The 72,089-nt window shown below is 37.3% G+C and overlaps 1 protein-coding gene across 1 annotated transcript; it reads left to right on the top strand.

Annotated features, from left to right (window-relative positions):
• The first annotated feature begins 34,423 nt into the window (after window positions 1-34,423).
• Window positions 34,424-41,052, top strand: LOC149194402 (uncharacterized). The gene is made up of 2 exons (XM_089405078.1): window positions 34,424-36,100; window positions 39,931-41,052. Exons 1-2 carry the CDS (start codon window positions 35,801-35,803, stop codon window positions 40,036-40,038), a joined length of 408 nt encoding a protein of 135 aa, XP_089261204.1. The 5' UTR covers window positions 34,424-35,800; the 3' UTR covers window positions 40,039-41,052.
• Window positions 41,053-72,089: the final 31,037 nt, after the last annotated feature.

The following is a 72,089-nucleotide window of genomic DNA, read 5'->3' as shown; positions in this document are numbered from 1 at the left end:
AGAGTTCTTTCAGCTTTTGTAAGACTTCAAAAGCAGTTGAAAATGGTGAAATATGGTGACTCACCTCTTCATTTACAGATGATGCGATTAATGCATAAGTTTTGTTGTTCTTGTTTTCCCAAATGACGAGCTCTTTGTCTGAGGTAGTCTGTTCTGGCTCTTTGTCTCCATCTCCAACACACACTCCTTTCCACAACTCATTGAAAGTGAGGGTATATTTTATCATCCGGGACCACTCAGGATAGTTCTCCTTACCAGTGAGAACTATTCCCACAATGGATATGATTGAATGCATTGTAAAATCTTGTACTATAAAAAACTATGTATTGTAAAAAAAATATACTTCCACTGCGAATATATAAAATATTTTCACTTCTGGTGTTAAAGAAAAACTCCACTCTAATGGCAATATTCTTTAGTTCAGTTTTTTTTTCAATCTAAATGGATGAAAAAAATCATCCCGAGATTCAACGGGCATTGCAGTCCGCTGTCTCAAAAAATGTAGCAGCTAAAAAAGTTTTCATCGAATATAGATGGTCCATCGAAGATCTAGATTTTACTTTATTTTATTGACATTAATCATCCAATTTTTAGCCCCAGCAGGTTCCAAACTTCTAATACACGACAGTTTTCAAGATTTTTTTAAAATAAAAAATACAAATGCGCTGAGAATTCAGCCTGGGTTATTTGTGGCACACTCCCATATATCCACCGAGCATTCCAATAAATAAAAACAAACCTCTCAGAAAAACTGAGTCTCACGAGAAGAAGCTTAAGGGATTTGAACCCTCAAATGCATGGAGGCACCAACATGGAGGCACCTGTGTGGAGGCACCAACGTGCAAATGCCAAAAGAACTTCAGCGTTCAAGATACATAGCCCAACAACGTTCAGAATACATTCAAATGCCAAAGTATAAATGCCCCATACAAATGCCAAAAAAACTTCAGCGTTTAAAATACATTCAAAGTTACCAACAGCCTTCAGGCCAACTTTAACAATGGAGCAGTGTTCAAAACAGTTCAACGCATGCCATTTAGCAAAAATAGTTCAACGCATGGCACTTAGCAAAATACAGTTCAACGCATGGCATTTAGCAAAATACAGTTCAACGTATATACTAGCGTTATATGTAATGAGTAGCGTTCAACCAATGGACCAGCGTACAACACACAATAGCCCTTCAAAAAGTTTGACACACTATGTTAATACACCGCTGATTCATGCATGGTTCTTCAACCTTCTGGTTTTGGGTTAGACAGTGGCAGTGACTACAGAGTGGTAGCGATTGTGGAGGGGACAGAGAGTGCAGTAGACAGTGGATAGAGAGCAGTAGGCAATGGACAGAGAGCAGTAGGCAGAAGGGAGTTACAATTATTTTGGGAGCTGGCTCTGGTACCATGTCAAGCCAGGTAGTAACTCCTCAAAGAAAAATTGATTCGTATATCTTATTCCCTCAGGTAGGTATTCATTATATACATGAGGGAGAGACTGTTCACTTCATCTCCCGATGACTGTTCATATTACTTATTTATCTATTTACATTATATTCACCCAATCCTAATGAGTAGGTGTCAACATTGTGCTCTTTCGAACTCCTCACAACGTTGCCTGTGTGATGTAGTTCCTTTCGTTTAGCTCTAAGTGCCCTCATCTTCTTCTTCTCACACCACTCTTCATCGATTCTCGCCCTCCGCAACTCCCTAAAGTCCCTTGCATTTCGCAACTCTTCTTGATTCATTATAGGAATTCCTTCATCCTCCTGCAGTGATATGACCTTCCTTTCCCATAATCCATTCCCTCAGTATAAGCAACTTAAGTGCCATTTGATTTGGTTGAAACTCCAACATGTTGTCTTCGACTAATAACAACTTAATCCAAAGTGGGATTTCCTTCAGTGACCGTCCTCGTATTTCAAATTTTAATATAGCCTCTGCATGGGAAAATGGTTGATGCTTTTCAGCTGCAAACTCAATAATATATCCTTCAAGTGTCGCATGAACCCAAAAGTCAATGGATCTTGTAAGTTCTATATCCAATCAATGAATATCGGCAAGATCTGTTGTTGTCAAATTCCTGCGCAACCTCAGCTAGACTGGAACCCTTAATTTAAGGTGATATCGAGTCAGCCAACTTTTTAAATTCTTCAAAAACTCACACCAAAAGATCTCGTACTGGTCACAGCAAGGTACGACATACAACATTTCTTCTTTCACCTAGTTCAGATTTTTGTGTCTGAGCTCTGTTTGCTGCATAATAAAGTAGTCAACCCTCTCATGCCACCATTTTTGGATATTCTGACAAATATACCAGGGCTGCATGATCTAAGGGCCCCTTCAAGAAACTTGAGGTCTCAACAATGGAACCATTTGTTCGCAGGAAAATTTACTTTAAAACTCACCTAGGGTTCGACTGAGGGTGCCAACAAAAAGCCTGCATAGTTTAGCACTTCTCCAACATTTTCACACCTTCAAAAGGAAGGAGAGTCACACCCGAGGCGAGCCAGAACTATCGAAGGATAAAGGGGATTTAGATCTGTTAATTATGCAACTTGCACAACTACTACAACATCCCTTCTTAACTATTCATGATATATATTCAACAGGATTTTAAACATATGAAAAAAAATTAAAAGGGGCCCATAAATTACACAGTTAAATGTCAGAAGTATGGTCTTCCTTATATTAATAATCAGTAGAGGAAAATTTCATTACATTCATCAGCATTACAACTTGCGGAAATTGTGGATTTGCGTGCAATATCAAAATCTACGGGTCATACATTAACAAAACATTACAAGTCCAAATCTCATAACTAAACGACTTTGGATGCTCAACACTATCTACTCTCCTAGCTTGATCTGAACATTGTGACATTGTCTAAACTTGTTTCTCATTGCCTTCTATATTCTTTCATACCCACACTCGCTTGCTCTAATAACTCACTTTCTTGATCCATGGTTTTCAATACCTAGGGCCATCATTCTAGTTTTATGTTGACCGCATCAAAATCGGCTCCTAGTTCTTCGACACACTCCCTTATTTTCCGCTGCGAGTTCCATGCCATCTTACTATCATTTTGGTTTTCCAATGCTATGTTTCCAACAGTTTCATCCAAAATTTCCTTCGCAACTATTATCCCTTAAAAATTGAAGGACCCAACAATTGCTTGAATCACAACACCAACAGGGTTGTCTCGTCGTCCTGAGACTTTTCACTGTAAACATGACTTACTTCTGAAAGGCGCATTATTGTCTCAAACTTCATGCCTAACAATTAATGAAGAACACGGGTTTCTACCATAATTCCTGAAATCTACCATTCAAATGAAAAAAAGTATTGCACCATCACGATCCTTGAGAAATTTTGGTTGAAATGAATATAAACTTGACCCCATTTTGACACTATCAGCTCTGGCCCCTCAAGGAATCTTTTAGATTCCTCATAGCATCAAAAATGGCTATTCTCTAAAATATTCATGTAGAATATTACTTGGAATCTTCCTTGAAAAACATGCTCGCTCTTGGTTCCTTCATGTCAGGTTCGGACCTCCTATCTTGGTTCTGTCAAGCAGTGTTCGCCAACTTTCCACTCACGGCTCTACCGGTTTCGTCGAATGGAAAGGACGAGTTCATATACTCTGCGGTGGGCAGACATTACAAAGAGCCCCACTTAGGGTGTAACGGTTGGTGGGCTTAATTAAAGGTAGTGGTTAGGGACGGTTAAGGATTCAAAAACCGTGAGACCCTTTTTATATAAAATGCCAAACCATTAAAAAAAACATCGCGTAACTACTTTCAACTGTAACACTCTGTCGAACTATATAACAAACAAAATATTTGTTTTAAAACTACCAACGGATTGGCGTACATATATAACCCGTTGACCGTTTAAATTGAAATCGTCTGCTAGTTGTTGTTTAATTTGGTGCTAATTATCCCATTGGAAAGTCACCATAAGTTGGAACCGTTTAAATCCGTCGTTTAATTATCATATGGTTTTAACAACCATATATATATAACAATATATCACCATCGATTATTTTAAACATGGTTGGAATAACCATATGGTTATAAAGGTTTTAAATCCAAACCACATTTAATATATGTTTGTTTTAATTCCCAATGAACCATTCCTTTTTTAATATTTTGAATTTCATTGGCAAATAATCCATATGGGTTATATTTATAATATTATATAACCATTTTGTTTTATATGGCTTTTTTTAATATATTTTTTTTGTTTTTGGTAGGGACCAAGGATCCAATGGCTGGGTGACAAATGTTAATAGATGGTAGACAACTACTTGGTTTCCATGTAGGCCTATGCGTTCTATGTAGCACGTTGTAGGCCCCCCTTTTCCTATTTATCCTATCAACTTCAAACTACGATAAGTTGGTCATACATACTCGGATTGGAGTGTTGTATGTGCCACTAGAATCAATACGACGAGCACTACAAATTGGTGCCAATGTTGTTGAGTATTGAGGGCTTCAAAATTTGAGCCTTCAGGGATCCTCCTGTAGATATCTCCCATTATGGGTATGGTAGTGATGCAATTCCCAAATTTTTGGTATTGCAATAGAAATATCTTTTCAACAAACCATTCTATAAAAGATAAGGTTAAAGTGTCTTAGAGAGAAAGGAGTGTTAGGTGTTGTAGTTCTCATCGATAAGTTTCCAACAATAATATTTAGTCAAACCTCTCCTAACACTAACTAAGAAGGCTAGACCCCTTAGTTGTACTACTTAATTCCTAGGTATAAAAGAGGGATCTCTGAAGTGTTTTTCTTAGTGTTTTATAGCAACATGTTGATCAGTAGGCTTATATAAGGCAAAGGTCAACAGTGAATGGTCAACGGTCAACAAGTGATGTCAGCAGGACACGTGTCATCCCGGGAATACATCATTTGTCCTAGATGATGTCAGTAGAGGAGGTGACATGTTGCGGTGTGATTGGTTGATATGGGCCAATCCAGTGCTGACACATGGCAGCCCAGATTTTGCCCAATGTGGCCTTATTTCCAAAAAATTTAGGATTAGGGAGGATCGAACCCCTGACCTCCCGGAATGGCTAAGCCATCGTCAGAACTAGCTCATCGGATGAGCTACCGCAGGTCTTGTTAAGATTTGGGATTGTGTTGTATTTATGGTGTATCGAGTTAGTGGCCGGAAAAAGGTTGGATGGTCAGGGTCAACCCCACGACCGCCGAACCTTTAGACGTATTCATATCATATAGTCTGAAACCTTATCAAATGTCACCACAAATATATATTATATATGTTGTATGACCATAACCAACAGCGGGAGGTTCGGTGGCGGTTTCGAACCTTCGACCCACCAAAATCATATATATGCAAATGCCTTCACACGCATCCGATAACCATTATGCCAAGGGCAGGGCTTGGTAAACCAAGCGCCCATATAATTTTATTTAAAATTTATGCAGGTGCCAAACAACCAAACCACCAACACACAGACCGAGGCGGTTTTGTGCAGGCAAAGGCATTTTTGTGTAGACAGAAGAGGTTTTGCAGAAGGCAGAGGTGGTTTTGCTCATTCCAGGGGATCTAGAGGTCACAATGGCCAAATATGGGCAAGTTTATACTCGTTTGACTCAAAATTTCAAGCTGAACGCAATGGTGAGGTCCATTTTCTCATTTGAGCCACTATTTTTGAGCTCATACCTGTAAAAGCATTTTGAAGACAAAATAAAGTGGTCAGCACTAGAAGCTAAAGGACTAGGAGATGTAGCCAGGAAGTCTGGCGAACTCCTTCATTAAATTTTGATGTGTTGATGTGATTGAATGTGTCTTTAATTTCTTATGTGTTTATGTTATTTGCAACCTTTTCGATCCATTACACTAAGTAACATAAGCAACTTCACATAAAGTCTATAATACCTTTTTCATTAACGGATCAAATAGAATCCTTGAATCGTTTCATGGATAACCAAGCTTATTCGCCCTCCCTTTGGTGAATGTCCAGAAGTTTTTCCAATCCTTGTTGATTTTATTGTGATAACTTAAACTCCTAAATAAATTCCTACATAACCAATTCAATACCAGCATTGGGGTTAGCATCAATCCATTTTATGAACCACCTCAAAACTCTATCCCACAATGTGGTCTAAAACTCAATAAGCGTGGCAGCCTCAGGGCTCTGACGAGCTCTCCAAACAGCTTCACATAAATACCAATGCTGCTCAACATCTTCCCCCCCCTTTCCTGCAAACTTGAGGTATCTTGTAAGTGATCCAGTTATGACTCCATCCATGGTTGGTTGCATTGTAGAAACAAGTATGAATCCTCGTGAACCTGATTGAGAATAACTAACTGAACTTGATTGACCAACACCACTAGAACTACTTTTACCTTGAAGCGATGGCTGAATTTTAATAAACTTGCGTACCTTTGAAAAGAGAAAATTCAGACTTTGATATAACACCAGGGGAAGGTCAGGGGAGGAGGAATAGTCATGCTGCTATGTTGCGGGGTTCTTTGTTCTGGTATTCACTTGTCTTCAAAGAAAAGTCGCATCATGAGAAAATGTAAATCATCATCTACTAGTGTATCATCATCTGGTGTCCTGGTCAGTCGAACATTTGGCTCAGGTGTCCGTAACCCTTCTACATCCTCATGCATCAGGGTAACCACTCCTAATCCCTTCACTCCACTTCTGCTACTACTCCCCCTAGCCACTGCCATCGTGCCAGAAAAAGAACTCTCTCCCTCGCTCATTTTCCTTAGCTCTGGAGTCTCCATTTCCTTCTTGTGCTCTGTCGAACTCCTCTCCTCGCAATGTCACCTGTGTGATGTAGTTCCTTTCATTTAGCTCTAAGTTCCCTCATCTTCTTCTTCTCGCACCACTCTTCATCGATTCTCGCCCTCTATAACTCCCTAAAGTCCCTTGCATTTCGCAACTCTTCTTGATTCATTATAGGAATTCCTTCATCCTCCTGCAGTGACATGACCTTCCATTCCCACAATCCATTCCCTCAGTATAAGCAACTTAAGTGCCCTTTGATTTGGTTGAAAGTCCAACAGGTTGTCTTTAACTAATAATAACTTAATCCAAAGTGGGATTTCCTTCAGCGACCATCCTCGTATTTCAAATTTGAATAGAGCCTCTGCGCGGGAAAATGGTTGATGCTTTTCAGCTGCAAACTCAATAATATATCCTTCAAGTGTCCCATGAACCTAAAAGTCAACGGATCTTGTAAGTTCTATATCCAATCAATGAATATCGGCAAGATCTGTTGTTGTCAAATTCCCGCACAACCTCAGCTAGATTGGAACCCTTGATTTAAGGTGATATCAAGCTAGCCAATTGTCTAAATTCTTCGAAAACTCACAGCAAAATATCTCGTACTGGTCACAAGCAGTATGACATACAATATTTCTTCTTTCACCCAGTTCAGATTTTTATGTCTGAGCTCTGTTTGCTGCATAATAAAGTAGTCAACCCTCTCATGCCACCATTTTTGGGTATTCCGACAAATATACTAGGGTTGCATGATCTAAACCCCCTTCAAGAAACTTGAGGTCTCGACAACGGAACCTTTGTTCGCAGGAAAATTTACTTTGAAACTCACCTAGGGTTCGACCAAGGGTGCCAACAAAAAGCCTGCATAGTCTAGCACTTCTCCAACATTTTCACTCCTTCAAAAGGAAGGAAAGACACCCGAGGCGAGCCAGAACATCGAAGGATAAAGGGGATTTAGATCTGTTAATTATGCAACTTGCACAACTACTACTGTTGAAAAGTGTGCAACAAGAAATGCTTGTTGAGAGTGCAACAAGATGATGGAGCTTAGTGAAAAGAGTCGCCTTCACTAAGTGGGCCCGCAGGCTATTTTTGGCGCAAGTCTATATTTTAGACTATGTCTATTTTTAGACATATGGATCATGTCTATGGATGATTGATCAAGTTGGGAAAAATAGATGGACTTCTATTTTTGATGAAAGTGTGAGTGATCACAGTGTGAGTGATTACAGTGTGAGTGATCACAGTGTGAGTGATCAAAGTCAAAAATAGAAAAGTCAAATATTATTATCTCACAATAATATTTGGACTATAAACTTAATCTTATTCTCTTGGAGCACTTCAATTTGAGCTACGGAAGTGGCACATGTAGCTGTCAGAAGGAAATTCGTTTTTCTTATGAGTCAGTTGAGTTGTTGCATGCATGACTTCAGTTAGAACTCAAGTGAGTTGAGTTTAGTGGACTGGAGGTACAGTTGATGGAGTTGTGTTCAGTTTAGCTTTGTTAAACTGGTTGTATTTAGTCTAACTGATCAATAGACTAAAGATGAGTTGGGTGAATTAGTTATTAATTAATTCACAAGTTATTAACTCATAATGCAACTATAGAATACATCAGTTAACTCAGTTGCATGTCAGTGCATGTTCAGTTCAGCAGGGACAGGTGTTAGAGGATCAGATTGCGATCAGTTGTGACTATAGCTGTGCATGATGATTTGCACAATCAAAGGATTGAGTATGCCAATGAGTTTGCTCACGTATCTTCATGATATTATAGTTGTTGCTCACGTCCAACATAGTGTGGGTGACTATTTTGCAGTGTAAAATCGAGTTTGGGAAGCTATTCTCATCAGTTCTCGAGCAGGTTTGAGCAGTGGAGGCAGGCAAGCAGCAGGAGAGATTTGGAGATCAAATCTGAGCTGTATTGTGTGTAACAGGTGGAGATACTTGTGAGAAGTATTATGCTTTGTATTGTTACATGATTCAATCAATATAATATACAGATAGTGTGGGGTTTTTAGCGAGATGCTTTCCCGGGATACATATTGTGTTTATGAGTTTGATTGATGCTTCTATGTGTGCCTGTGGATGTTTCTGCTTCTGTAATTTGATGATCAATGTAGAGGAGATTATGTATTATACATGTTCCGCTTAAATTGTATGATCAAGATAATCTCTGTTGAATATGTGTCATATTATTCAAATTTCTACATGGTATCGGAGCGAGCTAGATGATTTGTAGAAAAAGTTTCTACATGGTATCGGAGCAGCTTGATTTGTAGAAGAGATTTTACAGGATATCAAGCAAGGATTGATCATGAGATCTACTATTCAGTCACGAATTCTAGATCGGAAGCAGTTGAGTTGGTTGCTGGTGGAATTCGAATTTGCAGCAGTGTTTTCTTGGTGACAACGCAGCAATGTCTTTCAACGGATTGCGATTGGAGTATGCTCTTGAGGGCAGCTCAAACTATATTGCATGGAAGGACAGGATGGAGGCAGTATTGGATGATAACGGGCTGAAGGAGTTCATAGATACGGATATCCCAAAGCCTACTGATGCTACTCAAGCTGATGCTTGGCAAAAGAAGATCGCAAAATGTCGAAGAATTCTGTTGGAGGGCGTGAAGGATCACATTGTGTCCAGCCTCCATGGAAAGGCTACTCCATATTTGATGTGGAAATCACTAACAGAATTATTCCAAAGCAAGAGCGATCAGAGGAAGCTGGCGCTCAAAGATAAACTCAGAAACATCAAATGCGAGAAGGGAGACAGTATTCCCAAGTATCTCACGAAGTTCACTCAGTGTCAAGATGAGCTGGGAAGTGTGGGGGTTACTGTCGATGATGAGGACTTGGTGAGCTTGGCTCTCCTTGGTCTTCCGAAGAGTTGGCATTCCTATCAGGACTCTGTCAATGGTCGGGAGAAATTGCCAGGATGGGAGAGACTTTGGTCGGATCTTGTGCAGGAGGAGATCAGGCGGAGCACCAGAGACGGTTCTTCATCCATGCAGGATGAGGAGAACTGTGCCTTAGCGAGTAAGGCGAGGAGGGGAAGGGGAAGGTTTCTCTTTCTGAATCCATTTCTTCCAATGATGGAAGAAGGTTGACAAGGCGAAGGTGAGATGCTTTCGTTGTCATGAGTTGGGTCATTATGCTACTAATTTCCCAAAGAAGAAGTCCAAGAAGGGATCCGGGGAAGGATCTGAAGGTGAGGCAGCCTCACTTGCTTCACAGTTTGAGTTGGACTTCACACTCTTCGCATGCATGGTTTCATCCATGATGGGAAATGGTTGGTTTCTTGACAGTGGAGCTTCTTTCCACATGACCGGTGACAAAAGTTTGTTCAGTACTTTGGAGGAGAAAGATCTCCAGATACTCATAGGGATGGGTAATGATGAGAAGTATAGTGTCTCAGGTGTAGGCACGGTTATTTTTCAGAGGGAGCATGGAGCTCGCCTTACCTTGACCAATGTCAAGTATGTACCAGGACTGAAGAGAAACTTGGTGTCGATCGTGATGTTGGAAGACAGAGGATATGATGTGGTCTTTACTAAGGGAAAGGTTTCCTTAGACACATCATCACTAGACAGGTGAAGCAGATTGGTTCACGGGTCAAGAACCTGTATGCTCTTGAGGTTCAAGATGCATGCAAAGCCTTGAGCAGCAAGGCAACTGATGGAGACTTGGGTTGAGAGGGAGGGTATATTACCTCTCAACATGCAGAGCCAGAAGAAGTCTCAGACGATTGTGGAGGAGCCACGATTGGTGCAGCAGCTTCAGGAGGTTGTGGAGCAGCCACAACAAGGGAAGCTGAGAGGAGATCGAGTAGAGACATCTACTCATGCAGAGACCTCCAGTAGGGGAAACTTCAAGCCAGGTGGGCTGAGGGATCGCATGCAGCCATACCTCCAGGTAGGAGGTGGGGTGATGTGGATTGATTGTCCCAAAGGAGGGGCAGGATCCTTGAGGTACCCAACCTCTTGGATGAGACCTTGCTACGGGAGCCCCGATGTGTAGTAGCAGGAACTGACTAATTGGGTAGAGACAGATGCGGATGGAGCGGCAGAGAGAGCGACAGTGCAGGGAATCCCAGGACAACGCATAGCTAGCAGGCTGTAGCAATGCGAGAGGCACAAGTGTTTTGCACAGTGTTAGGTGGCACAGAGAGGTGTGCAATGGTGCGAGATGCATGGAGATGTTGCAGTAGCGCAGATGTCAGAGAGGGAGCACTTGTCAGCAGCAGGTAGAGCTTCAGCATCAGAGGATGTTTCTATCCCAACAGGGAGGTCAGTTGGGAGGTGCAGTGCGGATGCAATGCTGGGAGATAGAACCAGCAGCAGCACGGATGCAGTCAGAGATCAAAGTGACAGAGGCTAGAGCAGTCAGATACTGAAGAGCACAGAGATGCAGAGTTTCAGTTGACAGAGGCAATAGCAGTCAGAGACTTTGATGACAGAGCAAGTGGACCGGCCAAATGTGTTGCATGGAGAACATTCCAGAGTTACAGGATCGGGTTTGAGAGGAAGCCTTTCTTGTTGAGAGGGAGTGTTGAAAAGTGTGCAACAAGAAATGCTTGTTGAGAGTGCAACAAGATGATGGAGCTTAGTGAAAAGAGTCGCCTTCACTAAGTGGGCCCGCAGGCTATTTTTGGCGCAAGTCTATTTTTAGACTATGTCTATTTTTAGAGCATATGGATCATGTCTATGGATGATTGATCAAGTTGGGAAAAATAGATGGACTTCTATTTTTGATGAAAGTGCGAGTGATCACAGTGTGAGTGATTACAGTGTGAGTGATCACAGTGTGAGTGATCAAAGTCAAAAATAGAAAAGTCAAATATTATTATCTCACAATAATATTTGGACTATAAACTTAATCTTATTCTCTTGGAGCACTTCAGTTTGAGCTACGGAAGTGGCACATGCAGCTGTCAGAAGGAAATTCGTTTTTCTTATGAGTCAGTTGAGTTGTTGCATGCATGACTTCAGTTAGAACTCAAGTGAGTTGAGTTTAGTGGACTGGAGGTACAGTTGATGGAGTTGTGTTCAGTTTAGCTTTGTTAAACTGGTTGTATTTAGTCTAACTGATCAATAGACTAAAGATGAGTTGGGTGAATTAGTTATTAATTAATTCACAAGTTATTAACTCATAATGCAACTATAGAATACATCAGTTAACTCAGTTGCATGTCAGTGCATGTTCAGTTCAGCAGGGACAGGTGTTAGAGGATCAGATTGCTATCAGTTGTGACTATAGCTGTGCATGATGATTTGCACAATCAAAGGATTGAGTATGCCAATGAGTTTGCTCACGTATCTTCATGATATTATAGCTGTTGCTCACGTCCAACATAGTGTGGTGACTATTTTGCAGTGTAAAATCGAGTTTGGGAAGCTATTCTCATCAGTTCTCGAGCAGGTTTGAGCAGTGGAGGCAGGCAAGCAGCGGGAGAGATTTGGAGATCAAATCTGAGCTGTATTGTGTGTAACAGGTGGAGATACTTGTGAGAAGTATTATGCTTTGTATTGTTACATGATTCAATCAATATAATATACAGATAGTGTGGGGTTTTTAGCGAGATGCTTTCCCCGGATACATACTGTGTTTATGAGTTTGATTGATGCTTCTATGTGTGCCTGTGGATGTTTCTCGCTTCTGTAATTTGATGATCAACGTAGAGGAGATTATGTATTATACATGTTCCGCTTAAATTGTATGATCAGGATAATCTCTGTTGAATATGTGTCATATTATTCAAAATTTCTACAACTACAACATCCCTTCTCAGTTATTCGTGATATATATTCAAGAGGATTTTAAACATATGAAATAAAAATTAAAAGGGGCCCATAAATTACACAGTTAAATGTCAGAAGTATGGTATTCCTTATATTAATAATCAGTAGAGGACAATTTCATTACATTCATCAGCGTTACAATTTGCGGAAATTGTGGATTTGCGTGCAGTATCAAAATCTACGAGCCATACATTAATAAAACATTACAAGTCCAGATCTCATAACTAAACAACTTTGGATGCTCAACACTGTCTACTCTCCTAGCTTGATCTGAACATTGTGACATTGTCTAAACTTGTTTCTCATTGCCTTCTATATTCTTTCATACCCACACTCGCTTGCTCTGATAACTCACTTTCTTGATCCATGGTTTTCAATATCTAGGGCCATCATTCTAGTTTTATGTTAACTGCATCAAAATGGGCTCCTAGTTCTTCGACACACTGCCGATTTTGATGCAATCAACATAAAACTCATGGCTCTGCCAGTTTCGTCGAATGGAAAGGACGAGTTCATATACTCTGCGGTGGGCAGACATTACAAAGAGCCCCACCTAGGGTGTAACGGTTGGTGGGGTTTATTTAAAGGTAGTGGTTAGGGTCGGTGAAGTATTTAAAAACCGTCGAACCCTTTTTATATAAAATGCCAAACCATTAAAAAAACATCGTGTAACTACTGACAACCGCAACACTCTGTCGAACTATATAACAAACAAAATATTTGTTTCAAAACTACCAACAGATCGGCGTACATATATAACCCGTTGACTGTTTAAATTGAAACTGACTGCTAGTTGTTGTTTAATTTGGTGCTAGTTATCCCATTGGAATGTCACCATAAGTTGGAACCGTTTAAATTCGTCGTTGTTTAATTATCATATGGTTTTAACAACCATATATATATAACAATATATCACCATCGATTATTTTAAACATGGTTGGAATAACCATATGGTTACAAAGGTTTTAAATCCAAACCATATTTAATATATGTTTGTTTTAATTCCCAATGAACCATTCCTTTTTTAATATTTTGAATTTCATTGGCAAATAATCCATATGGGTTATATTAATAATATTATATAACTATTTTGTTTTATATGGTTTTTTTTAATTTTTTTTTTGTTTTTTGTGGGACCAAGGATCCAATGACTTGGTGACAAATGTCAATGGTTGGTAGACAACTACTTGGTTTCCATGTAGGTCTGTGGGTCCCATGTAGCACACTGTAGGCCCCCCTTTTCTTGTTTATCTTATCAACTTCAAACTACAATAAGTTGGTCATACATACTCAGATTGGAGTGTTGTATGTGCCACTAGAATCATTACGATGAGCACTACAAATTGGTGCCAATGTTGTTGAGTTTCGAGGGCTTCAAAATTGAGCCTTTAGGGATCCTCCTGTATATATCTCCCGTTATGGGTATGGTAGTGATGCAATTCCCAAATTTTTGGTACTGCAATAGAAATATCTTTTCAACAAACCATTCTATAAAATATAAGGTTAAAGCGTCTTAGAGACAAAGGAGTGTTAGGTGTTGTAGTTCTCATCGATAAGTTTCCAACAATAATATTTAGTCAAACCTCTCCTAACACTAACTAAGAAGGCTAGACCCCTTAGTTGTACTACTTGATTCCTAGGTACAAAACATGGATCTCATTAAGTGTTTTTCTTAGTGTTTTATAGCAACATGTTGATCAATATGGTTAGTTTCAAGTGCTCTTAAATGACAAATGATACACTCGAGGGTACATGGAAGAGTGAATCTATAAGTAATTTCCATTTGATGTGGTACTACTTAAAGGGTTACCATTAGGGGTTATAAGTCTCTTCAGCCAAGTGATCTCCACTTGTATATCTCGTGTATATTCTTCCCTAGCCATAAGTTTACCTATCGAATGACATACTTTTATTTCAAAGACATTGAAATACATAACCTAAAAAAAAAAAATTAAAAATTAAAGCATGCATTGGCACAAGAAAAACACTCGCATACCACTTGTGGTGCTCCTTGTTAATGGAAACATAACATTTAGAACATGATAAACAAAAATATAACTATGGAGAACAAATAAAATATAGCTATAGGATGGAAATAAAAATAGTGAATAAACATTTATTGATATTTATAATAGAGATCAATTTCCACTTACCTCTTTGAGGGGGGAACCTCATACTACATAGATCTCCAAATACAATTATTATTCATTGAACACTTAATTGCATAGCTTCTACTGTAATACATGGTTTCTAATTGAACAAAACCTTAATGAGACCACAATCACTAACTAGTGGAACTTCTTTAATGATGTCAACATATGTTTATTATACCTGCCGTAGGCAGGATATATAGTGTTCAGTTTCGCATTGACCATATATTAGTTTCATTTTGACTAAAATTTGAAACTTATCCAAAGTTAAACATTATCAAGTGAAGTCCACGAGGTCGTGGATATACGTTGATCGGGTGCTCTGTTAAGGAACTCCTTGATGTGAATTCACCGGTCCAATTCTCTGCCTCAATCGAGGTGATATATTGGACATGATGAAGATGTAGTCCTGCCAAGGTTACAAAAAAAAACCATTATCAACTGAAATTTAATATTTTTAAACAATATTTAAATTGATTTATATGAAACACTATTGGTTCACCTCTTATTAGTCCCTGCCTGGGACTAATAGCGATCGATCGATCGTTGACCTACCATTACTTGATACTTTGACCGGTTTTTTTTTCGGTGTTTTCGCATTTTAACCTAAGTTTGATGCTCCCAATTTTATTCAACAAAATTTTACCCAAAGTTTTTGGTTCGGCAAACAATTGAGGTCTTATTGCAGCCTTCACGTTGCCCAATGCAAAAATATTGAGGCAATCTTATCTTATCCAAAGTACGCGGCAGGTATATTGCGATCGATGTCACTCTCCCCAGCATTACTTTCAACTAAAACAATAATTTTAACCCAAAGTTTTTCATTCATATTTTATGAAGGCGTTTTCCAACCTATTAAATATTGACAGGTTTTTTAACTGGCCAATCATACGCACTAAAATCTTGGGAGTCTTATTGCTGGGTAAAACTCATTTTTTGAGATAAAGTTAGGATAAAGTTAAAAGATAAATCAAAAGAAAACTGACTAATGCTAGCCTTGGCCAGCATTAATTCATAACATTTTATGTAAATTTAATCGGCATCAAAACAAATTTTATCCAAAGTTCACTCACGGCCTTGCCATGCAATTGTGTCACCGCCTTGCTGCCACCTCTCAACTACTCGCTGCCACCACCTCTCAGAGATTGGACACCTGTCATAAAAAAATAAACTCGTAATCCCACTCGCCATTTCCTATGTTATTCTGCTTAATCAATTCACCAAGGTTAATGTGGTTGAGGTTGACAGAGGGTGTAAACTTTGAATGTTTATACATTGTACATTTATAACCAGAACATTTCGAACCAGAAGCATGATTGGAAGGGAATTGGAAATATCGCTTGAAGAGGAAGGTCTGGAATCTTAGCAAACCCATCAAAAGCCACATGCAGTTTCAAATTCTGCAGGAATTGCGCCGCTACTGCCTATTGCAACACATGAATTGTCGCAACAAATCAGACTTCCAAGTTTGCTACAACGGGTCTAGAAGGAAACCAAGGAATTGGGTCGCTAATACCTGTTGGAATGAATGAATTGTCGCAACAAATTAGACTTCCAAGTTTGCTACAACAGATCTGGAAGGTTCGGTTCAGGTATAAGGCTGAGTTGAGCTACTTCCACCCGCCGTATGGGTGATCTTGTTATATCGAGAGATATAGTTGTAGAAATAATCAAGACAGACCGAACTAAGCGTTCCCCATTTAATGTAATATTCACCATAAACAAATGTCGAATTTCTACGAACGTTTAACATGGTTATTTGATGGCATGTAATTCTTTGCGCTGTTCCCTTCATCTATTCATGGTAATAGTTTTGCTTCTATCACTCAAGCTTTTACTATATAAAGTGTTTGCTTAATTCATCAGGAATTAATTTCACATTAATGGTAATAGTTTTGCTTCTATCACTCAAGCTTTTACTATATAAAGTGTTTGCTTAATTCATCAGGAATTAATTTCACTCTGATTTCATTATTATTGCTTTGCTAAGTGCTTCGGAGGTGGTTTTTCTGATTTCATATTTAAGGTTTGTCCATATGTTTCTGTTTCTAACCTTCTATCATAACAGACAACTAGAAGATGTGTCAAACATTCCAAAATCCGGAGTCTTTTGCGGTAAATAGTATCATCTTTCTATTTCGAAAAGAGTTATTATTGAAAATATGCATTATTAACCTTTGCAAGCCTTACTATGAATGGAAAATCTCTTTTATTCTGAAATTTGGTGGTTTTATTTGAAGTTTTATGAGTCAGCTCGTGAGTTTTTCCAGATCACTAGTCAATCTTCACTCTTTGGCGAGTTGAGCCTGGTAACTTTACTCTTGATAATGAAACTACATTTTTGAACCCATACCTTTTGTGTTATCAGGCACCAGCACCCTGTACAAATGTCTTCAAAGGATTTTATGGGATTCTGTGAAAATAATGAACGTTCATTTTGTTGTATGTGTACAGCTATGTGTCAAGCCTATGAATGTAAGTTGTAGATGCCGTCCTCAATAAAATTAAAAGATAAGATATTAGATTGTAGTCGTTTGAGTTCTAAACATCATTGCTTCTTGCAGCATTTTACGAACCCTGTATACTCACACTCAGGAGTGCCCACATTTTACGAAACCTGTATCCTCACACTCAGGAGTGCCCACATTTTACGAAACCTGTATCCTCACACTCAGGAGTGCCCATGGTCTTATGAAAAACTTCACCGTTATTCTAGATATCCTCCATTGCATTTTTTTCTTTTGAATTGATTCCCTAATACTTGTATTTATTAGTCTCTTTTAGCTTCGATGTTCTCTTGCCAATGTCAACAGAGGAATCCATCTGCAAGATATAAAGTTGTTATCTGAGAATTTTCAGCACAACTTCTTCAGTTTTGCCAGGGTGCGACAACCTGAAATTGTTCACCCATATCCATAGACATCTATAGACATCAGACCACATATGTTCTGAATTTGAAAAAACATTTTCAAAAATAATAATAAAGTTGTATTTGTATTCATATTATTTTCTACTTTGTAGATTATAAGGTTCATATAAAAAACTATTTTTAATATAAAAGTTAGTAATTTTATTTCTTTATGATGGAAAGAAATATGTTAATATTTGCATTTTCCGAAGAAAAAAAAGTATTTCTGATTTTTACATCATATCTGATTCCTGAAATAAATAATTATAAAAACCAAACATACCATTTTTTATGATCTCAGTTAGTTAATAATTGATTATTTTCCTAAACAAGCTTAATTTTTATCATATATTAGGTCATATTGAATATAGAATAGTTTTTTTTAATTGTAAATAAAAATTTTAGGTCATATTGAATATAGAATAGTTTTTGTTTTAATTGCAAATGAAAATTTAAAATAAATAGAATGTCATATCTAGAATCGTGACATATTTTACACCTTCCCCAATCTAGAAAATGTTTTGTTCTGAGGCTGAAGGTAATCACTTTAACTTTGATATTATTTTTGCTTCTATGGAACTAGACAAGTGACCTATTTTTCTTCTTCTGAAAATAACTGCTTTCAATCCATTATTATAAAAAAATTACATATCTAAATACAAAGAAATTATTATAAAAAAAAATTACATATATAAATACAAAGAAATTTAACCGTTTCTAAAATATTCAAAACCTAAAATCGAGTGTATTAAAAAATAATCACTGTTATCGAATTTACATTAACATAAATTTAAAATTCCAACCTTCTTCGAGTGATCGACTTGTGCATTATGTTTCCTCTTACCGTCGTCGTCCCATCTTGGATGAAACGAAAAGTCCTGCATGATATCATTCAACTATTCACTAATTAGATTTGTCTATTTGATACTTGGTGTAACTATCGTTAAAGAAGCAAAACAATCCACAGCGCCTGTAAAATATTATCCGAAAAATACTTTTTCAAGCATCGTTATGATAGTATGATCGTCCTGCGCAGCACCCACATGAATTGATGTCAGCTAGCTTCTTTGCCGAAAGCACGAGAAATGGTGCACAAATCAAAAAAAGGCTTCATTTGTGCTTGAGGGAGGCCATTCACTTACGGCAGGGACTACCGGCTGCATGCAAGCACTTGTTTTGTAATGATGATAGATGTACTCCCATCATTAAATTGTATTGTACAACTTTTTGGTATTGTACGACCTAATCTATAACCCCCGCTAATTTATCTGAACACTAAAAACTAAAACTTGGTTCCAAATATAGGGCTATTTATAACCTTCTCATATCAAACTCTAATGTGGTTTTTCCGCATAAGATGTCGTTGTTTTTTTGTACAAGATTCAATGCTCCCGACTCCCGAATCTCAAGGGATACGGTTAGTTCTCGCGAAATTGGTTATGTGGAAAAACTAAATTGAATTGACTTTGGTGAAAACAGATGTGAATAAAAGACAAGCCAGTTAATAGCCAATTGTGTTAAATTATGATAATCGTTGTAATATGAAAGTGACAGTCCACATGGCCTTTTATTTTCTAGCACTGCATTTATATTTATTGTCAATCTGAATGTTACGCTGCAAGGGACTTTCTATGGGCGCCCTTTATTTACCTTGAAAAAATTTTCATCCCACCTCTCCTTAACCATGCTGCAAGCCATTTGTTCCACCTTTTCACTTTAAAAAACTATTTGAGAACTTCATTGTATAGATATTAGTTAGTTGTGGATGTCATTGTCAAATAATTTTTCATGGAATTTGTTTTTTTACATTTATTAGAATTTAGGTGTCCATGTTTAATTCAATTAAGTTAATTATATAATAAATACGTTAATTATAATAAGCAAATCCTTGAAACATTAACTAATTTATTTATTTTTATCGATAATTCATTCTCCGAAAACTTCAACATTAGTTGACTTACCCTATAAAAACTTGTTTATGTTATATATTAAGGATTAAATATGAAGGGGAAGAGAGTGAGGCATCTAGCTTCAATTCTATTGAATGGCTACTGCGAATGTGTGTAAGACAATTTGGTTAATTATATTGATAGGCTATTGCTCAGAATTATTTGGCATAAAAGTTATTCTTCTTTTAATTAATTATGTTCGGTGATCCTTATATATATATATATATATATATATATATTTCAGATTCTCTGTGTATTGATATTGTTTACAGTTCCTTTCATGTTCTTGTTGACCGTTTTCAAAGTGACAATGCTATTTACTTATAGTTATGTTATTCGACTAACAGTAGAGTTGTTCTTCGATCATCGAATGTTCGCAAAAGTTATTCAATGTTGTGTAGAATTTTTTTTTCAAGATTTATATTCGCATATAATTGTGTTATTATTTTTTTCCTCGAACTATGTATGTTCAATACCAATATCTGCTGGTACCTTCACAGTTTCTAGTTTAAAATTCTACCAGTTATTAGTGAAACCTACGAATACTTTGTTGGCATTATGATGCATGTGTTGTCCTTGATGGCAATTCACTTATAACTGAACAAGTATATGGTAACTAGATGAATCCACAGGTCAGTTCAGAGGTCACAAAATGATGGAACAGAATACCAGAATGATGGGTCAAAGGTTTACACATCAGAATCAGAAGCTTGATATGGGAAATTGTTGGCAATATGAATTAGGTGCTATCCTTTATGGCAACCTACCTGATGAGTTGTCCTTGATGACAACCTATTTTGTTAAAGGTATAAATAGGATGTGTTTACAGATGTGACTAAATGCATGGAAGTTGCATTTACAAATGTGACAGAATGCATGGAAGTTCAAAGGAATGATAAAGTTGGAAGCTTAAGCACTATACACGGGTTCTGTTAACCCAAGTCGCATATGCACGTGAGTTTAGTGAAGAAAAGTAGCGTATGGTTTTTGTACCATGGTATTCTAAATACTAGGGGTTCTTACCATGGTATTGACCCATAGTAATGAGTGCAACAAAGAATATTGATCCCATCAAAGAATACCATCGGCATAACTATGGTTTTGACCCGTGGTATTGAAAAAAGATAAAACTATATAAGGAGGTAAAAGATCAAAGTGTGAGCAGTGCAAGTGATGGAAATCTTATGAATAGTTAGATCTAAAGCAAATATGCGTGTTATGGATTTTTTATGCTTTACTTGATCTAAACTAAGTATGCACCTGAGAGTTTGATGATGGATGAGATCCAATAGATCTGAAATAATTATGCACTAATGAATACAATGATGGATCAGGATCATGAGACCTGAAATGACTTTTCATTGTATGATCTGCTCATGGATTGACTAGATCTAAGTACTAACACATGTTTTTATCTCTGAATATTATGATCTGGGTCTTTTTGAAGTTCTGAAGAGCTGCACAATTTTAGGTCAAAATTTGCAGATCTATATGCTGGTTGGTCTCGGGAAAAGCGTGTATACACGCGGGTTGGCCTCTACAAAGTAGCGTATATAAAGTAAGGGGTTATGTTCATAAATGACTGATCAATCTAATCAGTGCTACTACTTCTCTGTTGTCTGTCAATGATGTCCTCATGATTGATTTGGGTTAAATGATCATGTTTGAAGTAGATCTGATAGAATGATGAAGTTGAATGTGGTTATGAATAGTGTTAAGATTACTTGTTGATTATGATTGAAGATCAGGTTCAGTTCTGTGATTGGTTCAAAAGTGTTGCAGTAGATCCGAGTATGACTTAGTATTACTTTCAGAATTGCAATAGTCAAGTTTTCAATTTTTAGTATCTTAAGATCTATACATAGGTTTCTCTCCTGAAAAGCGTGCATGCACGTGGATTGCGTTAAGTGAAGTAGTGTATGCATTTTGGCATTTGAATGATCAGGACTGTAGTTGATTCTATGTGTTGATGCAATATTTTGGGTTCAGTTATGTGTACTGGTTACAGTGATCTGACTATTCCAGTTGATTGGTTCAATTTTGATTAAGTGTCCATTGGTTGGGTTTTGAGTGAATGGTTGATTTAGTTGTATCAAAAATTGATGAATGGGTGATTCAGTTATGTTAGAAGTTTCAGTAATTGGTTGATTAAGAGATTGATGATTGGGTTTCAGTGATTTATTGATTCATATGTGTCAGAGATGGATGACTCTGATGAGTTACAGTTTGATTTTTGATATTGAGCTTAAGTGTTGATAATGGGTCCAATCTGAAAATTTGATGAAATGTGGCCTACAAGTTATGATGTGTTGAAGCAGGTGGATCCAATGTGAAAATTCATGAAACGTGGTCCATGGATGTTTCTGAGGGTTGGAGCCTTCAGTGAGGAAATCGAAGCTTCCTTCCAATATTAGCTGGTGATCATATACAGGGATTGAGTTCCCTTCGAGTAGCAGTTGGAGAATGAGTGAAGGTTGTAGCCTTCTGCAGGTTGGTGCATGTGTACTGGTACAAATTTACACCAGTACAAGAACCAGGGGGTTAGAGCTCCCTTCTAGTAGGAGCTAGAGAATGATCAAAGGTTGTAGCCTTTTGCAGGTGGGTGCCTGCTTACTGGTATGAGTCTGCACTAGTACAACATTGTAAAAAAAAAAACTTTATATTAAAAGAAGACAAAGACGACAACATCAAGTGGTTTTTTCTCACATTAGGTTTCCACCTTAAATCCTAGTGTTCATGTGTGTTTCTTATGTGCGATGGCTTATTTTGTTCTTACATCACATGATTACTATTTATCTAATGTTTAATAAAGTACTGATGCACTGGATGAAGACCAACATACGATGAGTTAACTAAATCATAAGTTCACTGGATGTACACTAGTTGTCTTAAGAACAATCGCGTACACACATGGGTTCCTTTTAGTAAAGTCGCGTATATAAATATGAATCTGAAATGTAAAAGGTTATTGATTTGAAAATATTGATTCACCCCCCCTCTCAGTATTTTTCCCAACACACTTAGATGGAATTCTTGAATAAACAAAACATTTTTTATACACTACTTTCACTTGTTATTTGTTTTCTTAGTTTTATCATTGGACATGTTATGGTTATTGGTTTTACTTACAAGTTTTCTTATAGAGCTCTCTTTTTTCCCTCCTTATCTCTACAACAAATATAAATCCAACAGTTATTGTGGTCTTACTAAAAATTCATTTAATACTACAAGATATATATTGTGAATTTTATATCCATGTATATGCATTTTCATAATTAAATAGATGGAGTCTTTCTTATAGAAATGCACAAGATGCCCGATTAGATCCTTAGTGGATGGTATAATAGTGAATGTTTGAGGGTTTGATTACCAAAATTCCAAATTATAGATAAATGAAGGGTTCATAAAGGCTAGTAGATGATGTGGAATTACCACGTGACATATTTCATCTTTCCTGCTTTGCAAATTTAAATAATTTTTCCCTAGGTGTCATTATTAGCAACATGACTTTCCAACTGAACTAGCCCAAGAAGACTTGGGCTTTCAAATTCACTCTAACTTACGTACAAATATCAAATGAACTTCAATATCAGTATGATAATTTTCCAACAAAAACATCTCAAACACGCGTGGAATTTCAAATTCACAGACCAAGCACTATGTGAATTTCGAATTCACATCCCAAGCACATATCTAAATTCAATTTCTATTTCCAAATTCACATTCATTGTGAAGCAAAAATTTGATGAAAATCGATTTTTAAAATGTTTTTAAATTTACATTTTATCTAAATTTATAATATTTTTTTTTTTTTTTACTATCACTGTTATGTAAATTCACTAAAATATTAAATACAACACTCAGTACACTATGAAGTTATATTTGTACTGGCCATAATAAAATAATAAAAACTACATTCTATTTGAAATAAATCTTAATGTATTATTAAAATACAAATAACATTCATGTACCATGATGTCGTCAAATGCATAATGAATATATTCGCAACACAATTTTATAATCAACCCACCATACAATACATAAATCTCAACCATCCAATAACATACAAACACATTCAGTGAGCAACCTCCACCCTCATCAAAATGTGATCACACCAAAACCGGTGCTTCGATTACAACTGAATAGAACTTGGAATGTCATTTGGAATCCATCACTATCCTTGAGGAATTTTTCGTCTCCATGTCTCTCATGCTTTACCACAATCCAAACCCTCATCAAAATGTGATCACACCAAAACCGGTGCTCCGATCACAACCGAATAGAACTTGGAATGTCATCTAGAATCCATCACTATCCTTGAGGAATTTTTCGTCTCCATGTCTCTCATGCTTTACCACAATCCAAACCCGGATCACTAGGCCCTAAACTGAGACTTCTCCCTCAGGCTTTACCGTGTATCCTGCCAAAACCAGTCAAGAGATTCCTAGGCCTTTGGGAATGAACCTTGAGACCACCTCCACCCCGAATTCTGAAATCCATCTGGAAAAATAAAGCTCAAAATGTGAAATAAATATCCCAACATACCATAGCATCCAGAAAAAGGCTAGGCTAGGCTAAAATCCACAGTCATAACCTAACAAAACCATGTCATCGATAGTAAGAGAACCATACACCAACATGCAAAGCCATGCATGTTCAAACCAACTAGGAAATTACACATGCAAAAGGTTACCTACAAGTATTCCTGCTAAAGTTGTTTGATCCTTCTTTCCTTTCCTTGATCCTTGCTTGCTTTTCCTTTCCTTCCTACAAACTAAAGTGCTCCAAGAAAACTCTAAGTGACCAAGAGAGTGAGAGAGAGAGAGAGTAAGTGCTCCAAGAAAACTCTAAGTGACCAAGAGAGTGAGAGAGAGAGAGTAATGAGAGAGCTCCAAACTTGAACTTGACAAAAGCCATGAACTCATCCTCATAAGCCTTTTTATGAATGAGGCCTCTATTTTCTTCATTTTCCATTATTTTCCTTCAATTTCCTCCTCACATGCAACCTATGACCTTTTACCTTCCTTTTCTCCTAATTTCCTTTATTTTCATAAATAAATGTGCTAAAAATGCCTTAGCCTTAGCCTTTGCCAATTTTCCTTAGCCATTGCCAATTTTCCTTAGCCAAAACACACATCGAGTGATGCCCACTAGGATATATTTTCCCAACATTTAGCTTGGAATACGTTTCCCTTACCCATGGTCTTATTTTTCAATTATTAACTTTTATTACATGAACTTTTCACCAGGGTTGTTATAGAACCCTCCCCCTTGGGCAACACCATCCTCGGTGTTAAACCACATAAAGACCTCAACAAAACCGCTGAAAAGAAAACATACTACCTATGGAGCTTTATAACTTAGCTCATTGCAGTATTTACAATGAAGAACCTGCTCAAAAGAAAAACATCATGACAACATGATAAGATAATAACCATATCGCTTATTGGAGCTTTATAACTTAGCTCATGATGGTATTTACATCCATATACATATACATATACAAATATCAAAACATCAACAATACATATGCCAAACATAAACCAGCATCAAAACAAAACTTCTTTGTCTCAACCGAAAACCAATGAAGGATATAAGGCTCGCATCTGATCTTCCATCTCCCATGTAGCTTTTTCAAGCCCAAAGTGCTTCCACTGCACTTTAAATTGCTATATGGATCTGTTCCTGAGCATGAGATGTTTCCATTGCAATATGCACTGGGGCTCTGGCTGGAACTCTCCTTCTTACTCCACCTGCAATATAGACCAATCAATAACATGATCAACATCCTTTATATACTTCTAAAGTAATGAAATATGGAAAACATCATGGCCTTCCACTGTTAGAGGCAGTGCAAGTTTATATGCCACTGGTCCAATCCTCTTAAGGATCTCAAAAGGCCCACAATACTTTGGTGCCAACTTGGCACATGAACCAATCCTCAAAGAGATTTTATTAGGCTTGATGCGCAAATACACATGCTCCCCAGCTTGAAACTCTTTGAACACCCTGTGTTGATCTGCATAACTCTTCTTTCTATCATGTGTTGCCTTTAGATTCTTCTTTATAACCTGCATTTCTTGCTCCATGTTCGTCAACATGTCCAGTCCAATAAGTACCATGTTCACTGGATCACTCCAGTTGATGGGAGTGTTACAAATCTATCCATACAATGCCTCAAAAGGACTCATCCTCAAGGACTCCTGATAACCATTATTGTATGCAAACTCCATCAATGGAAGATACTCCTCCCATTTCCTCTGTTGGTGCATCATGTACATCCTCAGCATATCTTCCAAGATCCTATTGACCCTCTCTATCTGACCATTTGTCTGCGGATGATAAGCTATACTGAAGGCCAACTCTGTACCCAAGCCTACAAATAGCTCCTTCCAAAACTTGGAAGTGAACTTTGCATCCCTGTCTGACACAATCTTCTTTGGAACACCATGTAGTCTCACTATCTCTTTGATGAACACCTGTGCTACCTCATTGGTTGAATATGTAGTCTTCACCGGAATGAAGTGAGCTACCTTTCTCAACCTATCAACCACAACCATAATAGAATCATGTTGCCTCACTGTCCTCAAAAGACCTGTGATGAAATCCATGGAAATGACCTCCCATTTCCATTCCAGAATCGCAATAGGTTGTAGTAGACCACCTGGATGCTTGCATTCTACCTTTACCTACTGATAGTCTAAACATCTAGCCACGAACTCTACCACTTCCTTCTTCAGATTCATCCAATAGTAATACTTCTTCACCACCGTCATTTTCTTCTGATATATTGGATGACCCAAATACGGTTTCACATGAAACTCCCTCAAGATAAGCTTCTTGAGCTCACTGCAATTCAACACATAGATCCTGTCTCGAAACCTCACCAAGCCATCTATCATGAGACAATAGTTTGCATCCAAATCCCCTGTACCTGTATCTGCACCTAAACCTATACCTATGCCTGTACTTTGATGTAACTTATGCATAATCTCCATGTATTTGTCATCCCGTTGTCCTGCCTACAAGATTCTATCATGTAACTTTGTCCCATAGGAGCTTATAGCTGCTATATGATTTACTTGTACCTTCATGCCAAGGGAATCTGCAACCCAGTTCTCCTTCCCTTTGATGTATATGATCTCGAAGTCAAACTCACTAAGAGTAGCCAACCATCTAGCTTGCCTGACATTTAGATTCGATTGGTCAAACAAGTACATTAATCCACTGTGATCGCTCATCAATGTAAACCTCCTCCCCAAAAGATAACGTCTCCACATCTTCAATGCATGTGTAATTGCTGCTAGCTCAAGATCATGCGTTGGATAATTAGGCTCATGCTCATTCAGTTTTCGTGACTCATAGCACACTATCTATCATTCTTGCATGAGAACTCCACCAAGTCCCCTCTTGCAAGAATTTGTACACAATACAAACTCCTTGTCTGGATCCACAATCTTTAGCACTAGTGCATGTGTCATTAGTTGCTTAAGCAGCTCAAAACTATCTTCACATTCTGCCATCCATTCAAACTTCTTACCTTTCCACTGCAATGATGTGATAGGATATGCAATGTGTGAGAAGTTCCTGATGAACCTCCTATAGTAACCTGCCAATCCCATGAATGATCTCACCTCATCCACATTCTTAAGAGATGCCCACTCCATGATAGCCCTTATCTTTTCTGTATCCACTGCTATGTCATCCTTGGAGACAACATGCCCCAAGTAATGTATCTGAGTCTAAAAGAAACCACACTTGTTGAGCTTAGCATACAACTGATGATCTCTTAGCAACCTCAACGCTGTTGTTAAATGTTTAGCATGTTCTTCCTCATTCTTAGAATATACCAATATGTCATCAATGAATACAATAACAAACTTGTCCAAATAAGGACACAACACACTATTCATCAAACATATGAATGTAGTTAAATCATTATTAAAACCAAATGGAACAACAACAAACCCGTAATGCCCATACCTGGTCCTAAACACAATATTGAAGATATCCTCTTCCTTGATGCGTATCTAATGGTATCTCGATCTCAATTCAATCTTAGAGAACACTGCTACTCCCTTTAGCTAATCAAACAAATCCTCAATCCTTGGCAAAGGGTACATGTTCTTGATCGTTACCTTGTTCAGCTACCTGTAATCAATGCACAATCTAAGAGTACCATCTTTCTTCTTTACGAAAAACATTGGTGCACCCCAAGGTGATACAATGGGTCTGATGTATCCTTTGTCCAACATTTCCTTTAGCTGCAACTTCAACTCCACCAACTCAGGTGTGCTCATCCTATAAGGTGCTTTCGATGTTGGAGCTGCCCTTGGCAACAACTCAATAGAAAATTATACCTCCCTGTGAGGTGGCAACTCTGAAATGTCCTTAGGAAATACATCCCGAAACTACTGCATTACTAGGTACCTATTTAATGCATCAACATCCTCAACCTCCTTATCATTGTCACTAGAAATGTGTACTGCAAACATCACACAACCTTTTCTGCAACTACGCTTAACTTGCATAGCAGTAACCATCCTTACTAATGTAGGCTTCTTCTTTCCCTACAAAGTACTCTTTTCACCACTATCATCCACACACTCAATGGCCTTGTTGAAGAAATCCAATTTGGTTCTGTGAAGGCATAGCCAATCCATATCCAAAAGCATATTACACAATCCCAATGGAAATACATTCAAATGTGTTGTTGTAGGCATACCATTTAACTCGAATGCACAAGCTCTTACCCAATGGTGAACTCTCTTCTTCGTACCTGTAGCCAACTGTACCAACCAAGATTCTGCATGCACTTCTTTTCTCAAACCACACTTATCCACTAGGTCAGGGTTAATATAACTATAGTTAGATCTAGGATCAATCAAAATAGAAACAACTTGATCGCAAATCTTACCGTCCATATCAATGATTGATGTCTGATGATCTACCTGCCTGTTGTCCACAACTACATAGATCTGAGGAATACTATGACCAACATCACCAACTGTATGTGCCTCCTAAGCACTATAGATCTGGGGTCTACCACCACTCTGATACTATGGAAAATCCCTCTTACGATGATCCCACATATCCAATACTGCAATGGTTCCCTACCACCGCCTCTAGCTTGCTGCTGTCCATGTCCTTTCTCAGTTGTATTGAATCTCTTGTAAGGAACTGTATTATCTTTCTCACTTGCATCTTGAGGTCTTCCTCGATTTGGTGGCCATTTTCCTTTAGCTTTGTCGTTTCTTTTCAAGTCATGCTCCGGCTCAACTTTGCACTTTGACTACTCATAGCAATGCTTCAACTTTCAGATGGCCTCCTCCAACGATCTAGGCTCATCGAACTCAATCCGATATCTATATGCAACTAGAAATCCACTGATGAATCTTTGGACCTTGGCCTTCTCCTCTCTAAGGTAAGGAACATATCTCAACAACTCCAATAATATGCTAGTATACTCCTCATTCGTCATAGAACCCATCTGCAACTCATAAAAGTCCTTAGCTCTGCCATCATAATACCTCTCAGATAAGTACTTCTTCTTGAAGAGCCTTTCAACGCATGCCAAGTCAAATCATCCTCATGTATGTCCTTGACATTCTTCACGTCTTCCCACCAAATATTCGCTTTACCTTTGAGACTGAAAATGGATACCCTTGCTTTGATGTTTTCTAAGTAATCATGCAATCTAAAGAATTTCCTCATGCCAAGCCTCTGCATCTTGCGATTTCTTCATCTCTCCATCAAAGGTAGGTGGATTTTCCTTCTTGAACTCATCCGGTAAGTATCCCTTTCATTCCTCCTGTACAGATGATAATGATGACAATCATGATGTCTATTAGAACCAGAACTAGAGTAATAATTGTGTCTGTCACCCCTCCTATCCAGAGTGTCCAACATCCTGGCATCTCTGGCAGTGTCAAATCTATCTAACCTATGTCTACTATGAGACCTGCTGCCATATGCCCCATTAGTTCTATTTTCATGTCCATGGTTGATCCGAAGAGGTCCGTGTCGCTGCAAATCTGACAAACTTTGAAGTAATACTGCATTCACCTCTGCTTGTTTCTCTTATGCTTGCATGATTTTGTCATTGTCTACTTTGCAACTCCTTATTTCTTCCTTCAGGCTTCTCAGTGTGTCTGCCAAGTCAGAAGAGTGCCCCACACCATGTTTCCCATATGACGCATAGGGAGATTCTATGTAGTCTACCACCTTACTAGCCATCTGACCTCTTTCCTACAAGTATACTATGTCAGCTAAACCAAATCACCATAAATCAACGTACCTTAGCATAACTCGGGGAGGATACCTTGTCTACAAGATCGTCAAATCAACATGATACATGTACAACATAACCATAATAGCATATAGACATATATCAATAAGTGCATCAACGCATAACCATCATACTAAGTAGGGTCCAGTCATCAATGTAAGGCCATATCAACAATGCATGATATGACCTCATGCATGACAACAACCATTACTCCAATGTACACATTACCTTATGCAACTATCCACCTGCATAAGCAATGCCTAATCAACTACACATACACATAACCACATGTAGTCAAGCATAAGCAATCAATTCTTGTAATCAACCTACAAGACTGATGCATGTAATCAAATAACCAAGAATGCAACCCAATGTACAAGGATGTAATCAAGCTACATATAATTGTATAACCAATCATATACTCATGACGATGCATTCCATAAAATTGACATCAAGTTCCTCATGATAACCTTACTATTACTATGATTAATATGATGCAGTGCAACAAGCACATGGAACACAAGTGTAAGAGCCACACACGCAACTGACATTCATGCATGACCAACACACTCACCCATATACGTAGCACCATATATGACCCAAAGAGAGCACCACCATGCTCTGATACCAATTTGTAACACCCCCCCCAGGTCAACCCAAAGTAACCATGCCAACCAGGGTAAACATGAGAAGAGATGCTACTACAATCAGACTCGCCCTCCTATGTCACCTTAAGGAAGTGGAATCGATGAAACATCACATACATTCATCCAACATCATCAACAAAACCCTCAATAGATAAGTCAACCACTCAAACAACCTGTCCCTGGGCCTCACTACTATTCTGCAGCTCTTAGGCCAAGTCGCTCTCATGCTATGGGCAAAGGAGCGACCAAAAACCCAAAGTCACTCTCATAGGCCTGCCTACCAAGGACTGTGGATCAGAATTGCTAGTCCTGTGCCAGCGACTTAAGTGACTTTTCTAGCCCAGAATCCTGGCCTCTGCCCATAACTTGTTGTAACTTCCAGAATTCATTAAAAACATAATAACAATGTTGATCAATCAAAAATCACCATAAGGACTAGGCCTGAGCATCCCCAACCGGGATTGAAATTCTGTCAAACACTTGGCATCAATGTAACCTATAGGTCTAGGATACAAGACAGAGCATAAACAACTGAAACAACTTATGAAACATAACCAGAAGGATCACCTCCTTCTCCATTGAACTACTACATCATCAATTAGGTCTTGCATCCATCCATTTAACAGTTACAAGTAAATACATGAAATAACCATGACATGAATTGGTCATTAAACCATGCTTATAACCAACATAAAACCATATAAATATCAGAGATATGACAACCATTAAATCCACATATAAAACAATGCAAAAGTAAGATAACTTAGCTTTTATTAATCATAGGCAAATTCAACTAGGTTCGGGACTTCCACGTACCACCCAACCATAGACATGGCTGAACCAAATCTCTCTTTCAACTAGTCACCCCCATGCCATATTCCAAGCATGAATGTGGGATCCCATAGAATAACCACTCCAAGAACAACCAAGGGAATCCACCTCCACCCTCATCAAACCGTGATCACACCAAAACCAATGCTTCGATCACAACCGAAAAAAACTTGGAATGCCATCCGAAATCCATCACTATCCTTGAGGAATTTTCCATCTCCTTGTCTATCAGGCTTTATCACAATCTAGACCCAGATCACTAGGCCCTAAATCGACACTGCTCCCTCAGGCTTTACCATTTATCCCACCAAAATCGATCAAGGGGTTCCTAGGCCTTTGGGAATGAACATTGAGACCACCTCCGCCTTGGATTTCGAAATCCATCCGGAAAGCCAAATCTCAAAAATCGAATAAACATCCTAGCATACCATGACGTCTGGTAAAAGGCTAGGCTAGGCTAAAATCCATTGTCATAACCCGACAAAACCATGCCACCGACAACAAGAGAACTATACACCAACATGAAAAGCCATGCATGTTTAAACCAACTAGGAAATAACACATGCAAAAGGTTACTTGCAAGAATTCTTGCTAAAGCTGCTTGATCCCACTTTCCTTTCCTTGATCCTTGCTTGCTTTTCCTTTCCTTGCTCCAAACTAGAGTGCTCCAAGAAAACTCTAAGTGACCAAGAGAGTGAGAGAGAGAGAGAATAATGAGAGAGCTCCAAACTTGAACTTGAAAAAAGCCATGAACTGATCCTCATAAGCCTTTTTATGAATGAGGCCTCTGTTTTCTTCATTTTCCATTATTTTCCTTCAATTCCCTTCTCACATGTAACCTGTGACCTTTACCTTTTTTCCTAATTTCCTTTATTGTCATAAATAAATGTGCCAAAATGCCTTTTCCTTAGCCTTTTCCATCTTTCCTTAGCCAAAACACACATCGAGTGATGCTCACTAAGATATATTTTCCCAACATTAAGCTTGGAATACGTGTCCCTTACCTGTGGTCTTATTTTTCCTTTATTAACGTTTATTGCATGAACTTTTCACCAGTGCTGTTACATTCAAGGTGACAGATTATTACCTCAAACTAATAATTCTTATAGAATTTACTGCAACCCCACTCATTGTTTTAGTGATTTTTCATGTGGTGGCAATGATATGTAGGCTCCAATGGATGGGAAAATCACAGAGGGATCATTTTAAACATCTAGATCTTTCTATAAAATTCTTTATGAAGTAAGTAGAACATGGGATTGATTCATATTGATAAAGAAGAACCTCTTCATTGCTTCACCGCATTAATCTTGTTATTGACATAACCACCCGCGTATAATCTTCAATAGATGTTTTTGATCTCTCTAGAGCAAGAGAAATGAGGGTATTTGTATTGATATTTATAGAGCCTACCTTTGACCACATGGTTTAATCCCCATAAGCCACTTTCTTCTAAACTTCAACACTATTCAAAATTGCATTTCAAGTGTAGTGATGGGCTTATCTGGTCCTAGATACACCAAACCCCAGTTTCCCTGTAGCCCAAGTGTCCCTTTACCTACTTCAGATTTTGATCCTACTAGTTTAGCCTCTTGATGTAGAACCATATTCCTCAAGAGTACCATATTTGCAAAATTTTATCCTTAGCACTTGAGATTGAGGACCATTTTGTCTTCAAATGTTCTCCCTACTATGAGATTAGAGGACGGTTGTTTTGTCTCTTCAAATATTCACTTTGTTCTCTTCAGAAACTCATGGCTTATGAGGACCAAGAATGCTTAGTCCTTTTTCTTTGGAAGATGTTTTATCTTTGTTGATTTCTTACTAGAGGCCAATGCCATGTATCCACATGCAATAGGTTGAATATATCTTACTTCCAACCTTCTAACACTAATAGGAAGAGGTTCTACGGCCAACTTCCAAACTCACATGATAGACTTGTGAGGTATCATAAACCCAATGATTCTTATGGCTTCACACCCATAAGACATTTCTTTGTGTCCTTGAATGTTAAAAGATCTTCTTCAAAGCAATAAATCCTGACTAAAGAACCTACTTCTTTTTGTTTTTTCATTATTCACCATCTAATGAGGTTGTCATTTTTTAGTTATTTTTCTTTTTTCCTCATTTTATATTCTTTTCCTTTCTTATTTAAATATTCATTAGAAATTTTCACTTTTTCTTTATTATCTTTACACATCATATATTCTTTATAGTGTAAGAGTCAACCTTAATCTTAATAAACATAATATCTAAATTAAATTAAATATAATATATATTACAAATTAATTTAAAATTTTCTTAAAATAAAATCTGTACGTTAACATTGATATGGAGTATGTAAGTTAACATTGATATGGAGTATGCCCCAAAAGGACTATTATTTGGTTAAGAACTTTATAGTGTAATCGTCAACCTTAATCTTAATAAACATAATATCTAAATTAAATTAAATATAATATATATTACCAAATAATTACAAATTAATTTAAAATTTTCTTAAAATAAAATGTGTAAGTTAATATTGATATGGAGTATGCCCCAAAACGACTATTATTTGGTTAAGAGCTAGTCTTCCACAGATGTAAGGAAATCATTTAATGACCCAAGATCCATGGAAATTAGTTAATGGCCCAAGATCCATAGGTATTTGGCAAGAGTGATAGCCTGTCCCCTTACAAACCACCAATGGATAATTCCAAGTGGTGTGTTTTTCCTTGAATACTGGTGATGATTGTGGATACCAACCAATGATGTTTGTCTCCAGTGCTAATACAACTGAATTATGATAAATTTTTCCACTGTATAAAATAAATTAACATTGATATAATAAATACCTTCAATATACAAAACCAACGCATTTTTTGTTTTTTTGGGCCAGTGATCACTCATCATTTTTGAGTACATTTGTCCACTTTTAATTACATTTGTCGCTTAAAGAAATATGAAAAACTCACATGACCAATTGAAATGCCTTACCTAGAGGACCAATATCTTCGCTAGCATGGCAATGGCCATGACCAAATAAGATGTCTCGCTCTACCAGGACTATAAAGAAAATTTTGCCGACTTACTGATCGAGTCACACAGAAACACTAAACGCTTCCCAGACCAATTAACCTAAACCTTATAAACAATCTACTTTCCCGAAAGCACCAATTACGCCCATCATTCCGACGTCCACCCAATCTATAAGAACCTCTGTAGCACACATCCGCGCTACTCTGAGTTCACCGTCTACCCTCATCCTCACTCCCAATTCAGCATTTTATGCGACTCTTGAAACCCCAATTGTTTCCATCTTCTGAAACCACACCGATAGCAAGGTTTCTTATCGACGAATGTATAAATGCGGTTTTCTTCTGCAAATGCTGTTTGCTTCGTCGTTGTGGATTCTCTCTCCAGGACGATGCAAACTCCATTTGCAGAAGAAAACTGGATTTACTTGGTTACAAATGCTATAATAATTAGTTCACAGCAAACCCTAGACTTCCCGAGACGGAAGGGTTTTAATGAAATCGGCGTTCGGAAATATCTTAGGGTTCAGATTACAGGATAAATTACTCAAATTCTTCAACAGAAACCCTATATTTGTTGTTAAGTATTAGCCGTCAGCTGTGGAACCGACGGTTTGTTTTTTACAGTTCGTGCTTGATCCCGAACTAGCTGATGTGGTTTCGAACCCAGAATCTGATAAAAATGATCGTAACTCTGTTTGCAACAACAGCTTAACCATGTATGTCATATATGGAAACCCTAGTATTTCATTCTTGATTACGGTGAATAGCTTGGGGATTTGTAAAGGATGTCGAGGGGTTAACCATTGAGAAGGGTCCAAGGCGCTTGCTTGCGCTTCCCTTCTGTCGAGTATGCTCTGTTCTGCTCAAATTGGAAACATTGAGAGAATTAGGGTTTATAGGGGAAGAAATTGGGATTATTGTTCAGAGGTTGCCTGAGCTTCTGGGTCGTCCGATATAAACTGCGGCAGAGTCTCAAATTTCTTGTGGAAAAATGGAAGCTTCCTTGCAATTTTGAGTCATCCGTCGGCTTCGAGAACAGACTGAGGCCGAGTCTAAATGCTCTCAGGATCTTGATGATGATGACCAAGTCTTTTAAGAAAGCTGAAACTTACACTTTAATGGACCATATTGTGTCAGATGGGGGTTTTCATCTTAAAGTGGTGAGCAGGCTGCCAGAGGCGACATCGGAGATTGAGGAGAAAAATCCGTTGTAAGGGGTGGGAATTCAATTGGTTGCTCTGTTTTGTGGTGTTCGATTGAAGAGAAACTTGGAGGGTTTGGGCCTGCCGTAGTTTATGATTATTCTCTGCATCAATTATGGTATTCAAAGCTTCCATTTTGTCCTCACGCATTGCATTAATGGAGATACAAATACTGCAATTCATTGCGTTCCTTGTATATCAAGAGAAACTACAATTTGCTGCGTGCCAAGGTGAAGACAATGAAGAATGACGCCATTTTCTTTGACGACTGTTTTCCTTCTGCTCTGGTTGCCAAATTTGTACGAATTTCCAAACCTAACGTCACATGTTTCCTTCAATTGCTTTTGTGGATTGTATGTATTGGTGTGGATGAAAAACACATCGTGGAGACTCTAATACGATTGTTGGAAACCCATAAAACGGAGTTGAAATCTTGGGAAGATGCAGTAGAGGCACTACAGACCCGCTTTCTCCCAGCCCATGGGGTTTCACCATCAGATGATAATCCAGGCTCAGATGCCCTGTCCTGTGGTTCAGAGGTACGTCTGATACATGCATATGTAAATTTTGTTTTGGATATGTAAGTGTAGTAGGAATGCTTAACGAATCGATTTGACAATTAATGAATTCTTATATGCGTATTCCATGCATAGTTTTTAAAACCGGAACCGGTGACCGGACCGGTCCACCTAATGAACCGGTTTACCGACCGGAACCGGTCTAACCGGGACTGGTGTGGTCTAAACGAACCGGTTTTAGAAAAATACATTAAATAATTATTTTTTAATGAAAAAAAACTATTTTTAAGATTTAAAACCATGATTCCAAGCCAATAGAGACAAAATATGCAAAGATTGCTCATTGATATATCATGTAAAGCCTTAAAGGTGAATATATCAAAATGGCACCGAGTGCAATACATATCATCGACAAAATACATAAGCAATGAGGCTCTAAATGGCCACTAGAGTGCAAAAATAAAGCCTACAAACTATGGGGCCAGTGGCCTACTATAAGACTTCAGTCTAGACTCTACATATATGATAATAGTAATACTATAATAGTGATCAACATTATCACTTGAAGTTGAAACTTCTCATGAGTCTTAGTCATCATGATCAAACTCAGTTGGTTGAGTCTCGACTCCCAAACTGTGTAGCCACAAACTTCTCTATTGGTTCAGTGACTTGAGTCTCAAACTTCTGAAGGTATTCTGCCCTAATATGCCCTATTATTTCATTTGGTGCTCCACATGGCTTTACATGGCCTCCTATCCCAGCCAAGTGTTGCTTGAACCTGTTAATACCCCCTCCTTGAATGGATTTTTGGCAATATTTGCAGATCATTTTGCCATCAATCATATCACAATGAGCCCATGCAGTATCTTCGGCTTTTGGAGGCATGATGACTCCCTGGATGGTAGATCATAGAAGTGAGAAGTTTATAACACAAAAAAAAAAATCATGGACAGCAGACTCAAATGAGGAATTATCAAGTGCAAATCCTTACCTGGAAATGCAAACTAGCTCCCTTAGCCTCCTCTTGAAGATGGCAACTCCACTGACAGCTACACACTATCTCCAAAATAGCTCCAACTCCAACTCCAAGATGATTATTTCAGCAAAAACTCCACACTCTCCAAGCTCACAAACAAACTCACAAACACTCCAAATCAGTTGTGTGAGACAAATGAGAGTGAGAGGGGTCTCTTATAGCAAGTGTGAGGGTGCTTTTGGAGGGAAAATACCTTTCCCTCACCCCCAAAACCCCAAAACCACAAAACCACAGTGCTTTTTGTCATAATTCGGTGGGCTGTCCATAAACCGGCCGGTTTAGGACGGAACCGGCCGGTTTGCTACAAACCGGCCGGTTCCGCCCTAAACCGGCCGGTTTTGACCGGTTAAGGCCAGATTTCGGTCACATGAGGCATCTAACCCGGTTTTTAGGCCGGTTCGGACCGGCCAGGCCTCTAACCGGCCTGTTAGACCGGTTACCGGTTTTTGTGGCCGGTTTTTAAAACTATGATTCCATGACTTTGTAACTGTACACATATGTTGCATGGTCGACATAATGTGCCTACTAAGAGAGAACTATAAGCAACTCAGATTAACAGCATGCATCTACTCTACCTTTTGGCAAACTGATTATCAAATACCGATAGTTCGCATGAAGATCGCCGAGCAGCTGATTAATGTACATTAAATATGTAAAACTGAGGGACGCCTTTTCCCTGGCCTAGTTTTCCCCTTTTTTGGGCAGAGACAATACATTTCGCTTCAGCTTAAAACTCTTGACTTTTGTTAACAAGTTTTTTTTTAAGAGTAGTTTTTGAAAGTTGACCTAAAATGATATATATTAAACATAATATCTGAGAGTTTGTTTTTATAATTTTAGAAATACGTTGATTGTATTTTTCCATTGGTTGGGCAATTTAGTTTGGGTTTGAAAGAGACCAGGCATCAAATTTGAAGATAAAGGTTTTTTTGGCTCAGCAATTTTTTTTTTTAATTATATGAAGTTGGAGAATGCTATTTTTGGACCAAAATTTCAAATATATTTGAACAATGATACTAGTTCAATATTTGAACAAGGATACTAGTGCACAGGATACTAGTTAACTAGTATCTCAATTTATATAAAAAATTTACACAGAGAATTTAATATTACTATTTAATAGTATATTTAGGAATTATATGGAGAGAATCAATTGGACTATTTACTTATAATCGATATAGGAATCATATGAAGGAAATTTAGTATGACTATTTAGTCGATTATCTTCCTGATGTCATTTCTAAGCTACAATAAAATTGTTTTAAAATGCAATTGTTCTTCTTACTCTGTACTTGGTTCAATTGTTCTAACAATTGCAATGAGCTTTTCAAATGCAATCAAAATAGAGTATTATTTTAAGGATCACTGCAATGTTCAATAAAAAAATAACTATTTAAAAACCTCCAACAACTATCAATTTTCTATAAAGAAATCAATTTTAATTCTTGATGTCCACTTAAGTAGGCGAAGAAGACATGGAAGGACTTTTCATAAATCCAATCAAGCAGAGCAAGCATTTAGCAAAGAAGGCAGTAAATACAAATATGTGAAGCAGGTGGAAAGAAGATCCACAAGTGGAACCACAGAAGATTGATAGATTTTGTTTGCAAATTCAAATAAAACCACAGAAGATTGAAAGATTTTGTTTGCAAATTCAAGTAGCAAAAGGATGAAGCATTGATTTGAATTTGAATTGTTTCTCTTTATGAATAACAAGAGAATGCACTGCAACCAAAACTTAAGATTCAATACCTAATATTATAATGTAATTTTAATATACAAATGATATAATCCTACATGAGTTCCATAACAATAAAATTCTATTGTATAAAAATAATTTAAATTATTATAATAGAAACAAAAATTATTAACAATTTATTTTCTTAATTTCTATAATATATAAAAATGAATAATATTTTTTTTTACAAAAATAATGAAAAATATAACATAATAAAAAAACCCTATTTAGACCGGCAGTTTTTTTTTTTTAATCTATGTATGATAGCTATACTTGAATGCTGATGACAGGATATACAAAATGTAACTTTTTTTATTTATTTTTTTAATCTGTGTATGATAGCTATACTTGAATGCTGATGACAGCCTATACAAAATGTAACTTTTTTATTTACTCAAGCATCATATGATTTTTTTTTGGGGTACTTTTTATTAAAAAATCCAACATAACTTTTATTTCAATTTTAATAATTTTTTATTTTAATTATTATTTATATAAAAATAATTCTATGCTTTAGGGCTTTCCATCAAAGGCAGAGTGGTTAAGAACAGTGACGAGTTTAATTTATAACTCAAAACTGTTACGACAAAAATCAACTTAAAAGGATGAAAAAAACCTACTGAAACATTTGGTCGGTTTAACGAATAATAAGAGGAAGGACAGGCGCCAAATGTACATGACTGACTTGCAACATGAACATCGATGCGCAATAGGGCAGAGCCAAATGTATTAACCTGCCAGATTGACTGTTGGGATGAATTGCGTAAACGTATTTCAGACATTCATTATGTTTGATGATGGGTTTACACATTTTATGCTTATATATGTTATGAAAAAATCAACTTTAAAATAAATAAATGAATGTTAACACTTACGCATATTTGGTCTGGTCGGGTTTTACAAATAATAAGTGACTGGATAAACGCCGAATTATGAATACTGATGCACAATAGGCCAGAGCCAATGATGGCGGTAGGCTTGGAATTGTACAACTGTATTAAGCTGTCAATTTTACTGTTTGGATGAATTTATTAACGGTATTTCACACATTCATTATGTTTGATCATGGGCATGCAGATTTTATGGTCATATTTGATGGCCGAAGTGCCTCATGACAACCAAGTTGGCTGTCAAATTCCATCCCTGAAGTGCAGAGTGGCAATATGGAGTAGCTGGACAGACTAAATACTTATGAGATTGAATCATTGCATATGGACAAGAGTCGATTCCATTTAGAGGGTGCATGCTCGAGTAATTTTTATTTCTAACATTAAGTTGCTCTTGCTACCGTCTGTTATTTCTAACATTAAGTTGGCCTTATTCCATTTCTTATTATTCTCCCTTATGTATGAAATGAATAAATAAATAACTAATTTTAACTGCTGTTCTGGATCATGATGAAACGACTAGCTAAGTCTTCTATGTAATATGGTCACATCTTTCAGTAAAAGCAAATACACCCATGGTGTACCACTGCTAACAAAACTTGAAAATAAAGAGTTGCAATGATTGATTGCTTACCGGTGGTCCCATAGCACTCTGGGAAAGTTGATAAATATTTTAATTGGTGATAGCCAAAGGGAAAGGCCCATGATTATTTACCAACTGTTGTCAACGCTTTAGTGCATCTCACTGTACATCAATTCTCCCTCGTCCGTTACAGAAAGCAAACATAATTACAGGATCGAATGTTGCTTTACATATCCATTATTGCTTTCTTTTATATATATATATATATAACCGAAACACCATTTTGGCCGCCGCCGCCCTTGCCCCCCTATGTGCTAAGCATTTCCAATAACTCTTTTTCAGCACTTTGTCTTTGTGTTTTCCTTTATATACAAAGATGGCAGTTTCTATTATTGACAGGGAGAAGCTATTGGATGGAGAAAAGAGGGAGATGACCGTGGACCAGATACTTTTGCTCCAACTGCTTAATCGATTTCTTTCCTCTTATTATTATTATAATAGCTGGATACTAATGTAGAGTCATTGATTGATCTACTAGGTTATCGTTTGTTATTGTAGGTAAGACGTTAATGCAGCATGTTAGCCACCGTATGCTGCAGTCTTCTGGATGTAGGAATTGTTCAAAGAGCATTACAAGGATTCTGTGGATGCACAGTTTCAGGATTTAGCAGTCGTGGAAATGCTCGAAAGTTGTAATGTTCCAAACTAGATTTTTGCAGTAATATTCACAATTACCATAGAGGCATTTTAAAACCAGCGCTTTGCAAAAATGGAATTGCCAATGATTTTCTAATAATTGTTAATGTAAGAACATTTTGTAGAACATATGCACACAATTTAACATGAATCCCTTGTTTGAGAGTAGGCACAATGAATAAACTCAATCTTATTATATTAAACATGTCCAATGAGAAATCTAGATGACTGTTTTTAAGACTTGCTAGGGTGGAGTCTTTCACCCCCAAAGACTAGTTATTTTAATCAACTAGGGTGGGTAACTGCTCCACCGAAGATCATGCTCAAAGACTAAAGTTATAAACCTTTAAAAATCATGCTCAAGGTTATAAACCCTTAAACAAGCTCCCAGAGCTGAAGTAAACAATCCCTTAGATATCCAAACATGCCTAACCAATGACTTGAGCTCACTTCTCTAATCTTTGGCCACCGGAATACCATGGATAAGCATTCTGTGGATACCAATACAATGGGGAAGCACTCCATGGGTACCAATACCATGGGAAAGTAATGCAAAGGCACCAATACCATGGGCAAGTAAATACATAATAATGTGATTTTATAAATTCTCCCGGTTCTACACTAAATTATTTCCTTATAATGATCATTTGGAAAAAGGACATGACAATCCTCCCTCCCCAAAATTACTTGTCCTCGAGCAATTGCCATAATTTGCATATCAATACCCAGGTCCCAAATGTGCCACTGTACCCAGGTCCCAAATGTGCCACTGTATCATCAGGCCACAAGTGGATCCACTATAGTGTTAACCATCCCTCAGACCTCCCCCTAGTAAATATGAAGGACATATCTTCTAATGTGCCAATGGGGTTGTCAGTGTTGCGCTATATCATCTGCTCCTCGGGAACCCAATCCACCAAACAGACAGCATACTCTCCATACTATGCTTGACACAATGTCATGGCAATTCCATTCCACTTGCGAAGGTCCTGCTAATACACACTGGGTATCCTGCTATCCTGCTCGCTGAGAGTATACGTAGACATTTCATGGGGCCTGTACTCCGATGGGATCATGAAAGGATGTGCAAACTCATTCACCCAGTCAATTTTTTTTATCAATGTAACTATAGTCCTGCACCCCTGCTAGGCCTATTATAAGGCCCATAGATACACTCAATTCCAGATCTAGATTAGGAAAGTCCTATAGTAAGCCTGCCGAACAATCATGCCTCGATTTGTTCTGCTGAAAAGTCATATACTTCATCTCATTACCTGGCATAACACCCTCGAGGCCCTCTCCATAAAACCTCTCTGACTTGACTGTAAATGTGGCAATCGTCAGGATGAACTGCCAATAGTGAAGCATGGACCACTCTCATAGTCTTGTCCTTGAGTGTGGACTCAGGGACCCAGTGTATGATGTCGTCCTCTACTGTATACTTGTCATCCTGTAGGTGTCCATCCCTCAACTCAGAGGCAAACTTGTTTTCTGAATGTTCCATCCCAACTGGAATATCCAATCTCTGCTTGTTGCTGATCTCCTAGATGAAATACTGATGATAATGTTATCCATGCTCCCCATAAATCGGATGGTGCGCCCCACCACTCTGTCAAAGGATCTATCTGATCCTGCTGCCCATGATATCCTGCTTCGACTGAATCTGAGAAATTGCATCTACATCAAATGAACCCTTGACTCACTAACAAGCTCTGTTGTGTGACGACGTGATCCACCTGGCTCCCATTTGCTTATTTGGGAGTTTCCCATCCCAAATATGTGATGGTCCTTGTTGCACTATGCCTTTGGCTAGAAGTGTCTCCTAGGAAACATCAACTTAGTGGGATACCGACTCATAATCTCCCTCCATCCCAACTGAAATGGACTTCTAAGTTCTGAAATAGCAATTATCCATAACCCCCCATGGAATGTGCCTTCCATCATCTTTAGTTATCAACAACCCCTGACAAAGACCTTGTGTATAAATTCCAACAAAAGGAAAATTTCCACCATACTGATGCTGCACCACTTTGATTTCAACTGGAATGCTCATAGATTGAAGCTCTATCTCATGATCCGGTTTTCCTGTAAAAGAAACCAGAAGTAGTCGGATCCTTCCTCATACCAACTCATCTCCCGACTATGCAAATCTGGATTCATGGTACTGCAAGCCTTGTTTGTGTACTACTGAAGAGGGATACTTTGTAGCTCCTGAGTAGGCTTTAAGCATCCCACAATCAGCTGAAATATTCCTGCATTATATTTCCCTTACAAGGGATTTTAGGAACTGTAACCCTTAAAACTTCACTCGGACAATGTGCAACAAGCAGCCTTATCTTTCTATCTTTATGCCTCAATAGCCTATACTCACCCAAGTTAATCATTGTTGGAACCATAATTGCTAGAGTCAACTGAGAAGGTGGTTGTCCTGCCATTTGTAATTTCCTTGTCACCTCCTCCAATGAACTAAGGACATCTTTGGATGCAGCCAACTGTCCAAGTTGATCTCTTGCTCTAAAAAGCTGCTGTAAAAACCCCATCTTTCATAATAACTCGAATTTTGTCCACCAGCTTTAACCTTAGAGCCAAGAAAAATGTCGAATCAGAGCTCAGGACTGTCTTTGCTGGAACTACTCAGCGAACTCTACCACATATCCAATTCAATCCCGACATTTTATGTAATGATGACATAATGAAGCCTCGCCTTCCTCCAAAGAAGTGAATGCCAGAACTAAAAATGGAACAAAAAATCGCTTGTTACTGGTTTTCAATACGGCACCTACTGTTGGTAACAGATTAGGGAACCACACAATAACTTTTAGAAAAATTGTCCCTCCAAAGCGGATATGGGATTAACAAACCAATGAGTTCACCATCCAAGCTAGTGAGCCAATAATCCAAGCTACATAAATATGTTGAAACTGAGGCTTGAGTATATCGAATCGGAACAGAAAATGATCCATGCAAATACAGACACTATAATTAGAACACCCAGATAACAAACAGCTTGATTTGCTTCATAAATCCCTGAGGGCATTTTAAAATAGGCTTCGATTAGCGAAGTGCCCAGCAATAATAGTTATTCGAAACCCCTGACTTTGATCTCTAGCAATTTTGAAGTCGGACACAAACCAAATATTGATCATGTGTTATTCCTCGCTCATTATTATATTAGTTGAATTGACTATCTTTCTATGAACTAAATACTCTAAGCGATTCTAAAACTTTGTTCTATGCCCCAAAAATTAGAATGGCACCATCTTTCCTTAAAATTGGATAAAAACCTCTTCATTATTCACTTTTTTTCAGAATATTCTTCATATTCTTCCACCTCTCATTAGACCAGACTTCACATAGAGGATCACAACATTTTTCCGAGTACTACCTTCAGACAGAGGCACCAAGAGATCGATTGATACCAGTACGTATGCAGACTCTAGATCAGTGAGGATCAGTGGGCCTCACCCTGCTACACTAGATCTCAGCAGCGATTCTGTCTCAGATCTGTTCCTGGGAGACAGACTAGGTCCTCCAGCATTCAACAGCGTGTGAACCCCCGGGATACGATTTAGTGGATAGTCTGCACTTGCCATCGGCTCTTCATCGGGCCAACAAAGTCTGTTGAGTTTCTTCAATGTTATTCATTCAGTGTCAGATGTTAGGAGAGATGGGTCTGATCCTCAGACCTATTAGCTCTTGGATCTTCTACACTAGGGCCAGATGTTGATTTACTTCATGCATTATATCTTTTATAAGAGACCGTTTAGTTTTCCCACTTTGTATATATATCAATGTACTCAACAATCCCTTTGACCTACTTTGTGGTCATTAGTTTAGACATAAAGATAATTATCTTACCTTATCTAGGCAAATTGTTTAGATCCATCACCAAATCTATTTAAGCTCCCATTGGTAGATGGGGAATCCCCTACAGGTTATTAAATGTGTTGTTCACAACATCAGCTCCTTCTAGCTAACGGATTCGACTCCAATTTCTCCACAGTAACAGACTTTCAATTATTCTTTCTTCTCTTGGATTTGTCAACTATTCTATCATCTCTTGAGTTTGTCAACTTCGTGTCTTCTTGTTAATTGGGAAGATACTCTTTCTGTGGGGGCACTTTTTATATTCATAGTCAATGGCTCATTTTAATTGGGATCAAGAATAATTAGTTTTTCTCGATTCTCCTTTACAACAGCTTTAGAGTAGATATCGATTTATAATCACCAATTTTTTGATGGTGGTTCACACAATTGTTCAAAGTTGAGAATCGAGCAGTTCCTCTGGGCCGTGTGGTGCTGGTTCCACGTGTCGACAAAGACGCACTCTGAGGCCCCAGTCACCGTGCACCGTTCTTTAAATTTCTCTCTTCTATGCGGCCAAAGTCTAGCTTCTGTGATATTTTTTTTAACTTTTGAATAAACCCTCATCATCCATGGTTTACGCTGCCCATCACAAAATTTTCGACCTGAACAAAGATCTGGATGTTACCTCGACCTTGATTTTGGTTTAAACGCTGTGATAGACTCGGTCTCACAACAATAACAAATTTCTGCCTCCATTTATTCACTATTCCTGTGCAATGTGACTCGACCTCGACTATGAGGCTGCACTGACTAATCGCACCAACAAATCGAGCCACGAATTGACTCAGTCCCTTATATAGTGTTGTTCGGTCCATGCAACCCGGATCCTACTCATGCGCACTACTACATTTGGCTTCAGTGAACCCTAATTAACTCAATCCCTGAGGCATGATTCAACTGCCAATTCAATTATTTTGGTCCTGTGGTTTGGTCTGATACTCCACACGGGTTCTCTGGCTTCGACAGAATACTATTTCGACCCTTCTTATTCAGATTAATTCGCCTGGAAATAGACTATCAACTTGCACAACACCCTGGTTTCTGCCTCAGCAGACCCTAATTAACACTCCAACTCTTGGAATTCGGCCCTTGACAACCCGGTAGCTCCATGGGTAAAGGATTGGGCTAAAAAAAAATCGCCGACTAGAGTTAATTTGGCACCTATAAGAGCTAATTCAGCCACACATCAAACTTGGCTCTTAGGTAAACAATTTCAACTTGCATTAAACCTTCCACGGCTAAATACTAAATCTCTCAGGCAGCTAGGAAAACTAGTTGATACCACTGTAAACCACCGTAATGTCTCAAACTAAATTTTTATAGTAATCTTCATAATTACCATTTACAGATTTTAAACCAATGCTTTGCAAAAATGACATTGCTAATGATTTTCTGCGAATTATTAATGTAAGGACATTTTGTGGAACATATTGTAGATAATTTAACATGAAACCCTCGTTTGACATCGAGCACAAGCAATAAACTCAGCCTTATTATATTAAACATAAACTCAGCTTTATTATATTAAACATGAATCTGAATATACATGAGAACCTGTTAAGAAACCAACAAGATGGCACAAATAGTCGAAGATATAAATGGTTGACAATGACCTCTCCAATGAATTCGTTGACTTTCAATGAGAAACATGGATGGCTCCTCTTTCAAGACTAGCTAGGGTGGATTTTTCACTAGATGGCTCCAAAGAGTAGCTAGGGTGGATTTTTCAAGACTAGTTAGGGTGGATTTTTCACTATCGAAGTCTTATTATTTTAATAAACTAAAGTGGTTAATCATTCCACCCAAGAAAATCATGCTTCAGGGTAGCAAGCTTCAAGAGCTAAAGTAAACAATCCATTAGATATCTAGACATGCCTAAAGAATGACCTTGAGCTCCTTTTTATAATTTTTGGTCACCCCAATACCATGGATAAACATTTTGTGGATACAAAATACCATGTATATTATCTATGGGCACCAATACCATGGGCAAGAAAATCCATAATAATGTGACATTATAAAGTTCCCCTTATTCCCTTGACGATATTTTAATCTCATTAACTTAATTGTTTCCCTACCGTGATCACTTGGAAAAGGGACATGCCAAAAGAACTTTCTCTCAAGGCATGAATTTTAGTATCAATAAAGTAAATGTTGAAGAGGAAACAATTTTATTCTTCCATGATTTGTCGCATAAAAGTAACAAAGGAACACTACCTTTGTTTCCCAATTTCAGGTATAATAATATTGATACTCCTAGGATATTGATCATTTTGGATAGAATGAATTTGATAATCATTGTATTGATAATATGAAACGATAACTTTGACTAGAAATATATTAATCAATACTGCGATTGATGTTGTTGGGAGATGATACTTGATGAATGAGTTTGCTATGCAGTGATTATTTTAAATGGTAACTTTGACAAAAATTATATTAAATAATTGTTAAATTGTAGTAAGAAAATGTTTCATTTGACTTATGCCTTAGTCAAATGGAGAAATTCGAATTTCCATATCAACAGGATGACTTGAGTTGCAGTTAGTAAGAGTGACATGGCCAAGTCACTTAGTTAAATTAGTCAATTCGAGTTTGTGGGCAAGAAGTAGAGTTGTGCATGAGTTGATTGCTAAGATATAACAATCTAGTGGAGTTATAGTTAGTGAAACTCAGATATCTGAGTTCTAGTCATGAATAGAGTCAGTAGGAGTTCAATTGAGTAGTTGTAATTGTTGTTAACTCACTGATATCTTAGTTAACTAGTCAATTTACTAAAAATAGCCCTAGTCATGCATGGAATTCGAATTGGTTAGTTGAGTGGAGGAAAAAAGCATCAATGCAATCATTATTGTATACTAGTGAATGTACATTGTTTGCATGTAGCAGGTGAGGATTTTCTTTTGGAAATTGCGCAAGCAAATATGATTTTTCCCTATTCTTTAGGAGTTAATTTTCTCATGAATTGTGCAATGAAATAGGAGTAGGAGGCTTAGATTTGGCTAAGTATTTGCCAGAGCAGACTCAAGAGAAAGAGATCAATATTGTAGTGCAAGTTGAACTTCAAGGATTGAAGCTGTCATTGTAATAGATCGATTTTCTCATATGATATAATACAAACAGAAGAGGTTTTTCTCCTAGTTGGGTTCGTCAGTAAAAACACTGTGTTCATTGTGATTGGATGATTGCATGTGTTTCTATTGTATGTTTTCCCTTCCGTTGATTGAATAAAAGAAATTTGTGCCTATTGTTTTCAGTCTGAATTCATTAGCAACTACTTTCGACATGGTATCAAAGCTATTGAAATCTACATAGAAACAAGGTTCCTGATCTTCCCTTAGAGAAATTTCAAATAACAGAGTTTGGTGGTGCAAATATTTCTTCAGTGTAGGAGCAATGCCTTTCTATGGATTAAGGCTTGAGTATACATTGGAGGCACTTCAAATTTCATAGCCTAGAAAGACAGAGTGGAAGTTGTGTTGGATGACAATGGAGTATTGGTGTACCACCCAAACTGATATTCCGAAACGAACAACATCAAATGCACAACAGAAGGCAAGAGGATTATCCTGGAGGGAGTCAGAGACCATGTGGTTTTGAGTTTGCATGGCAAGCAAACTGCTTATGCAATGAGGAAAACCCTCACAGAGTTATTCGAAAGCAACAATGATGTCATGAAATTGGTATTGAAAGATAAACTCGGGAACATTCAAATGTAGAAAAATGAAACCATTATTTAGTACCTATCCAGATTCACTCAGATCAAAGATGAACTTGGAGGAGTTGGAGAGAATATGCCACCATCTGAACTAGTGAGCTTAACACTCCTTGGTCTTTCGAAGTCTTGGCACAACTATCAGGATTCAATTAATGGAAGAGACAAGCTCCCAAATTGGGAGAAACTTTGGTATAACCTGGTGCAGGAGGAGATTAGAAGAAACACTAGTGATGGAGTCTCATCTAGAATTGATGAGGAAGAAGACTTTTCTCTAGTTGGCAAAGGGAAGAATGCCAAAGGCAAGAAGGCCCAAGGCGAGGCAGAATCCAACCAGAACCATGGCAAGAAGAAATACCTCAATAAAATTAAATGCTTTCATTGCCATGAGTATGGACACTATGCAACCAAGTGCCCACATAAGAAATCCAGTAAGGAACTTGCAACAACAGCAGGAGGATATGCTCTCACATCATAATTCGAGTTGGATTTCACCCTCATTACTTGCATGAAAAGCATAATAAGAGGGAGTGAGTGGTACCTAGACTCTGGTGCTTCATTTCATAGGACATGAAATAATGATTTCTTTAGCAACTTAGAGGAGAAGGACTCAAATTATACATAGAGCTTGGAGATGATAGAAGGTATAGTACCAAAGGGATTGGCATTGTCGCCTTTAAGGGGAGTCAGGCTCCCATCTTCACTTAAAGGATGTAATGCATGTGCCTGGTCTAAAGAAAAATCTAGTTTCTGTCGCTATACTTGAAGACAAAGGATATGATGTGGTTTTCAGTAGAGGGAAGGCATATTTGAAGCATGTTTCTATTGGACAAGTAAAACAAATTGGTGTTCGAGTTGAAAATATCTACAAGCTAGAGGTATATTTTTCCGTGTATGTAGTCATACCTCCAAGTGTAAGGTGAGGTGATGTAGAGCCTTAGTACCAAAGTTGCAAAGAGCTGGGCAAGGTCCATAGGAGAGCAACAACAATGGTAGTATACTATTCTCATGGATCATTACTCTTGCTACACGGGCCCACAGTATGTAGTCTGATCTTGGGAGACAGTGGCAACATAAAGACACAACTGATTCAATCTTTTGGATGCTTCTCAGTTGCAGTTATTGCAGTAACAACAACAATGGTGAAAGGGAGCATTAGTTGTGTTATAGTGCATTCCTACAAAGGAGCAGGATGCAGATATCTTGACAAAGGTTTTGTCAAGAGGCAAATTTGAGTTCCACATGAGCAGGATTGGGGTGTTTAAGAAACCTTTTCTTGCTAAGGGGGAGTGTTATATTATAGAATGAAAAGGCTTCGTTTGACTTGTGCCTTAGTTGAATGGAGAAATTTGAATTTCCACATTAGCAGGATGACTTGAGTTGTAGTTAGTAGGAATGACGTGGCTAAGCCACTTGGTTAAATCAGTCAATTCAAGTTTGTGGGCAAGAAGTATAGTTGTGCATGAGTTGATTGCCAATATCTAGTAATCTAGTGGAGTTTTGGTTAGTGAAACTCACTTATCTGAGATCTAGTCATGAATAGAGTCAATACGAGTTCAGTTGAGTAGTTGTAATTGTTGTTAACTCACCGATCTTTCAGTTAACTAGTCAATTTACTAAAAAGAGCCATAGTCATGCATGAAATTCGAATTGCCTAGTTGAGTGGAGGAAAAGACATCAATATAATCATTATTGTATACTAGTGGGTGTACAATGTTTGCATGTAGCAAGTGAGGCTTTTCTCTTGGGAATTGCGCAAGCAAATATGAGCTTTCCCTATTCTTTAGGAGTTAATTTTCTCAGAAATTATGCAAAGAAATTGGAGTAGGAGACCTAGATTTGGCTAAGTAATTTCCTAAGTAGACTCAGGAGAAACAGATCAATATTGCATTGCAGGTTGAGCTTCAAGGATTGAAGTTGTCATTTTAATAGATCAATTTTCTCATATGATATAATACAAACAGAGGAGGGGTTTTTCCCAGTTGGGTTCCCTAGTAAAAATACTATGTTCATTGTGATTGAATGATTGTATGTGTTTCTATTATATGTTTTCCCTTCCACATATTGAGTAGAAGAAATTTGTGTCTATTGTTTCCAGTCTGAATTCATTTGCAACTGCAAATTTCGAGTTATTTCTACATTAACGTTGCAGTGGATATTGCAGGCAAATGATGGAGGAATTTGCAAAGGAAGTGAAGCGATTAGCAGAAAGAGTTTCAAAAATATGTGTGAAAATTTGGGACTAGAGAAAGGGTATCTTAAAGGAAATCCTTGTAGGGGGGAGCTGCAATACCTCTTTCTTTGGCATAAAAATGGGTAACTATCCATGGTTGAGGCTAGACCTCGTCGAAAACCTATGATTCCCCACGGATAGTAGTAGACTCATTTCATTACTACAAGATGATGAAATCAATGGCCAACCTATTCAAGACACAAAATACAAGAGGATGTGGCATTGCATGCTTGCTAAAGAGAATACCATTAGAATCTCAGTGACACTTTGAGTGATGTAGAGGTGTATCCTTCTACACAACTAATGATCATGTTGGCATAGTAGAACGGGATATCAAGGTTTGAATTTCAATATTTTGCAAACAAAATATTAAACTTTACTATAACGTTTATCCTGGGCATTTATTTATGAGATTATGTTTTGTAGGTCATGCTCCTAGGAAATAACCACAAGTATTTATTGGAGGTTAAGATGCAAGCGACAATTGTCTTCAACCATTTCAAAGAAGGGCTTATGAAATTCATATTTAGGTATTTGAAATGATCTAAATTGAATGGATTTTTGGTACATGTCTATCCCTTCTTTGAGAATCCCAGTTTTCCTTCTTCATGTCTACACACAACAGATGGAGTTAATGGATGATTAGGTGGGGAAGCAAGAGTACACACTAGAGATCATGAAACATTGAGAGAAGTGGTTATGTCTAAAGAAACCATTGTCTAGATCCTGTTAGTTTTCAAGAATCAACACCTGGAATTTTCTGACACAAAACTTACTTAATAAACACACAACTAAGTTCTTAACAAAATTAGCAGAGGCACAATTACACAACCAATCTCAATCACATATGACACATAATTTTTTTCTCAATCAATAGTTATTCATTAATAAATTAATATGAACCTACTTGGGCTCCCGTCCTGGGATAATGTCACAATTGAGAAATTATAGAGTACAAAATAAGCTTGGATCTGATCCAATAGATCTTCCCTATATCGATGCTCGATCTTCTTTGCACATTTGTATCTATAGCCTCTCTACAATCCCTTGGACCTGACACTTTAGAGTTCATACTCCTGAGGTTAGTGTTGTTGTATGATGTGTCTTCTCACTCTCTATAGCCTTGATTTTACAACTTTACATTGAGTTAAATCCCTAACCCTAACCCTAATCTCAAAGTGATTGATGTTCAAGATTAGATCTCGCCTTAATTGAGGTCATTGGTTAAGATAATAAATTAATTTACTTTTCTTAAGATCCCTTTAGCTCAATAAGTCAACATATTAATATGTGATTTTTCCTATGTTACAAAGAAACTTGCTCAACCTAGAGCAAGTATCCTAAGGATATCTTGTGGGCGACTTCTGTACGCTTAGACACTTGGGCTTGTGCAGAAGTACTTTCTCGAGCTACAAACTTCAATAGATCCCATTAGTCATCGTGAACAATTAACATGGAGTTTTTTTCCTTTAAATAAGCTACATTAGAGATGAACACCATGGGAAAAACCATGGGTTATAATAAACTTGAAGCTTGAGAATTGTCGGTAAATTGACTGAGTCAAGTTTACTTTAACTACCCTAACAATCCTCCCCTTAAACTCGACTCGAGGAGATTAACTTGGTTCTGATAATTCATCAACCATCTCATTTGAGATCTCACATTCCCCCCCTCAAGCTAGGATACCAGTACACATGCCACCCTAGTACCTATTCAAGTGGTCCATTCCACAAGTTGATGAATCCATGTGACACTGCACTACATATATGCTTGCTCAAAGTCTTAAGGCCTTATAACAATCTGTACTCCTATGCAACATGTATTCTTGGACAACAAGTCTTACAACTATCTGTTAAAATACCCCTGCTTTGGACCAAAACCCTTAGGGTGTTCACACACCATTGTGGCTCTCATCACACATTGACTCCTTCATTATCCTAAAACCATTGAGTCTATCTCTATTTTCTCATCCATACAACCACTCTTTTGCTACATCTCTAGCTATGCTGATCCATATGCTGACTTGGGATTTCTTGTTACTTTCCTCCTTACATAACTATCGATCACTTTCATCATGGGATCATCCACAAACACATTGTCCTCATTGTTCAACTCATTATCTTTATTTGAGTTTCAATTATCAAATTCACTATCATCTTGATGCTCTCCTTGGCCCAACCTACCATGCCACCCACTACAATTGCTATGTGGATCTCAATTTTTCCCTTTTCACATCTTTCTTTAGCTTTCAACTTGGACTTAAGATCAACCTTCTGCATATTCTACTAGGCCTTCAATGCTCAACTCTAGCTATGATATTTACAAGGATCTCATTAACACACAACAAATTTAACCAAAACTATGGTATGTCCACCTTTGGATCTAATACTAGTTGTTAGGATCACAAAACATTGAGAGAAATGGTGGTGTCTAATGACATCGTTGCTAGGATTACAATGGTCACTAGGACTAACTAACGCGGAGTCTTTCCACCTTTAAATAGAATACATTAGAGATGAATACCATGGGAAAAACCATTGGTTCTCATAAACTTGGAGCTCGAGAATCACCAGTAACTTGACTAAGTTTAATTTACCTGAACTACCCTAACAATTTGTTGGTTAGATAGATGATGTTCATTTTTTTTTCACTTGTTGTACCCTATGTTGGATCTAGGAATTGACATCTTTTTCACCATTATTTCCTTACCATTTCGATCACTTTCACCTTTACAACTGCATCCTTTTACTCCGTTAATTACATTTTTGACCAAAGTATGATATTCCCTCATGTCACAGTACCTTGTGCATTTTTTCTTCTATTTGATGAGAGGATATTTCTTTCGGTGTAACTTTACATACAAAGTGACAAGAAGGATGTTTATAGGATGACCTGGCTTGTTAGGATGTTGCTACTCTCTTTTTCCTAGACGATGTTATGTTTCTCTTCTATGGTTTTTGCAATGTTGCCACACTAAGCTAGGTTTTGCCGATACTTTGATGATGCTTCTCTATTCTATGCCAATGTACACTCTATTTTCTCTATGCCATTTTTGAGAGTTGATACAGGTGTTGCTACTTGGCTAGGTCAACTACGACCAATGTGCCAACAAGGATTTCACTTCTCTTGGAAATTCAACCAATTCAACTATAACAATTGCAATCCTCCATTTTAGTCACTCACCAAAATAAGATATTGTTATGGCTTTACTTTTATTTCCAGTAAATTGTTGTAATTTTTTAAGAAAAGACTCTTAGTTTGAATAGCTTGAGAGTCAAGAGATTCTCATGGCTGATTTTGGTACCAAGATTAGATAGGAAGAAAAAACCTTCTGCCTCATTGTGCATATTGTATTTTATCTCTCAAAGTAACACAATATTTTATGGGTTTGTGGTTTCTTGTGCTAGCCAGTGGGCTGTGATTACCGACTCCCAACTAAGGAGGAATGGACCTCCTCTTTAGTAGGGATTGCTATGTTATAGAGGTAGAATAGTAATTTTACTTTAAATTAATTACAGACCATGTTAATTCAGTTCTCGTTATAATTTCAATTATCACTGTTCCAGATTCTCGTCGATACATTTCCATTATTGTTGGTTGAACTAGTTTGCATAATATCTGATATAGATTGCTCGTGTGTTAGTATAGTTACCCTTGATCGATCCTTACCAAATGTGTGTTGTCACTGTTCAATTTATACTATAGTTTTATAATTCGCTATCAATACAAAATGTTAATTGGTTTCCATTACATCTGTTATAGTATGTTATTTAGACAATGAATGGTTGATTATGATTTTCTTAATGGTAGTGATTGAATGGTTTTGTGCAATTGATTCAGGGAGTTCTATTTCCTTTACTTACAAGAGTAATCTAGAATAGATGAGTGTCATTTTATTCCGCAAGTGTGATTTCATTTCCAGCATTGCATGCATAATGTTATTTTTATGCAAGCGGGGTTTGATAGTGATGCTTTTATTGAATTATTTTCCATTCTTGCAAGAGTGATGAATTACAACAACTTTTGGTTTGATTGGGTGCCATGTTATCATAAATAATTAGGTACTAATCAACATTAGGTATCAGTGGTTGTCTACATATATAACACTTGATAACCGTGAAATAAAAAGACCTACCTTGTTTGACAATTTACGTGAGAGCAATTAATTTGTTTTATTAAAAACACTTAAATTTCCCAACATTTTGGCATTGTTTTTGGGGAGGTTATTAAAGGTGCACAAGAATAACCAACATTGGTTTTTTTTTTTGGATGCTTTACTGAAATATAGTGCATTAGAAGTGATCCTGGCTATGAGGTGATAAGATTGTAAGATGGGAGGTAAGAACCTACACATTGCTTCGATAGAATAAAAAGGGTTTGGCATAATATAGAGTTAGGACACATAGGTTTCATGAATAAAGAAGGAGGAAAATACAATGCCTCCAAAATTACTATTTGTGCAAGAAGAAGAGGGGGTGAAGGAAGGAAAAATCAAGACTTTGGATGAGTAACATTGGTTCAGGAACTGATCTCAAAATCAAAGGAAAAATCATATGCCCTAAGAATTTTTTTTAAAAGCAGGATCCCATAAATTATCTATTGTTGGAACTATTCCTCAAGGGATAGAATCTCAAGGGTCATCTGTGTTGGAAGCAAATATTTGGGAGAAAGAATCTTGCAAACCCTCTACCTTAGAAGCAAGTCCAAGGATTTTTGAATCATTTGTGTCAAAAGAAGGTGAATACCAAGATTTGTTAGAAGGACAGTGAGGTATAGACAAAGAAAATTTGGAGTATCAAGAATTAAGTACAGAAAATAAGCAACCTCTTGATCATTCTATTCCAGACTCAAGAACTGTTGTAAAACAACCTAAGAAACCACTAGAAAACCTTTCACAACCAAGGGAACAACGAATACTTGAAACAATTTTGCAGAATCCTCAGATCTTGTGGAATAATAAGATGATGGATGACACAATTACCACTTTTGAGTTCCCTATCGGGAACATTTAGGGATAAGCTCTAATGAAGAACATTACCTTGCCAACCCTCCCAAATTTTCAGAGCACAACCAATGAGGATCAACATACTTTTCTCTTCAAATTCAATGTTTTTTGTTGGAGTTGTGATTACACCTCAGATGCCCATAAATAAAAATTGTTTCCTTCCACGTTGAAGGGAGTTGCATTAAGATGGTTCATGGGACTTGGTGGTGCATCTATTTCTTCTTGGGATTGCATGAAGAAAACCTTTTTAGAAAAGTGTCAAGATTATTGTTGGACTAGGGATCAAAGGGATGAACTGTTTAGAATGTCCTAGAGGGAGGATAAGAGCTTGGAAGACTTAAACGAGAACCTTCAATACAACTAATAAAGGTCCAAGCATAGTGATTTGGATAAAGCTATTTTGATGATAATTATGATTCATAGAATGAGGGATGATTGTCTAGACATGTTGAACCTCATGGAAAAGGGAGACATCAAAGGAACCCTATGTTGATATAGTTTCACTTTATTTAAGGATCTCAAGAGGATCAAAAGATCCAAGGATTTGGCATGAGATGCCTATGCTAAAATACAAAAATCAGCTAATGGCGAGGTACAAACAGTAGAAGTTGGTAATCTATTTGACAAGGTCAAAATCGATATTATTAGTTCTCTATATACTCAGTTAGATATGTTACAAGTGAAATAGAAGCAGATTGAAGCTAAGAAAACTCTATTTATATTCTGCCCCAACTGTGGGAAGAAGAACCCCTTAGAGAATGCCCTCTTCGTAATGGAGAATGCCCTCTTCGTAATGTGGAGATATGTAACGTCTGTGAGTAAGAACATTCTACATGAAACTTCCCATTGTTTCCAAGGTTAAAAGAAATATTCAAGGAATCAGGAAAATAATTTGAATTAGCATATTTCATTGGCTCTAAGAAACCATGACAAGATCGAAAACCAGGTATGGCTCAAGATCCATCATCTTCTTTAAATACCTCGACTCTATGTATAATCCTCAACAGGTTCATTAACAAATGCAATATTCTACAATCCCTTGAGAATTTTCTAATCCTCCCTTGGTTCAGTACCCAGTGCGTTAGCCCTAGCGGCCTTCCCCTCCAAATCAACCATTTTCATGACCACAAGGATGGCGTGGAACCTATTTTCCAAGACAATTTCCTATACAATTACCCATGCAGTAGCAACAACTGTAACTTCCTTCTAATACACTAATGAGTAATCCCCCTCTGTGACCCCAACTACCTATAGAAAGTAATACTAATCCAAATAATAAGGCAGTGAAACAAGTTGAAGTGCCCATTTATCCTAGTTACTGTATTTCCCTTGTTGGATGTAAATAAGTATTTTTGCAGTAGGGGAGAATAGTAAATCTAAGAGTTTTCCTTGTCATTATATAATAAAAAGAAGAGAAATCACCTAGGGAAGAAACTCCAATACAAGGATTATTAGAAAGACAACATGTTGAAACCCATATAACTAGTGAAACTATTACTATTGAGACCACTATAACAATTGGCACTACTATTATTGTTGAAACTCCTACAATAGTTGATTTTGTTGTTATTGTTGGACTTGTAAAAACTAATGTTGTTGTCAACATTGAGACTCCTTCGAATCCACCTTATCTAGAGAGATTAACTATAGTCAAGACTACTCCACAACCTCAGTATCATTTCCTAAAGGAGATGGAATTTTTTCACATCCAAATTCCATTACTCCAAGCAATCTGATATGTCTTGATCTATATAAAAGCAATAAGGGAAATTTGTGTTAAGAAACTTGGTATGAAGCCCTAAGATTCTCCCACTATCCATGTGGTGGGAAAATTGTTAGCATGTTGGATGAAGCTCCACATACCAAATATGATGACCTAGGGAATCTGACAGTAACAGTCCATATTAAATAAAATGCGTTGGTTGATTTGGGCACTACAATAAATGTAATGACTAGAGAAAATTTTGATTTGCTTGGATTCACCAATTTGAGACCAACCCCTACTATACTAGAACTAGTTGATAATGGTTCAAAATTCAGTTGGAGGGAATTTTAGAAGATGAGGTCATTTCAGTAGACTGTTGGGAATATCTAGCTTATTTCCTAGGTAATATCCTACGAAACACCTAGGATGATAATCCATGATCTTGGGAAGACCATGGTCAGCCATCACAAATGCATTCATTAGTTGCAGATCAAGTTTTAAGGCAATGTTTGATGGAAATTTCACAAAGAATCTCGTCCTCTACCCTCCAACCAAACCAAGTGTTGACTATGAAAACCCTCTTTATTCTGAATTTGAACCAGAAGGGGATGATGCATGGGCACTCCTCACTATTGGGAAGGCCCTGCCTTTTAAGAATGAAACAAAGGATGGCACTATTCACAATTTTATTAGTAATTCCTCTGCTATTACTCAACCAATATCCCATCTTTTAAATTATATAATGAATGGGCCTAGTTAGAATGTTGTCATTAATGATCTTATCATAGAAAGGATATCGAGTGCCCCAAATATTTAGAGTGTCTCAAGTGAAATTCAGCCCAAAAAGACTTTAAATTTTAACCATAATCTATCTCCTAAGCTGACAAAAAAGTTGATTCAATTGTTGTGGAAGAACACACAAGGTTTTGATGGGATTAGACCGATATGAAAGGAATTCATCCTAGTTTATATACTCATCATATTTATTTGAAGGATGGAATCCATCCTGTCCGACAACTACAATGGAGAATGAACCTAACCTTGAAGGATATTGTTTAAGAAGAACTTAAAAAACTATTGAATGTAAATTTCATCTATCCAATCACTGACAACTAGTGGGTGTCCCCATTTGTCGTCGTGTCAAGAAGAACAACGAATGGAGAATTTTTGTTGACTATAGGGAGCTCAATAAGGTCACTCAAAAGGACCACTTCCCATTGCCTTTTATTGATCAAGTCTTTGATATTCAATATATTAAGAAATTCTTTTCATTTATTGACAGGTTTAGGGGTTATAATAAAATAGGTTGCACCTAAAGATAAAGATAAAACCACGTTAACTTACCCTTGGGGTATTGTTTGACATCTAATCTGCTAAGGGTTATGGTGTGGAAGGTGAACCATCACGAGGAGTCCAAGAGACATTGGAAGATTAATCCAAAGATTACATAACGTATCTATATGTAAATTCTTTGTGAATGATAAAGAAATTCATGCTTATCATTCATATTTGGTTGCTCATTCCAATAGTAGTATTAGAGAAGGTTTTTCCCAGGAACCTATCAAATTTGCCTCTCTAAATTGGTCATATGTGCCACTCTGCTAAATATTGAAACCCTTGGTCTTTTTTGCCATTTCTCTAATTCTCTAACATAGTATCAACTCATATTCCAATGTTCACTTTGCCATTGTTCGTGAAATGCGCTGCTCCTACCTTGAACAATACTGAACTGAGTAACGCTTAGCCTAAGTGAGCCATCATAATGTTGATCCTTTGTCCTCCTTTGCATTGAGAAAATGTCCAATGCTTGAAGCTTCTCTGCTATCATTTCCCTTCTAATACACTTAGACATTGTTGCACTGGGTCTCTGGAACGACCTGCGTTCTTGATGACGCCATTGCAATGCACAATTTTCCATTATATTTTAGTTTAATGTAAAAGATAAACATTGTTGATTCATGAGCTTAGGAAATTTATAGAGTGCATCAATGGGTGTCTTTATGCACAATCTGTAGGATTCAAGGTCTTGTAAGAGTAGCTACAACGTATTGGTGCTATGCCTTTGACGATGGACAAGATGACATTGAGCACAATTATACTATTAGGTTAAAAAATGTGGTTGAAAACCCTATGAGTGTTCTTTTGAATAATCTTGTCAATGCGCTTTATTGGAAGAATATTTTATAACTATATATTCTCAATACATATGGGTCTACACATTCTAGCAAGCAAGATAAGGATGCAAACCTGTTGAATATTTTCCTCGGTTCACTGCAATTCAAGGAAATACAATATGATTTGCTAAGGAGTGCTATGGAGTCTCACAAAGAGAACACCCATGATGGCTCTTTGTTTCTGGTTCATGTATGGAGTCTGTACTGAAATGGATGCAAGGTGGGATTCACTATAAAACGTAATGTAATAAAGAATGACCAAGCCATATTCAAGGTGATGCAGTCCATATCAGTCGATGTTGGAGTTTTTCCCATTGTGACTTAGGGAGATGAAGGCGAGATCGTGCATATGAGAGCAACTTATGAATGAGTCATTGGGTCTTTATTTAGTGTCCTTTCATATGATTAATCCCAATGGGAGCTTAATGCATCAACTATAAGTTTTTCTTCTTATGCCTTGATGATAAAGAAACAAAAAAAAAGTATTATAAGTATTATTTCTTGGCTTCTCATGGTCCATGCTAGTTATTATACATATTTTTTATTCATCGTTGGATTGTGAAGCGTATTATTTTATTGTAAGTGGCCATGGGATTGTGGAGTCATAAGGTGAAGGCTTGCTTGGGGATAAAGAAAAAAATTATGGTAACTTGCAAATGGTGTTTTTTTGTAAGTTTACTAGTTAAATTGCATTGTAAATGGGTGCATTTTCCATATAAACTAACACCCTTATTGATGTTTTCGCATGGAGGATCATGGTTTTTTTTATGTAAATCCATGTGAGCACTCTAGAGAGATTATCCTCTCACTTTGTATGGTATAAGAGGGGATTGACAGTGAGGATTCTGTTGAAGAAAGTGTAACTAGGTTCAGTCTTCATAATGACATGATCTTTGTAAATGATGAAATAAAAGAAATAAAATTATTTTTATATGCCTTGCTGCATGGGTTTCATGAGAAAAAGGTTTATTTGTCAGTGGCTCCCATTAAGAGCCTTAGGATTTATTAATAAGTCAAAGAGTCAATGTCATGTATGAAGAATCTCTTCTTGAGCCTATATTCAATGTATACAAGTCTATAGAAATATCTAATAGCCCTCCAAAGACAAGCACAATCCCTCTTGAAGAAGTCGACCTCCAAACAATGTAAAAATCAGTGATGTCAGCTCAAATAATGAGACACAACGGTCCCCTCTCTCATGTTGACTTATTATGGAGACTAACTAATATAAATAGGTGTGTAAGATCTGCATTACAAGACAAGTAGGAACTTGGATCCTTTGAAATATCAGACAAGTACAATAGTTCAAAATTTTTGGATGAGTATAGTATTTCAGTGTTTCATACAGAGGTGATGTCTCGACCTCCTCATAATATTAATAAGCATTGTCTTAGCATACTAAGACACAGTCACAGTCTCGACATATGTGTGATGAAGATCTCTCAGTAATACACTCTCGACATACTCTCTAGGCATAGTCATAGTCTCAGATGATGAGGATATCAGTGATCCCACAGTGAGACACTCTTTCCCAGCATACATGTCTCAACATACATTCTAAATACAATTATAATCTTGACATAGAAGTAATCATATAGACATAGTCATGATCTTGATGGAAGGTCATCTAGATGCAACACTCCTATATGTACATATCTCAGTATAAGATCTCATTGTTATGATCAAAGATCTCTATGAAGGTGCAATAGTGTTGCAACATTGATGATCTCAGTGATGGCCTTGATATTGCAATAGTCATGAAGATCTCTGTGGTGCAGTAGTGATGGCCTCAATGTTGCAACAATGATGATGATCTCAGCAGTGACAAAGAAGAGGATTGGTGTTTTGGTCTTGGAGTGGCCTAATAGGTCAAGGGTCATGGTCTTGGTATTCATCAATTGGAATACCTATAAGAAGAATTTTGTGCGGGTTTTCCTCTCAAAAAGTGAGAGTTTTTGGCATTGGAAGAAAGCCAACATCTTGTGTTCATGTCTCTTTTGTTTTGGTAACTATTTGATGAATTAATAGGACACACTCTAATAATAATAAGAAGATTGTGATAATAAGAAAAATTTAAAATACGTTACAAATAGTTAATGGCTAGAAGAATCTCATTAAATTAATTTTCCATAGATTCTTCAACATGGTATCAGAGCTAAGGTGCTGAAGTCAAAGGAAGGGTAGAAAAGAGACATTCAAGGATCAAGTCTGAGAAGGGCACCAAAGAAAGTTGAAGGATATCAATATCTACATTGAAGGATCAAACCCTAGATCGAAGAAGCAATGAACAACAACAAGAGATTTTGTCTCTGTAATCATCATCAAAAGGCCACTAAGACCCTCATTGAGTTGTCTACAAAGCAAGGTAGCTCGCAGGACCTCAAAAATGAAGATCACATCATCTTGGAGAAAGTAGAGACCCTAGAAGAAGTTCTTACCTACACTACAAAAGAAGGAAAACCATATTGAAGGCAAGAAGGCATTGTCATATTCAAGGTTATAAAAGCAATCAAGGATCATCTCCTTGCCCTAGAAGAAGATCATCCAAAGAAGCAACAAATCATCCTCATCAAAGGGAGCAACCTTTTCCTATTGAAGAAAGTTTTCATCTGAAAGAAGATCATCCAAGAGGAAGCTCTAATAAATCTTCTTCAACCATCATCAAAGTGATCAAGTAGAAGAGTTCATCTTCACTTGTCAAGTAAGTATCTTTCATTTTATAATCAAGTTTGGTTAAATGACTTAGTGTCTGCAAGGAGATCTATAAATTGGTTGGGTCATCGAAATTCCTTGCATAAGAAAGGAGGATAGATATATTCCCCAGAAGAGAAGTCATTGATATCTATGGAAAAGTCTCCGAAGATCAAGCATTGTTTGAATGCATTGAAAAGGATCAAGGGACTCATAGGATTCTTATGAAATCAGTCAAAGTTCCTCTCATCCCTATGTAATAGGAGAGGAGACATAAAAGAGATATATGAAATGCTAGAAGATATACTCTTTGAATAATGCAGAAAAGAAGGTCATATCACTTAGACATGATCTACACAAAATTGAAGGCATCAAAGAATGAATGGATATCTTCATAAGATCTCAATTGGGAGATATAGGAGATATGATAAGAAGATAATCATCATTGTTCTGAAATGCACTAATTGAAAAAGCAAGGTAACAAATGACAAGGAAGTTACCTCATTTGACAACTTTTGGTCTCTATGCTAGATAGAAAAAGACAAGTTGAGGGAAAAAGTATTAAAGGTTAAAGGACTCAAAACATTTGCAAAAAGGAAAGGGAAGTTTGGTCCTCAAATAAGACAAATCAGTGCTATGGAAATATAATGAAAAGAAAGCTCATATCGTTGGAAAGATGAAGGAAGCTGAAGGTAAAGGCCAAGGAAAGAGGGAGTAACATATCTCTAATATGATTGAGATAGTATCCCTCACAAAAGGGTCCTATCATAATCTCCTAAATCTTTTGTTATAGATATGACCATGATAATAAGATGCATCGTGGCATCATTAGAAACAAGATCTCATGACATCAACAAGGGAATCATGAAGGACAAAATCCATGACAATCAAACATGAAGGATATATCTCTTCAAAACCTCATTGGACATTAAAGGAAAGGAAGAAGTCATACAGGACAAGGCTCATCATACATCAAGTCAAAAAGGAAACATCTGCCAGATGGGGATATGCAAGATCCTTAAGATTCTCTGATGGAATCCTCAATGGAGGGTTCACTAATCTAGAGAGAAAGCAAGTGTTTCATCAGAAACTCCAACTTGTGGAATTCATGTATGATGTTATGGTGTCATAAGAGAAGAAGAATATCAAGGGGTTGAAGGCACTTCAATCAAGGAAGCTATTGAAAGAATCCTAGATGACCTAGAGGTAAAATGAGGTATGTATGCTTGCATTTAATATTTTAAATTCATGTTGTATGGTTGCAGGTAACATGGATCACTACTACTATCTTGAGAAGCATGATCAAGAGAAAAAGGATCTCCTTCTATGAAAGGATGTAGGAAGGCCTAAGTCACACTAGATGAAATAAATATAATATGTTCTCATATGAAGTATGAGGTGGTTGACTACAATTAAGGAACTCTAATTGAAAGCTTCTGGGAATGGAATGTGCGAGGAAGGAAGAGATCGTGAGATATGAAACCATGATGAAGGCAATAGACATCCAAAGGACCAAAAATATTTGACTGGGAAATCTCCTGGAAAGATTTGAAGAGTCCGATGAAAGTCTGGAAAATATGGAGACCCTTGACAATGGATATCTTTGGGAGATATGTCAACATGTATGCAGGATAATGATACCTACAGGAATATGTCATGATGAAGAGCCATCTCATAAGGTACTATTTGGTTTATGTTATGTTTTGATTCCTTCAATAATATCTGGATGAGTTCATGCAGGGCTACTGGAACAAGAGCTGTAAGTACAGCTATCATTCACATGGTGGATGGAAATTCCTGAAAGAAACATGATGAGGAAGAAGTAGCCATATGACGAAGGTTCCAGATATGTATCAAGAAGGCCAATTTCTATGAAGAAAGGAATGACATGATGAACCAATAAGGAAAATGATGGATGGCTAATGCCCTACAAGGAAGAAGCTTGATTGAATTTCATGACATCAAGGAAATAAATTGATCAAGAAGTCAAAGGACCCATGAAGAGGAAGTTGCTAATGAAAAGGAGATTCCTTGGTTAAGAGGGAGCTCTGATAAGTCCCTAATTGAGAGGGAGCTTGGGAAAGTTCTCGGTCAGAGGGAACTTGGGTACATTCCTTTATAGGAATGGGCATATCTTCCCTAGTTAAGAGGAAGATATAGAGACAACATTCTTGTCTTCACTTGGGAAGAAAGAAAGGAGAATTGGGTAATCATCTGGCATCCAATGCTCTTTGATGATGTGTAGGGAATCCAAGATAAGAGTAGGAAAAAGGACTGATATTCTTTGAGGGCTGGGAACCTAAGATATGAATATTCGTAGAAGGTCAAACTCAGTGAAACACCGAGGTGGGCATGTACCTTGAGAGAAAATGATGAAGGTGTATATAGTCATTGGTATCACCAACATTTTGCTATGATCTAGTAAGAGACAGAGCTATCAGTCAAGGCCTTGCTATGGAAACAATGTTGGTTACTATAATGCTATACAGATGGGTTACTACTATGATTCTTCTTATGAGAAATTCTTCAAATTGAGAATGACCAAGTACCATTATGAATACCTCCCTAGTTAAGAGGAAGTGTTGAAGAAAGTGTAACTAGGTTCGATCTTCATAATGACATGATCTTTGTAAATGATGAAATAAAATAAATAAAATTATTTTTGTATGCCTTGCTGCATGGGTTTCATGAGAAAGAGGTTTATTTGTTAGTGGCTCCCATTGAGAGCCTTAGGATTTATTAATAAGTCAAAGAGTCAATGTCATGTATGAAGAAGCTCTTCTTGAGCCTATGTTCAATGTATACAAGTCTATAAAAATGTCTAACAGGCCTCCAAAGACAAGCAACATCCCTCTTGAAGAATTCAGCCTCCAAACAATGTGAAAACCAGCCATGTTGGCTCAAATAAGGAGACACGATGATTCACTCTCTCATGTCGGCTTATTATGGAGACTAATTACTATAAATAGGCATGTAAGATCTGCATTACAGGACAAGTAGGAACTCGTATCCTCTGAAATCTCAGACAAGTACAATAGTTCAAAAATTTCGTATGAGTACAATAGTTCAGTGTTTCGGATGGAGAAGGATCTCTGTGTTTTTCGGATGGTGTCATAGAGGTGATGTCTCAGCCTCCTCATAGTCTTAATGAGCACTGTCTTAGCATACAACCACCATCTCGGCATATGTGTGATGAAGATCTCTCAGTAATACACTCTCAACATACTCTTTAGGCACAATCATAGTCTCAGATGATGAGGATTTCAGTGATCCCATAGTGAAACACTCTGTCCCAACATACATGGTCTCGACATACATTATAAATACAGTTATAATCTCATCATAGAAGTAATCATATAGACATATCCATGATATTGATGGAAGGTCATCTCGATGCAACACTCCTATAAGTACATATCTCAGTATAAGATCTCATTGTTATGATCAAATATCTCTATGAAGGTGCAATAGTGTTGCAACATTGATGATCTCAGTGATGGCCTTGATATTGAAATAGTAAGGAAGATCTCTGTGGTGCAGTAGTGATGGCCTCAGTGTTGCAACAATAATGATGATCTCAGTAGTGACAAAGAAGAGGATTGGCGTCTTGGTCTTGGAGTGGCCTAATAGGTCAAGGGTTATGGTCTTGGTATTCGTCAATTGGAATCTCTATAAGAAGAATTTTGTGCAGGTTTTCCTCTCAAGAGGTTTTGGACGTGGAAGAAATCCAACATCTTGTGTTCGTGTCTCTTTTGTTTTAGTAACTATTTGATGAAATAAGAAGACACACTCTGATAATAACAAGAAGATTGTGATAATAAGAAAAAGTTAAAATACCTCACAAATAGTTATCATGACGAGAAGAATCTCATTAACTTAATTTTCCCTAGATTCCTCAATAGATTCAACTATTGAAGCAAGCCTAAGTAGCAATGATATCATCTTCTCACCTTGTATACACTAGGGGGAATTGATGATAAGATACAAATTTTGAAGAGACTAAGCCATAGCCTAAGCAATAGTGAAAATCAGAGCCTCAACCTTGAACCATAATCAAAGTTGCAACCAAAGTCAAATTTATGAGCATGATTCCACTTATGGTCATCTTCAAACTAGTATCAGGAGCACTTCCAATAGCAGAAATCTTTAGCTTCTAGCCAGATTCGAGATTGTTCCAAGAACTGCAGTAAGAATTCTAGAGTTGGTGGTCAACCTTAAACCACCATCAGTTAAGAGCTCAATGGTATCCATTTTCTAATAATTAGGGAGCACTGCCTCTAACAGAAGACTTCAACTTCTAGCCAAATTTGGAATTATTCCAGGAACTGCATCAAGTGTTCCAGGTTGAGATCCCAATGGTCTCCCTTTTCAAAACATTAGGGATCACTTCCTCTATTAAAAGAATTCAACTTCTAGCCATATTTGGAACTATTCCAAGAATTTCACAAAGCATGCTAGTGTTGGTGGTCAACCTTAAACCACCATCGGTTGAGACCTCGTGTTCTCCCACCTTATACCATAATTTCATAGAGCACATTCAACCAATTACTACTATGAATTTTTACATTTTTGTATTGCAACTCTCTTCTTGGAGTCATATATACCCCTTTAGATTAATGGGGGAATGTTGGATACCTAATTCTCATAGGGCTATGGTGTGGAAGGTGAATCATCACAGGGAGTCCAAGAGGCCTTGGAAGATGAATCCAACAGTCACACAATGTATCTATATGTAACATCTTTGTGAATAATAAATCAATTCATGCTTATCATTCATATCTCGATGCTTATTCCAACATGTATGTTTTCATACCAAGTCATTCCCTTTGGACTCTATAGTGCACCAACTACCTTCCAACAAGCTATGTCAGTGATATTTCCAAACTTCGTTAATGATTTTTAGAGACTTTTTGGATGATTTTACACCATATGGAAATGAATTTGATATATAATTAGCTAAGCTTGAGAAGGTTCTAGAATGATGTAAGAAAACTTATCTTTATTTGAACAGTGAAAAATGTCATATGATGATGAGTGAAGGAATTGTGTTGGGACACTATCTTTCTACTGCAAGGATACACACTGATTTGATGAAAATTGAGGTAATCCTAAGAATTCCTACTCCCAAAACAAAATAATAGATACACAGTTTTCTAGGGCATGTTGGTTATTAGAAGTGTTTTACAGAAATTTTATCTAAGATAACATCCCCACTATTTGCCTTACTTTTGAAAAATGCAGAATTTATATGGACTAAGAAATGTAGAAATACTTCTGCAAGTCTAAAAAGGTGTGTTTCAAAAACTCCTATTTTATGTGGACCCAATTAGACGTTACCGTTCCATATTTCTACATATGCCTCTGACATTGCTATTGGGGTTGTGCTGGGACAACAAGAAGAACACAAGTTTTATGTTATCTATTACATCAACAAGAATTCACCCCTGCTAAATTGAACTATAAAATAAATGAGGAGTTTCTTATTTTACATGCTATTAACAAGTTTCAACATTATATTACAAGTTATTAGGTTTTTGTACATACTAACCACTCTTCTATTTGATTCTTAATGAATAAACTAGTCACCAGTGGTAGGGTTACTAGGTGGTTATGTTTATTGCAAGAATTTGATATCACTATTATGGACAAGCTTGGAAAGGATAATGCCATTGCTAACTTCCTTTCTAGGCTTCCCAACAATACTGATAGTTTATGTGTTGAGGATTATTTTGTGGATGAATATATTTTTGCAGTTTCTACTCTCACTATGGTATGTAGGCATTGTTAACTATCTCACTACAGGAAGACTTCCACACGAACTTTCTCCTAGAGAAAACGAAAAATCATTCAACAAAGTGTGTGATATTTTTGGGTGGATGGCTATCTCTTTTCACTAGGCCAAATCATCAAATAAGACATGTGAGGGTATATGAAGTCCACAACATCTTGAAGATTTTCCATGATGAACCTTGTGGCATACACTTTGCTAATAAGAGAATGAGTCATAAAGTGCTTCATATGACCTACTTTTAGCCTACCATATTTCAGGATGCAAGGAAGTATGTGAAAGGGTGTGACAGTTTCCAAATGATGGGCCAACCCATCCGATCATATGAGATGCCATTCATATTTAGTTCATTTTAGAGCCCTTTGAGAAATGGGATTTGGAATTTTTTGGGCATATCAAATCCCCATCTCATTAGAATTATTATATTTGAGTTTTTATAGATTATGTTACCAAGTGGTTTGAAGCTAAGGCACTCACTAAAGTTACTGAGCAAGCTATTCTATACTCTTTCATTTTAAGACATTTTTGTTTGTTATGGAGTGCGAAAGGAGACAGTGACAGACAGAGGGCCACATTTTACTTCCTAGCAGATTGAAAATATCGTCAAAAAGTATAATATTCATCATAGGATTACTTCACCTTACTAACCACAAGCTAATGTACAAGTAGATAGTACCAACAAAGCGATTGAGGCAATTCTGACAAAGATCATCGCTAGTCACCATTGATATTGGGCTGAGAGACTTATAGAGGCACTTTGGGCATATAGAACTACATGAAGAAACACCACGACCTTCTCTCCATATGAGTTTATGTGTGGTAAGAGTCTTATTTTTCCCATTGAGTTCGAGATCTAGGAACTCAAGATTTCTTTAGAAGTAAATTTGGATTTGACTACAACACAAAGACACTATTTGGACCAACTAAATGAATTAGGAGAAATTCACTTGGCTTCCATAAAACACAATGATATCATCCAGTAACAAGGCCCAAGTGGCATGAGATGTTTATCAAGACAAAGATGTTTTTGAAAGGTGACTGGGCTTTATTACATGAATCCAAATTCAAGTATTTTAAAGGGAACCTTTGTACAAGGTGGATAGGTCCTTATGAAGATGACATAGTCTTCAACAATGGGACTGTTAAATTTACAACTATTGATGGATCAAAAACTTCTTTTACTTCCATGGACACTACCTTCAGTTGTATCATAAGCCATCCTCTGAAACTACAAGGAAAAGGCCTTTTAGTGGAGGTTTTTGCGAAAGCCCCTATCAAAATAGCCCAAAAATCTGTTTGTAGTGAAGGTCACTAATGAATGTGGGTGGGCGAATGTTTTAGTGGATTTTTTTTCTAACGATGCATCTATAATATACAAATGCGCTAGTGATTTACTATCCACATACGCACCGATGCCTAATAGGACATGGTGCACCGTGGTAGATTTAATTTTTTAAAATAAAAAAATAATGGTGCGTTAAGTACAAAAGCGCACTAGTGGGTATACTACTCGATAACACCAGAAAAGGGTTAAATGTTCAAAAATGTCGATCCAAAAATTAATTTCACCATATCAGTGCTATATCCTCTCGAAGCACCAGTGTTTTTCCTGTATTAAAACGCCCCGTCGTGTACTTACCAAGAGCATTGCTATACATTTTTTAATTTTAAAAACAATGTAGTGCTATATTCCCATGAAACACTGATGTTGTTCATGTATTAAAATTCTCTGGTGCGTCTTATAAAGAGCACCACTAGAGGGTTTTTAATTTAAAAAAAAATGCGGTGCTATATTCCCACAAAGCACTAGTGCGGTTCATTTATTAAAATGCCTAGATGCATCTTAACAAGAGCACCGCTTTAGGGTTTTTAATTTTAAGAAAATATGGTGCTCCTGGAAATAGTACGCACTGGTGCACATCTTATACTAACGCAGTGAAACATATTTAAATAAAAAAAACTACTAGTCGTGAATTTCATTTCTATCATTTGTAGTACTGTAGATCTCTAAAGCATCGATGCCACCCTTGCCTCACACAAGCGCCCTACCGTTAGTGCTTCTCTTGCTCACCACCCTTTCGTATTGTGCTCAACGTGTGGCTTTCAAATTTTCTCAAATGGTGGTGAAATTTGTTTTTCTCATTTACGGTGTTAACTATGCATCCCCGACGAGCAAATGTCCAATTAATCTCTATGTTTCTTTCTAATTTAATTTTTTAGCAGATTAGAATTGCAAATTAGGTCAAAAAATCTATTTTTTATTTTTTAATTCCTGCACGGTGAGTTCGACAGGTTTGGCTTGCACCGATAGCGGTGCACCTTGTAAATTTACAGGGTGCATCGAAATTCGGTGTGTGAACCTAGCGCACCACGATGTTGTCGATGCGTTTTGTAAATTATAATGCACATGGAAAAGCTATAAATTGTACGTTGGTGTTTTTATATTTACTGAACACACCGCAAACATAATATTAAAAAATATAGCTCGGTGCATTTGATAACTTGAATGTTTCGTATCGGTATGAAAATCTTATACATATGCACCAGTGCATAAGGTTTTCTCGATGCACCATGTTGAAAATGTATGTATGTGAACCAAAAGTGGTGTGTCATATGTATGTACGCACTATTGCTAGTTCTTTTCTGTTTGATAATGCACCAAAGTCGATGCATTTCTATTTTTTGGGTGCACCGGGGATGATTTTTTTTTTTTAATTGAAAGATATATGTCCATATTTATAAATATATTCTTATTTTCATAAAAAAATTATGTTTTATGTATGAGGATGATGTATTTTATATGTCAATCATGTAGCAGAGATGTCAATAGAGGGAGCAACAATAGGAGGAGGAAATGACGGACCAATACAATGTGATCCAACCATGGGAGGCATGAGAGGGAGAGAAATTTATACCCTTTCCCTATTAGTGCAGTGAACCGAGTGCTCTTGATGAATGTATGCCTCCTTAAGTACTATGAGGAGGCTACATCCCTGAAGGCCCAATTTGGATTGATGGCACAACTAGTTCGTCGGTGGGATTTCCACCAAAAATATTTTTGTGTTGGTCCTAAGACGTGGTATAGGCCCTCTAAGCAGGACATATATTTTATGTTTGGATTATACAGGAGGAGAGGATTTTCCCTAGTTTCTTGATGTTCCCCATGGTGTTGCAACATAGATTCATCTTGTCTACTCCCAAAGATATGTTGGGGCTCATGTAGTTCGTCTAGTATATTTTCAAGTGTGTAGTGGACAAGTACAAATTGCTTCTTTTGCTGCACAAGAGGTTAGGTTCCTCTCGTTATTAGTGAACACCATTACACATTATACTAGTGATGGGTAGCACATTATTTGCCATCTTTTGCTTTATGTTGATTCTTTGATGTAGACCCTACGATATATCATATGGTATGCTATTTTTTGCAGCAATTTTGTATGGATTTAGATAGATGTTGTACGATGATACATGGGAGGACAAACTTCCCTTTTGCTTCAAATATTTTTTGTTTATTTTTTGAGAGGTTTCTAGAGACGAGGCCTACTTTTGACCATCATCCTCCTAGGCTGATGATTGAGGTGCGGATGCGCATGTGGGGCAAGATGATACCCAAGAGGGGCCTACCGAGGCATCCAGCCAGGATTTCCACCCAGGCACAAGCGCTATTGGCTAGTGAGGCTGAGCACATGTTTTTCTTGTTGTCGTGTTTGTACATGGGGATGGATTAGAGACAATGTCACAACATCCTCTTCACACTGGATGAGCCTGCAGATGATAAAGGTAATATTAGTGTTTAAATTAATATAGTTTCATTTTAATGTCTTAATTAATTAGAATGAAATTTATTGAACACATTGTTTAACTTGTTTTATTAAATTTTTGAATGAAATTG

This window comes from Pinus tabuliformis, chromosome 2_2 (assembly GCF_031772625.1).
Source record: "Pinus tabuliformis cultivar Carrire ecotype Pingquan chromosome 2_2, CPIR1, whole genome shotgun sequence".
NCBI lineage: Eukaryota > Viridiplantae > Streptophyta > Pinopsida > Pinales > Pinaceae > Pinus > Pinus tabuliformis.
The sequence above is the reverse complement of the archived record's forward strand: the minus strand, read 5'-3'. Positions and strand labels throughout refer to the sequence as shown.

What these genes read in the sequence shown, in the direction of transcription:
- LOC149194402 (XM_089405078.1), top strand. Translation starts at nt 35,801, where the DNA reads ATGAAGAATGACGCCATTTTCTTTGACGACTGTTTTCCTTCTGCTCTG. An exon ending in CCCTGTCCTGTGGTTCAGAG is followed by an intron (nt 36,101 to 39,930) that starts GTACGTCTGATA and finishes ATGGGCATGCAG; the next exon opens with ATTTTATGGTCATATTTGAT.